Source organism: Oryx dammah, unplaced genomic scaffold (genome assembly GCF_014754425.2).
Source record: "Oryx dammah isolate SB20612 unplaced genomic scaffold, SCBI_Odam_1.1 HiC_scaffold_23, whole genome shotgun sequence".
NCBI lineage: Eukaryota > Metazoa > Chordata > Mammalia > Artiodactyla > Bovidae > Oryx > Oryx dammah.
This window is the reverse complement of record NW_024070207.1, coordinates 12604159-12676247: the sequence shown is the minus strand read 5'-3', so window position 1 is coordinate 12676247 and position 72089 is coordinate 12604159. Positions and strand designations below refer to the sequence as shown.

At 43.0% G+C, this 72089-nt stretch overlaps 2 protein-coding genes across 2 annotated transcripts; one reads left to right on the top strand and one right to left on the bottom strand.

Annotated features, from left to right (window-relative positions):
• Positions 1–31920: 31920 nt before the first annotated feature.
• On the bottom strand, positions 31921–51907 carry LOC120882576 (nuclear RNA export factor 3-like). Its single transcript, XM_040266606.1, has 19 exons — positions 51750–51907; positions 43841–44052; positions 37491–37647; positions 37117–37270; positions 36425–36508; positions 36219–36323; positions 36027–36106; positions 35615–35714; positions 35391–35498; positions 35135–35244; positions 34530–34566; positions 34103–34171; positions 33965–34020; positions 33756–33863; positions 33591–33649; positions 33369–33484; positions 33220–33262; positions 32634–32706; positions 31921–32086 (listed from the first exon to the last, which is right to left on the bottom strand). Exons 1-19 carry the CDS (start codon positions 51905–51907, stop codon positions 31921–31923), a joined length of 1995 nt encoding a protein of 664 aa, XP_040122540.1.
• A 3100-nt stretch (positions 51908–55007) lies between these two features.
• On the top strand, positions 55008–62962 carry LOC120882575 (nuclear RNA export factor 3-like). The gene is given in 18 exon segments (XM_040266604.1): positions 55008–55011; positions 57300–57456; positions 57677–57830; positions 58447–58530; positions 58632–58736; positions 58860–58934; positions 59231–59350; positions 59467–59574; positions 59711–59817; positions 60368–60407; positions 60768–60817; positions 60879–60974; positions 61075–61182; positions 61277–61335; positions 61439–61554; positions 61651–61693; positions 62215–62287; positions 62830–62962. Coding segments are annotated over 18 exon segments (1632 nt in total).
• The last annotated feature ends 9127 nt before the right edge of the window (positions 62963–72089 follow it).

Genomic DNA, 72089 nt, shown 5'->3' with positions numbered 1-72089 from the left:
AAGATTCCACTGCTAGTGAGTGTCACAGGTGAAATTCAAACCCAGCCAGTCTGGCTTCAGAGTCTAAGCTCTGATTTCTACTACATTATCTCCCCATCCTGGCTGGAAAATAGGAAGTATAATACCTACATTAAAGAGTTGAAGTGAGAATGAAATGATTATTATTAGTTCTGTGGAGGAGGATGGCCATTTTCTGATCAGTAGGCTGGGACAGAGAATATATTTTGTAAATTAAGATCCACACATAATCCTCAAACCAAAATAAGCATTTTTATTTAATTTTAAGAAACTTAAAGTGAAGTTTTGCATAAGCAAGTTGCCATATTAGTACATTTCAGTGGGAAAAAAGGCTCTGTGAATATATTTGCATCAAATGGAAAACAAGTAGGGTCACTCTGACTTCATTTCCATAGCTGACTCCTAAATAGGATGTACAGGTCCACAGGGAAACTTTTCCGGACCTAACAGTGCCTGGAATTGGTTTATGCACTTGAATACATTTGCACCCTGTTCCAAATGCCCTTTGTCTTACTTCAGTCACGTCAGTATTGACAAACAGCCTTGGTGGTGGTTTATCTACTAAAGCATGTTGACCCATTTTGTTCCACTTCAACCCAGTATACTTCATGTGGAAGACACAAAGACTAGGGGAATCAATTCACTGTAATGGGCAATATTCTCACAAACAACATCAGGAGCATGGATGCTGACTGAAGAGCTGAGGTGGGTTCTTATCTTGTTTTGTAGAAACTGATGCTGCCTCAGTAAATGCTATATTCAGCTCTGGTTTCCATGATAGCCCAGTCTATAAAGTTAAGAGATTTTTAAGTGGATGTAATACGTCTACATCCTGAAGAGTGAACTAGAGAATGGCTCATTTCTTTAAAATTCCATAATACCTCAAAACAAACCGGTGGCTCAAGTTAGTCGGGTTCACAAGCTAATAAATAAATAGTTCAAACAACATTCTCTCTTGGGTTTGAAATTTCTAAAAAAGAGAAAGGTGCACCAAGAAAGCTAAAGCGGCTTCTTGCTGATTAAGAACACCTAGGCAACATTTAATGGAATTGATCAACTGTAACCTGATTTTTTTTCCACTCAGACTTCTACAATGCCAATTACCTAAAATGACTTCTCTAATTTATCTTCTCAGATGTAAGGTGTTAAAACTGCTTTTTAGTATAACTTACACAAACCCTGATTGTGTTTATTTGTTAAAGGAGAGTAGGGATTCAGAGACTAAATCTGAATGTGGAATTCTGAGGTACAGGAAAAATTATGAGATACGTGGCAAAAATCGTTTGCTTTTATTTTATTTTTTTGGGATAATTTTATTTATTTTTGGCTCTGCTGGGTCATCATTGCTGCATGGGCTTTTTCTCTAGTTGTGGCAAGCAGGGGATACCCTATAGTTGTGGTGTGTGGGCTTCTCATTGGGGTGGCTTCTCTTGTTGCAGAGCATGGGCTCTAGGGTGTTCAGGCTTCAGTAGTTGCATCACTTGGGCTCAATAGTTGCGACTCCTGGCTCCTGAGCACAGGCTCAGTAGTGGTGGCACACAGGCTTAGTTGCTCTGTGACATGTGGGATCTTCCCGGATCAGGGGTAGAACCCATGTCTCTTGCATTGGCAGGCAAATTCTTTACCACTGAGCCACCAGGAAAGCCCCAAGAATGTTTTTTTTAATGAAAAGAAATACAGGGAGGATGTAGTTACTGATGCGAGAAAGTGAACTTGCAGACTTTCATGGGAAATAAGATACACATACACACACATAAAGACACACACACAAAGACTCTAATAAAAAGTACTATGTGATCAGGACATAAAGAGAACCACACAGCACATGCAGGTAACGACCTCATGGTTTGCTCTGAGGAGAAGTATACACGGTATTGACTTTTTAAAAAGGATAGGATATTGGAAAAGGAAGGTAAACTGAATATCTGCAAGAGAGCCTTGCTCAGGGAAAGGCCAGTGACATTTTTATTTTTTGTAATTTCTAAAATCACAGTGAATTTATGTATGTATTTTAATTAATTAATTAATTATATTTATTTATTCATTTATTTATTTTTTGGAGAAGGAAATGGCAACCCACTTCAGTATTCTTGCCTGGAGAATCCCATGGACAGAGGAGCTTGGTAGGCTACAGTCCACAGGGTTGCAAAGAGTCAGACACAACTGAGTAGCTTTACTTTAGAATATTGTATTGGTTTTGCCATACATTGACATGAATCCACCATGGGTGTACATGTGTTTCCCATCCTGAACCCCCCTCCCACCTCCCTCCCCATCCCATCCTTCTGGGTCATCCCAGTGCACCAGCCCTGACCACCATGCATCAAACCTGGACTGGAGATTCGTTTCACATGTGATAATTTACATGTTTCAATTCCATTCTCTCATATAATCCCACTCTCGCCCTCTCCCACAGAGTCCAAAAGACTGTTCTATACATCTGTGTCTCTTTTGCTGTCTCGCATATAGGATTATCGTTACCATCTTTCTAGATTCCATATATATGCATTAGTATACTGTATTGGTGTTTTTCGTTTTGACTTACTTCACTCTGTATAATAGGCTCCAGTTTCATCCACCTCATTAGAACTGATTCAAATGTATTCTTTTTAATGGCTGAGTAATACTCCATTGTGTATATGTACCACAGCTTTCTTTTCCATTCGTCTGCTGATGGACATCTAGGTTGCTTCTATGTCCTGGCTATTATAAACAGTGCTGCGATGAACATCATGGTACATGTGTCTCTTTCAATTTTGGTTTCCTCAGTGTCTATGCCCAGCAGTGGGATTGCTGGGTCATATGGCACTTCTATTTCCAGTTTTTAAAGGAATCTCCACACTGTTCTCCATAGTGGCTGTACTAGTTTGCACTCCCACCAACAGTGTAAGAGGGTTCCCTTTTCTCCACACCCTCTCCAGCATTTATTGCTTGTAGACTTTTGGATCGCAGCCATTCTGACTGGCGTGAAATCATACCTCATTGTGGTTTTGATTTGCATTTCTCTGATAATGAGTGATGTTGAGCATCTTTTCATGTGTTTGTTAGCCATCTGTATGTCTTCTTTGGAGAAATGTCTATTTAGTTCTTTGGCCCACTTTTTGATTGGGTCCTTTATTTTTCTGAATTGAGCTACAGGAGTTGCTTATATATTTTTGAGATTAATTATTTGTCCATTGCTTCGTTTGCTATTATTTTCTCCCATTCTGAAGGCTGTCTTTTCACCTTGCTTATAGTTTCCTTTGTTGTGCAGAAGCTTTTAATTTTAATTAAGTCCCATTTGTTTATTTTTGATTTTATTTCCAATATTCTGGGAGGTGGGTCATAGAGCATCCTGCTGTGGTTTATGTCGGAGAGTGGTTTGGTTTTTATTTTTCAATTTGTTAATGTGGTGTATTACATTGATTGATTCCTGGATTAGAATCTGCATTTGGAACAGGGTGCAGATGTATTACAATCTGGATTCCTTTCATTTCTTTTTCTGCTCTGATTCCTGTGGCCAAAACTTCCAAAACTATGTTGAATAGTAGTGGTGAAAGTGGGCACCCTTGTCTTGTTCCTGACTTTAGGGGAAATGCTTTCAATTTTTCACCATTGAGGATAATGTTTGCTATGGGTTTGTCATATATAGCTTTTATTATGTTGAGATATGTTCCTTCTATTCCTGCTTTCTGGACAGTTTTTATCATAAATGGATGTTGAATTTTGTCACAGGCTTTCTCTGCATCTATTGAGATAATCATATGGCTTTTATTTTCCAATTTGTTAATGTGGTGTGTTACATTGATTGATTTGTGGATATTGAAGAATCCTTGCATCCCTGGGATGAAGCCCACTTGGTTATGATGTATGATCTTTTTAATGTGTTGTTGGATTCTGATTGCTAGAATTTTGTTAAGGATTTTTGCATCTATGTTCATCAGTGATATTGGCCTATAGTTTTCTTTTTCTGTGGCATCTTTGTCAGGTTTTGTTATTAGGGTGATGGTGGCCTCATAGAATGAGTTTGGAAGTTTACCTTCCTCTGCAATTTCCTGGAAGAGTTTGAGTAGGATAGGTGTTAGCTCTTCTGTAAATTTTTGGTAGAATTCATCTGTGAAGCCATCTGGACCTGGGCTTTTGTTTGCTGGAAGATTTCTGATTACAGTTTCAATTTCCGTTTTATGTGACTAAGACTAAGGAATGTAGAGGGAAAAAAATTTTGTCCTTTTCTCCTCCTTGAGAATTCCAGACCCCTCTCTCCTTGGGGACCCTGGATTTCTTATCAACCTACCTAGGAACTGACTCTCTCATCAGCAACCCCATACAAACTAGTATGCTTACACATTAACTCATCCATACAAACATCCATGTACAAATTAGAAAATTTAGTCATACACATGAATAGGTATAAATATGTATAAAGTGCTTGAATATACTAACAGCAACACACTTAACCATGAATGTAGCTCACTCATTAATTTCAGACATGCACACACATTTATTCACTGACATGATCCTTCTCTTAGGTTACTCACTAATGGATACACTTATATAATCACATATGCATGTTCATTCTCTCATTCAAACAAATATACTCCAACCACCATTTACAAAGATGAAATGCTCATACATTTACACACCCAAATATGCTCATATAACCACATACTCATTCACTCATATATATTGACACTCATATATATATACTCATGTGTGTTCTTTAATTTATGCTCACACACATTCACATATTCACTTAAAAACAAACATGGTTTAAAATTCACTTGAACACACTCATTTACACATACCCTGTCCCAGATGCATATCAACATAGTGCGTATATAACTTGATTACCATTCACTCATACATATATGTGTATTCAAACATACAAGTAAACTTATGAATTTACTCAAACACAGAATTGATAATATACATGCACATGCAGTGTCACTAATGATAACATTCTCACAATTCACTCACTCAAAAGGGCATATGACAGATTAACTCATAGGCACATACATAGTCTCACATATTCTCTCTTTTACACGGACATGCTTGAAAACTCACTCACATGAGCATGATAATGCATTCATTCGCTCACATGAACACACTCACAAAATCACTGGCACACTAGACAGTCATTTGTACTTATATGTACAGATTCACACTTCAACTTCCAAAAAATAATGTGATCATAAATGGAGCATGCTCATGTGTTCACTTGTACATGAACCTGCTCATACTTACAGATGCTTATACAATCACTATATAAACACACTCACACATGAACATGCTTATAAGATGAACCCCATTCACTCACTGAATGCTTACAAATTTACTAACACACATGGCTCACTTACATCCACATGTTCACATGTTCAATCCCACAGACTTACTCACACATTGATTTGCTTATATAAACATACCCACAGATTCATTCACACACATAGAACACACTCATACACGCTCATGTTCACTCACTGATACTTTCTCTGATTAATGTATATAAACACATATACAAACACAGGCATATATTCAGTCACACATATGTGAATCCCCATCTCAACATGATTATACACTCTAGTGCTAACACATTGAATCACACACATGTATTTACAAACTCATTCACATATATACTCTTACATATAATGGTTTATACAAATCACATCCAGTCTTAATTCTATATTTGCATACTTGTGCACAAACGTCTGTGTGTTCTCTCACACACGCATACCTGCTGTCACTAATGCATATGCTTACAAATTTCCTAAAACAATTCATGCTTATATGCAGACATAACACATTCACTAATAGATACATCCTAAATTCTTACACACAAGTAGACACATGGATGCTACCACAAATGCACACATTCTCTCATTCACATGAATATGTTCACAAATTTATTCACATGTAAGACACACTCAGTGTCTCACATGAACACACACATCCTTAGAAATTCACTTGTGAACACAGTAACCCATGATTTTACATTTTCTTTCAACACACTCACATATGTGGACACACTCACACATTACACATGAACATGCTGGTACTTCCACACAGAGAGACTGATATACTCACATTCACTCACACATAAATGAGCTCACACATAGACATACTTGCATATTCATTGAATTAACGTGCTCACACATATAGTTACCATTTACCCAGATGTCAAGTTCACATATTAACATGAATGATCATAGACACATGTATGTGTATATTAACTCAGTCACATACAAAAACATGCTCACATGCTGTCAAACGCAGTGACCCACACTTAGTCACTTACACACAGATATGCTTACATACACTCATATTAACACATCTACTCACATACATGAACACTCTGAAAATATCAGTCATACATTCATCCCCACTTGCACATGAATGTACACCTACAGACAGTCACTCCCACATGAACACACTCATGCATTCAGTCACACATAAGAGCACATTCTTACATTCAAACACACAAATGAACATGCTCAAATTAACATGCTTAGATGTGCAAACATGCATACTCATTCAGTCACACCTAGATACACTCACATCCAATCACAGGATGCTTACAGTCATGTAAGCTAAGAAGTTGACATTAAATGACATGAACATGCTCACATGAAACTGCTTCTCTATTCCTTCACACGAAAGTGTCCATATGTTAATCCATACATGACTGCCATCACATACATGACCATACACACACATTACCACACATTTCAGTATAGTCACACAAATACTTATATGTTCATTCAGACATAAACTATATTCAAACATGTGCCTAATGAATGTATTCATACTTTAATATGTTCAAACACACAAAAACCTCTCAAGTTTATTTACACAAAGGAAAATTTGACATAGTGTACATAATCATATTCAGTCACACACATAAACTCACTTAGATACTCATGAACAGATGAAGACTTAAATACATAAACAAACAGAAATAAACATATTGATATATTCACTCACATGAACTTGTTCACAAATGAATTCATGTGCACAGGCACACCCACATACAACTTAAAATTGTACATCATGCTCATGTATATAACCTTGATTATACATTCAGTTGCACTAATGAAAAATACATTAATATCTTCACACACACCAACTTACTCATGCCTTAATTTACACACATGAACATGCTCACATATATATAAATACACACTCACATATAAATGAACACACAAATTCATGTTTTCACAAATACAAGCTTTAGCATTTGCACATTCACATGCTCAAAACACAGATGTCTTCACATCACTTCCACACAAGGAACACACATTTAGTCATATACAAGTGTCATCACATTCTCTCACAGAAAAGAACACATATATTACCATGCCCCTACATACAAGCATGCTTGTATACTCAAGACACACATGTTGCTATATTCACTTAACATTGCATTTCCATATGCACACATAGATGTGTGCATGTGTGTGTGTATACTCATGCATTTACTGACAAACTTGTTTGCACATTAGCTCAAGAAAAAATGTTGAAAAACAGAAATATAAAGCATACATTCACTCATAGTCATGAACATACATGGTAAGGTTACATTTTCATTCAAACACAGAAACATGATCAGATGTATATACTCACACAGTAATTTGCACACAGAGATGAACAAGTGCACATATACATACAGTGAACCTGATCACAAACTCACAAGTACATTCATTAACAGAGCCTGGTAGGCTGCAGTCCATGGGGTCGCTAAGACTTGGACACGACTGAGCGACTTCACTTTCACTTTTCACTTTCATGCATTGGAGAAGGAAATGGCAACCCACTCCAGTGTTCTTGCCTGGAGAATCCCAGGGATGGGGGAGCCTGGTGGGCTGCCGTCTATGGGGTCGCACAGAGTCGCACATGACTGAAGCGACTTAGCAGCAGCAGCAGCACATGCATATGATCAACATTCACACATACACATACACTCATGCAGTGACTCAAAAGCAGATGTACACATTAAGAATCTGACACAAATGAACATGGTTACACATTCACTTACAGGTGAACATGCTACCAGCATAAACATGCTTACAGATTCACTTATATGTATGAACACAAAAACACATTAACACACTGACATATGAACAGGCTCAATTCACTCTTACACAAAGAGATGCTCACATACCTCCACAGGTCACACATTCACTCAAATGAACATGCTCACAGATTTATTTCTATTCATAGACACTGTGGTTCCCAGGTGTTGCAGTGGTAAAGGACCTACCTGCCAGTGAAGAAGATGCAAGAGACACTGGTTTGATCCCTGGGTCAGGAAGATTCCCTGGAGAAGGGAATGGAAACCCACTCCAGTACTCTTACCCAGAAAATTCCATGGATCAGAGGAGCCTGGTAGGCTACATGGAGTTACAAATAGTCAGACAGGACTGAGGAATGAGCACACATGCATAGACACACTGACACATGGATATATTCAAATACAGATAGACTCAAGTTAACGTGGTTATACATTCACTCACATACTTGAATATACCTCACATACACTGTGTCACTCATACATGTACTTACATGCATGAGCATACTTATCCTAAAGTTGTTCCCACAGTCATGTGTACAGACATTGTCACACATACAAGTATGGTTACAAATTCCTTCATACACATAGACACCCTGACATTTAATCAATTGCACATAGACATGCTCACAGATACTTTGTGGTCACTAGTCACTCAAATCAACAGCATAGTCTTCATATTTACACATTCACAGATTCACTGAGATACAAGAAACATGCATATACATGCACAACAGACATCAGTTATCTAATACTGGAGCATATTCACAGACTGAAAACATATTCACCAATTTATTCATATGTATAGACACATTTGGTCTTCCCTCATGGTTCAAATGGTAAAGAATGTGCCTGCAAGGCAGGAGACCTTGGTTCGATCCCTGGCTTGGGAATATCCCCTGGACAAGGGAATGCCTACCCACTCCAGTATTCTAACCTGGAGAATTCCATGGACAGTGGAGCCTTGTGGGCCTCAGTCCATAGGGTCAGAAAAAGTCAGATGCCTCTGAGCAACTAACATGTTCACTTTCGTAATGTGCTCCCTCATTTACTTTCATAGACACACTCATGTAACCATACATATTCCCTTATACAAAATGCTCACATGTCCACTAAGACATCAACATGCTTACAAATTCATTCACAGACAGACACATATATGCACACAACAAAACACTCAGATGCCCTTATATGTGCATATTAATATATTCAGAAAGAGGAGCATTTTCATGTATTTATGTGAATACAAATTTTCTCACAGGCGTTACAAAGGTTATACCTACACACACAGATGACTCACATAAAAAAACACATACTCATATCGTTTTCACAAAAATACTCACACATTAACAAGCTTACACAAATGAACAGTTACATACTCACTCATGAAAATGTCCTTGGACATTAACTCACAGAAATATACTCCACTATCACATGATCAAAAACAGACATTCATCTCACATACATGAATATGCTAATATTCATGCCCATGGTCACACATTCACTCATCCATATGAAAAGTTCCATTTACTTCAACATACAAACTCATATTTAAATAAGCTCCCATGCTCATGCTCAAACATGTGGTTATAGACATGCACAAGGTCACATTGACTGGCACAAACATGTTCTCACACTTGTTCACTCATAATAACTGCTCACACATTCACTTGAATGTGATGACAAAGTAAATCAGTTATACTTACATCCATACACTCATAGTCACTCACATACACATTAAAATGCTCAGAAGTAGGAATGTGCTCACACTCACCAAGACACTGTCACATTCACTCACAATCACACAAAATTCATTCAAGTATTCTAATGTAGTTGAGTTTTGAGTGATGCAAAGGTTAGGGGTTCTGACCATCCATGTGAATCTGAATATATTTAACATGTAATCTACCATCACAATATAATGTTTCTGTGAATCCAGGGTTTTGCGTGCATGGATTCAACTAATCATATATTGTGTGGTACTGTAGTATTTGCTATTGAAGAAATCTGCATATAAGTGGACCTGTACTGTTCAGATCCTATTGTTTAAGAGTCAGATGTACTTTTAAAATATCATACAGGGGAATTCTTTGGTACTTCAGTGGTTAGTACTCAGCAGTATCGCTGCTGTGGCCCCATGTTCATTACCTGGTTGGGGAACTAAGATCCTGCAACCTGCACAACATATGTGTGAAAGTTGCTCAGTTGAGTCTAATTCTTTGCGACCGCATGAACTATAGCCCTTCAGGCCCCTCTGTCCACTGGATTTTCCAGGCAGGAATACTGGAGTGGGTTGCCATTTCCTTCTCCAGGGGATCTTCCTGACCCAGGGATCGAACCCAAGTCTTGCACATTGCAGGCAGACTTTTTAACATTGGAGCCACCAGGGAAGCCCAACATGCCCCCCTCCAAATATCAGACAAGTGAACAGGCTTAAATTTTTACACTCACACACAAACAAACATGGTAATATCCATGGATATGTCAGTTGTTCACTCATGCATGCACAAACATTTCCTTAATCACACAAATATATTCCTATTGACACACTCATACTTGAAGAGGCTCACCCATTCATTTTCCCACACAGGCACTGCTATATAAAGGAACCGAAGATGGCCTCATTTTACTTCTTTACAGCAGGCTGTAACCCATTAGCTGAAAAGCCAGTGAGCACCAAACTCAGTTTTTACATACCAGTTGGTTTAAACACAGGGTTGGGTCAAAGAATTCGTTCGAATTTTCCATAACATCTTGCAGAAAAATCTGAACCAACTTTTTGGCCACTCCAGTGTATTCCAAAAAAGCAGATTTTAATCCATTTAGAGTACTTCCATGGTGGTTCAGTGGTAAAGAATCCGTCTGCCAGTGCAGGAGATGCAAGAGACTCAGGTTTGATCACTGAGTTGGAAAGATCCCCAGAGAGGGAAATGAGAAGCCACTTCAGGAGTCTGCCTGGGGAATCCCATGGACAGAGAAGCTGGGCAGACTACAGTCCATGGGGTTGCAAAAGACAATGACACAACTTAGTGACTAAAGGAGAACAACGATGAAAATGTGAGGCTTTTTCCTCTACGTGTTGGGGCCAGAACACTGGAGCATTAAGAGTGTGCTGCTCTCCAGAGGCTAGTTGCCCTCAAGATCTGACGCACTGAGCTGTGCCTTCTTTTCCCTTTCTGTGATGTCAGCCAAGAACCCTCACTTTACCTTTGCCTCCCTTAGCTAAGGGAGGGAGGCAGTCTGGGAGCCCAGTTTTCCATCCTGATGAGGCTCCAGAGCCCTATGATAAAATGCATTGGCTGACCCCCTTCCACCACTTTCAGAGGACAGGCACTCTGGTTTACCTCAAAGGTGTCCAGATCTTTCACGATTACTTTGGCAGTAAATTTACTCATTTCAACCCACAAAGCAAGCTCTTGGGCATAAGTTCTTTAAAGGAAAAAGTAGATTTTGCGTTTTTTACAGAGGGTAGGTGCAGGATGAGGTGCCCCACAATGCCAACCCCTTTCCCAGTTCTCCAGCTGCCACAGACTTGGAGCTGGGGCTGAGCCAGGAATGACAGCAGAGGCCAGAATGAGCAGAGAGTTTGGCAGTACCCAAACCATAATAGGCAGGACCGTGCATCTTTTTGATTGGTTCCTGGCATTTGTGGGATTTGCTTACCTCATGATTTCATCAGTATAGGTGGGGCCAGTTGTGCACAGGGTTTTTGATTCTTAGCTGGCTGTTGAAAGTGCATCCTACCTACCGCTCTTAGAAGCCAGGGATTCCTTTGCAGCATGCTTTGTGGAGTATTCTACTCTCCGCACCCAGGCTCAGGGACCCTGATTGATTCCCACCTTCCCCACCTCCCTTTCCAAGATGGTCTCAGCTTAGTGCCATATCTTTGCAGAAGAACAAGCTTCCCGCCGCACCCCGTGGTTAGCCTGCTCACCCCCTCCTCTGTCTTCTCCTCGGTCTGTAGCAGTCTTCAGTGTTCTCCAACTCAGAGCAATGGAGTCCAGATGAGCAGCAAGTCCCTGTGCATCTACGGCTCACCAGGATCCAGCTCTTGAATGGTGATTACCACAATTCCACCTGAAAATTCCATTTTGACATCTAACCTCTCCTCTGATGTTCCTGACTTTGCTCTGCACTTCTTTAATTGGTAAGCAGGAGTGAGAGTGTCAATTCCTAGGCAGATTGATAAGAAGTCCGGGGGTCCCCAAGGAGAGAGGGGTCTGGAATTCTCAAGGAGGAGGAAAGGACAAACATCTTTTTTTTTCTCTACATTCCTTTGTAAGTTTTTTTCTTTAAGCCCAGAACTGATGATTACACAATAAACAACTAAGTTTAAACTCTGTACTAAGGTTATATAACAATAATGTATCCTGTTTGAGGACAGTTTGTCCTTCCTGAAAACCTTCTGACTAATCCTGATATCTTAAAATGTATATAATGGAAATGGGTCTGGTAGGATCTTTCTGTTGTTAAGTTCTAATCCTGTTATCCTAAAATGTAAATTGTGGGACTGGGTCTGATACATTCTTTTGAATTATTATAATAACTTATTAAACAGTATATAATTTGCTTGCTAAAGACTAGTAAGGGAGGTATTCTCCCTCCCCTCTTCTGATGTCTCTGTCAGGAGCTTTCTCTGTCTCTTTTCTTACTTTAATAAAACTCTGCTACACAAAAGCTCTTCTGGTCCCGAAGCTGAATCTTTGTCTTCGAAGATCATGAATCCGACATCGTTCACCGTAAGCTATCAGGAGTTGCCAGGCTGCCAGGGTCTTGGGGGACCGTGGGTGAGTAGACAAACTTTTAGAAGGAGACGGCTGGGGAAGATGTCAGCCTGGGCTTTTAAACCCTTGCCCATGCACCCTGCCTGGTTGCCAGTCCTAGAGGAATTGGTGGTAGGGATGGGGATGTCCACTTGAGATGGAGCCCCTTATTTCATTGCCTATGTTACTGTGCTAGCTAACAGTGACCAAATCACAGAGGTTGGAGAACTGTTGCCAACAGGTCCATGTATCCACGTCCAGGGACTAAGTTCTCCTCATCCTCAGTGTTGTGTAATGTTTCCTGTGTGTGTACTTATGCACATGCCGGTGGGCACTTGTTACAGGGAGTGGCCAGTGTTGGGGTGAGGACTAATATTAATATATTTTGCTGAGTTGATATCTGGTATGACTGAGAGGACCTTAAATGGCCTAATCCCAAGTTTCTTTCCTCGCTCTGCTCCACCAGATAGTGTCCTCTTCAGACTCTCCTTATTGAGTGCATCCAGATGCATTCCTGCATATTCTTCCTGAACAGTGTTTCCTTGTCAGCCAGCAGAGAACCCAATCACATCTGGCTCAGGAATCAGGGGCTACCTCACCCACTTAATACTGCAAGACCCTCTTCCCACAGACCCTTCTGATTCATCCTGTTCCAGAATGCAGCCCCCACATGTCCTACATTGTCCTGTAATGCCCGCCTTTCCTGGGCTACCCAAGAGGTGAGTCACTGGGTCTCTGAACCTTTCCCCATAACCACCCAGAAGGTCTGGACCATTCATGATTAAATGGAGATAAAATTCAAAGGTGTAAATTTGTACTGCTTGACATCTAAAATATTGTGAGTGATTTTGTACAGACAGAAAAGACCAAAAAAAAAAAATAAAATAAAATGATTTCAATGCAACCTAAGTGGCAGCACCACACCAGAATATGGTTTCAGTAGACCCCTCTCCGGCTTGGGGACCCAGCAATCTTCTGCTGTGCCACTCTGTTACCTATGTCTCTTTTGAAGTAAAAGTCCTGATCATTCTAGGTATAGTGAAAAAAGATCACTGCACTTTTGTGACACAGTGATGAGATCAATTCAAACCCAATTTAAGCCAGAGTGCTTAAAACTTGTTACACAACCATTGTCCTAAGGGAGGCCGCTATCCCTAATGAAACTGAGTTGAGGCTCTCTGAAGGAAGAAATGCATAAATATGAGTAGTGTAGAGAGGATCCCTTGTCCATCACACACACAAAGTATATCCAGTGACAAGCAAAAAGGATGAGACAGAAGTCAGAAAACTTGAATACAGAAGGAGGAAAGAATTTAAACTGATACAAAGGCCCACAGTTTAGTCCAGTTGGAAATCTAGAATTTGCTAAAAGAATTTCTACCCAAGTAACATCTTTGTCCTTGGCAGACAGGTGTCAATTACTGTGGCCTCACATAGCCTTTTCTTTTTTTAGTGTTGGTAGTGAGTGACAGCTCTGTGGTATCTCTTCCTTTTATAAGGATACCCTCCTGTCGGATTACACCTCCATGCTTATGATGTCATTCAATCTTAATTAGCCATTAAAGGCCATGTCTCCAAATATAGTCACATTGAGGGTTAGAGTTTCAGCATACCCATTTTGAGAGAATAGGATTCACCAGCTCAGGGTCTCTGAGTACCTTTCTTTTGAGAATGGCCCAATATATGGGCGATGGTTGCTACTATAATCATTTGTAGGACAGGGCCAAGAAGTGTAGTTTTTTGCACTAGTGCCCTATGAGCAATTTATAGGTGTCATGGGTGGTCCAGAGATGCTGGGAGGTGCATAACAGAGATTACTAGAGCCTCAACAATGAAGGAATCTCTGGAGATACTAATGGAAGTGTCCACTGATTTAGATCTGGACAGATTCTAGGGTCTTTTGTTGTAAGATTTGTTAATATAAATCAGTATAGTAAATTCTGGTTTTCTAATTGGCTTATATTGTAACTTTATAGACAGTAATAGAAAACAAGTTTATATATTGATTGATGAAAATATTGTGACCAGAGGATCATAGGAACCTCACCCACTATTTCCCCTGGGATTAATATTTTAGTAGTCACTAATTCATTACTTGTATAGACTTTAAGAATATATAGAATATAGAGTGAAAAGACTCAAACACATTGCAGGGACTGATATTCCTTGGTCACTGTTTGAAAGCACTATAGGATCACAGTGCTGCTCAGCAACTCTTCCTGTTTCTATGCCCTTTTGGAAAAAACATCCCTGCTTAAGGTCAGGTATCTTGGGTGAGCAGGTCAGAAAGCTTTGGAAAGGCCAACTCTCTGCAGGGCTTAGGCTGGGTACTTGTGTTTACTCATTGAAGACATCTCCAGCCTCAAAGCACATGATTAACAAGAGAAATGCTTGCTTGCTTGCTTGCTCCCAGAATGAATGTCTTTGAGAAGACACCATTGAGGCCTAAGAATCTGAAATGATTTTGCTGGTAAGGGCCAGAAAGTTCTTTCTCAGTGTCCAGACATTTCCTGGCCCTAAAAACAGGTATACAAGAGCAAGGTTGATTATGGATGTTACAACAAAATGTTAGCCCCAGCTCAGATAATGTGACTGTGCTGGAGAATGTAGACTGGTTAGCTCAGCTCAGGAGGACACTGAGGGTGGAAGATTACTTTTCCCATGGCAATCAGCTGCCCCTGGATGAATCCCCACCAACATGGAAAGCTGTGTCCATGCTGATTCCAAGATGAGGCTCTTTAGGGGATGGACTTAATGCTTTTTTTCTGTGGACTGCCCCCTGTATGCTTCTGTCTTCTCCACTTGCCTGAATGCCTGCTCCCTGTAGCCCAGCTCCTCATTCTGCCTGTTGACATGGACCCAGTCCTTGGATAAAAGCTGGGGAGAAGGAGGAGAAGGCTTCCTCACCATATGCTTCTGGCGGGCTCACCGTGGAGATAGAAGGGGATGGGGTAAAGAATGTGTACAGGTATGACTAGATACGTCTACATGTGTGCCATACAAGGCATGACCCTGGAAAGGTGACAGCTGGGGTGTTCTCTATTGTTTGTTCTCTGGGAAATAATGTGACATTTACTGATGACCAGGGACTTCTTTGTTTCAGCAACAACTATGCAAATGAAAATGGTTGTGAAGGTTTCGGTTGGACAGGGTGCTAACAGCACGTTGTGTCCATCTGAATCCATATGTTGGAGGTAAGCCGCTTCTACACACTTGAGGGTTTTTCTTTTTATTGAATTATAGCAGTGTTATGTTAGTTTCAGGTACACAACAGAGTGACTCAGTTATACATGAACATCTTTTTATATTCTTTTCCATTATGGTTTACCACAGGATATTGAATATAGTTCCCTGTGCTATGCAATAGGACCTTGTTGTTTATCCATTCTGTGTATCATAGTTTGCATCTGCTAGTCCCCAAATTCCAATCCATTCCTTTCCTATAACCTCCCCCTACCTCCGCCTTGGTATCAAGAAGTCTGTTCTCTGTGATCTGTAATCTGTTTTTGTTTCATAGATATGTTCATTTGTAGCCAGGGGAAGGTTTATAAATGAATCTTTTTTTATATTGAATTGTTAAATATTTGTTTAATTTATTTGGTTATGTTGGTCTTAGTTGTGGCACGTGGGACCTTCATTGACACATGCAGGAACCTTAGTTAAAGCACAAGGGATCTTTGAGTTGTGGTATGCAGGACCTTTGTTCAGCATATGGGTCTTCAGTGGCAGCACGGGGGATCTTTGATGCACCATGTGGCATCTGTAGTTGTGGCATGGTGATCTTTAGTTTCAGCATGCAAGATCCTCTAGTTGTGGTACGTGGGATCATTGTAGTGGTGTGTGGGATATTTTGCTGTAGCATGTGTGATCTTTAGTTGTTTACTCACAGCATGCAGGGTCTTTCAGTTGGGGCATTTGGGATCATTGTTGCAGCTTGTGGGATCATTTTGTTGTGACATGCAGGATCCATTATTTGTGGTATGCAGGGTATTTGCTGCAGTATGAGGAATCTTTGTTTCTCTGTGTGGGATCTTCAGTTGTTCACATAATGGAATGGGGCCTCTTTTAGTTATGGTATGCAGGATCTTTGTTGTGGCATGTGGGATCTTTGTTGAAGTATGTAGGATCTTAATTGTGGCATGGGGGATCTTTAGATTGGGTCATGCGAGTTCTTTTTAGTTGAGGCATGCAGGATATTTTAGTTGCAGCATATGAGATTTTTTTTTGTTGAGACTTTTGTATTAAGTTGACTAGAGCTGAAACACAGCAAACAAACCCTACCATGTATACTTACCAGTGGCATTACCCAAGCTCTACATTTTGCCTCCCGACATTGCAAGTTCCTGACTTGCAGAGACCTGCAATTGGGTACTCCCAGGTTCCCAACCTCTAGACTTTTCGCTCTGATCCTGCAATTTCTCATACTTCTTTGGCCTCCTAGGCCAGAGGCCTCTATTCTTTCTATACTCCCTTGAGAAGGACCAACACCTGAAGAATACTTCCTGGTGTGACTGAAGGAGCACTATCCACAGAAATGGGTGTGCAGGCCAGAGGGCGCTATGCTGCTCAAGACTGACTTTTCTGCTCCATCTTGCACACTCTGCGGTGAGGACTCCTGAGCACACATTCACTACACCCTAGCTTCTCACTCTGTTGAGTTTGCTAAAAACTGAGTCTTGTCTGCCTCACATTCCCCAACCCAGTTGACATGACTTAGTGACTAAACAAGAACAAAAACAAAAATGTCAGGCTTTTTTCTCTACATGTTGGGGCCAAAATGCTGGAGCATTAGAGTGGCCTCATCTCCAGGGGCCAATTGCCCTGAAGATCTGATACGCTGACCTTTGCCTTCTTTTCCCTTCTATGATGGCAGCCAAGAACCCTCACTTCACCTTTGCCTCCCTTAGCTAAGGGAGGGGGGCAGTCTGCGAGCCCAGTTTCTGTCCTGATGAGGCACCAGAGCCCTATCATAAAGTGCATTGACTGACCCCCTTCTACCCCTTCCAGAGCAGAGGCACTCTGGTTTACTGGAAGCCCAAGGGTCTGGAAGTGACCCCCAGTCAACTATCTCTTGATCTCTCAAAGGTGTCCAGATCTTTCATAATTCAACCTGGGTAGTCAAATGACTCCTTTCACCACACAAAGAAAATTCTTGAGCATAAGCTGTTTTAAACATAAAGCAGGTTTTGCATTCTTACAGAAGGTAGGTGCAGAGCGAGATGCCCCGGGCCCCCAACCCCCTGACCTCTCTCCAGCTTCCAGGGAGCTCAAGCTGAAGCTGAGCCAGCAATGACTGCAAGGACCAGAATGAGCAGAGGGCTGGGTGGTGCCCAAGCCATGATAGGAGGCAGGATCCAGCATCTTTTTGAATGAATCTTGGCATCTGCAGGATTTGCTAACCTCGCTATGGCATCACAGTGGGCATAGCCAGTTGTGTACCAGGCTTCCTCCTCCCTATTTGGCAGCCGAATGTGCATTAGACCCATTGCTCTTAGAAGCCAAGGGATTGGTTCACAACATGCTTCGTGGAGTTGAGCTGCTGGGCTGCTTCTCTTCTCACCACTCTCACGCTCAGTGCCCCTGATCAATTCCCACTTCCCGGCTTCCCTTTCCAAGATGTTCTCACCTAAGAGGCAAGTCTTTGTGGAAGAACAAGCTCCCCGTCCCACCTTGTGGTTAGCCTGCTCACCCCCTGCTCTCTGCTCTGTATTCCACCAGGTTTCCAGTGGTGACACCTCCCCCATTACAGACACACAAGGTATATCCAGTAACAAAAAAGCAAAAAGGATCCAAGAGAAAGAAATCAGAAAATTTGAATACAGAGGGAGGAAAGAATTTAAGTTGTTACAAAGGCCTACAGTTTAATCCAATTGGAAATCTAGAATTTGGTAAAAGAATTTATACTCTGGTAAGACCTTTGTCCTTGACTGATAGCTGTCTTCTTACTGTGTCCTCACATGGTATTTACTTTGTTTAGTGTGGGGAGAGAGTGAGAGCTCTGTGGGATCTCTTCCTCTTCTTATAAGGATGCCCTCCAGTTGGATTACAGCTGCATACTTATGACTTCATTTAATCTTAATTATACCTGAAAGGCAATATCTCCAAATACAGTCACATTGGGGGTTAGGGTTTCAACATACCCATTTTGAGAGAATAGGATTCACTGGCTCAGGGTCTCTGAGTACCTCTATTTTGAGGATGGCCCAGTATGTGGCTGACAGTTGCCATTCTATAATCATATGTAGTACAGGGCCAAGAAGGGTAGTTTCTTGCATCAGTGGCCTGTGGGCAACTTTTAAATGTCTTGGGTGGTCAGGGATGCCACTGGGGCATAACAGAGGTTACTAATTCCTCAACAATGAAGGAACCTCTGGAGATAGTAATGGAATTGTCCATTGATTTAGACTTGGACAGACTCTAGAGTCTTTTTTCAGAAGGTTTTATCATTTTGTTAATATAAATGGTTTTACAAATTCTGAGTTTCTAATTAAATTGTATCTTTAGATAGAAACAGCTATAAAACAAGTTAATAAATTGATTGATTGATGAAAATGTTGTGACCAGAGGCTCACAGGAACCTAACCCTTTATTTCCTTTGGGAGCAATGTTTTAGTAGTCACTAATTCATTACTTGTATTGACCTTATAGAATATAGTGTGAACAGACACAAGCACATTGGAGGGCTTTGCCATCGTCTGAAAGTACTATAAGATCACAGTGTTGCTCAGGGACTGTTCCCATTCGCATGCCCTTTGGGAGGAATTATCCCTGCTGAAGGTCTCACGTGTCTTGGGTGAGCATGTCAGAAAGCATTGGAAAGGCCAACTCTCTGCAGGGCTCAGACTGGGTACTTGCCTGTCCTCATCCAAGACACCTCCAGTCTGAAAGCATGTGATTAACAAGAGAAATGCTTGCTTCCAGAATGAATGTCTTTGAGATGACACTCTTGAGGCCCAAGAATCTGAAATGATTTTGTTGCCTGATGGCCAGATGGCTCTCTCAGTGTCAAGCCATTTGCTAGCCCTAAAAAGACTTGTATACCAGATCAAGGTTGCTGTAGATGTAATAACAAAATGAGAGTCCCAGCTTAGGTGGGAAAATGTGACTTTGTGCTGGAGAATGTAGACTGGTTAGCTCAGCTCAGGAGGGCACTGAAGGTGGAAGATTGCTTTTTCCAGGGCAATCAGCTGCCCCTGTTTGGATCCCTACCAACATGGAGAGCTGTGTCCACGCTGATTCCAAGATGGGGCTCTTTAGGGAACTGAACTAATCTTTTTTTCTGTGGGCTGCCTGCTGCCTGCCTCCCCTCCTCTCCACTTGCCAGAATGCGTGCCCCTTCTACCCCACTCCCTCATCCTGCTTGATGGCATGGACCCAGTGTTTGTACCCCGTCGTCTGGATAAAAGCTGGGGAAGAAGAGGAGGCTTCCTCACCACGTTCTTCTGGCTTACTCACTGTAGGGAGAGAAGGGAGCTGGGGAAAGAATGTGTACAACCTCGGAAAGGTGACAGCCAGGGTCTTCTCTGTTGTTTCTTGTCTGGGAAATAACATGACATTTACTGATGACCAATGACTTGTCTGTTTCAGCAAAAACTATGAGAATGGTTCTGAAGGTTTCAGACAGGGTGCTGGCATCACATCGTGTACATCTGATGTGTACACAGCGTGTACTTCTACACGCTTGAGGGTTTTTTTAATTGAAGTCTAGACGATAGAGTGTTGTGCTAGTTTTAGGTACACAGCATAGTGACTCAGTTTACATATTTAGACATTCTCTCTTTTCTTTTCCATTATTGTTTACCACAGGGTAGTGAGTATAGTTCCCTGTGCTATACAGTAGGACCTTGTTTATCCATTCTGTGTATAATAGTTTGCATCTGTTAGTCCCAAACACCCAATCCATTCCTCTCCTACAACCTCCTCCCAACCCAGCCTCAGTAACCAGAAGTTTGTTCTCTGTACCTGTAATCTGTTTTTGTTTCATAGGTATGTTCATTTGTAGCCAGGTGAAGGTTTTTAAATGAATCTTTGTATATTTAATATTTAAATATTTGTTTAATTTATTTGGCTATGTTGGGCTTAGTTGTGGCACGTGGGATCTTCATTGCCACATGCAGGAACTTTAGTTAGAGCACAAGGGGTTTTTCCATTGTGGTAGGTGGGATCTTTTAGTTACAGCATGCGGGTCTTTAGTTGTTTAGTTGCAGCATGCGAGATCTTTTTAGTTGCAGCATGTGAAATATTTGGTTGTGGCATGTGGGATCTTTATTTGGGGCATGTGGGACCTTTAATTGAGGCATGTGAACTCTTAGTTGTGATTCTAAATCATCTCAATTTGGAATCTAGTTGCTTGACCAGGGATCAAACCTAGGCACCCTATATAGGGAGTACATACTCTTACCCAGTGGACCACCAAGGAAGTCATGACACTTGACACTTCTGTGTTAACTTGAATAGAGCTGAAACACAGAAAACCTGCCCCGCCATGTAAACTTACCAGTGGCACTCCCTCAGGCTCTACACTTTTTCCTCTTGACATCCCAACTTCCTGACTTGTAGAGATGAGCAGTGGGGTACTGTTTTTGTTCTGATCCTGGAATTTCTCCCACTTCTCTGGCTTCACATGCCAGAGGCCTTCTGCTCTCTCTACACTCCCTTGAGAAGGAGCTACACCTGAAGCACACACCCTGGTGTGACTGGAGGAGCACTACCCACAGAAATGGGTATGCAGGCCAAGGGCGCTGTGCTGCTCAAGGTAAAATTTTCTGCTCCATCAGTCAGGCTCTATGGCTTCTTACTCTATTGAGTTTGTTAAAAACTGAGCACATGATCTCTGTCTTGTCTACCTCACCTACCCAGACTCAGTTGCTTGCCTGTTGGTTCAACCTCCAGAAAACATCCCACCTCTGTACTCATCTCTGCATTGATCATAAGCCTCCCCGAAGGCAGCCCTTTGACATCTTCCTCCCGAATTACTGCAACAACATCCCAACTTCTTTACTCTCCGATATTAGTGTTGTTCCCTCTAGTCTGTTCAACACACTGCAGTCAGCATGATCTTTATAAATCAAGCCTGTTTATGTCAAGAACTTATAATCACATTCAGTTCAGTTCAGTCACTCAGTCGTGTCCGACTCTTTGCGGCCCCATGAATCGCAGCATGCCAGGCCTCCCTGTCCATCACTAACTCCTAGAGTTCACTCAGACTCAAGTCCATCAAGTTAGTGATGCCATCCAGCCATCTTATCCTCTGTCGTCCTCTTATCCTCCTGCCCCCAATCCCTCCCAGCATCAGAGTCTTTTCCAATGAGTCAACTCTTCTCATGAGGTGGCCAAAGTACTGGAGTTTCAGCTTTAGCATCATTCCTTCCAAAGAAATCCCAGGGTTGATCTCCTTCAGAATGGACTGGTTGGATCTCCTTGCAGTCCAAGGGACTCTCAAGAGTCTTCTCCAACACCACAGTTCAAAAGCATCAATTCTTCAGCACTCAGCCGTCTTCACAGTTCAACTCTCACATCCATGCATGACCACAGGAAAAACCATAGCCTTGACTAGATGGACCTTAGTCGGCAAAGTAATGTCTCTGCTTTTGAATATGCTATCTAGGTTGGTCATAACTTTTCTTCCAAGGAGTAAGTGACTTTTAATTTCATGGCTGCAATCACCATCTGTGGTGATTTTGGAGCCCCCCAAAATAAAGCCTGACACTGTTTCCACTGTTTTCCCATCTATTTCCCATGAAGTGATGGGACTGGATGCCATGATCTTCGTTTTCTGAATGTTGAGCTGTAGGCCAACTTTTTCACTCTCCACTTTCACTTTCATCAAGAGGCTTTTTAGCTCCTCTTCACTTTCTGCCATAAGGGTGGTGTCATCTGCATATCTGAGGTTACTGATATTTCTCCCAGCAATCTTGATTCCAGCTTGTGTTTCTTCCAGCCCAGCGTTTCTCATGATGTACTCTGCATATAAGTTAAATAAGCAGGCTGACAATATACAGCCTTGACATACTCCTTTTCCTATTTGGAATCAGTCTGTTGTTCCATGTCCAGTTCTAACTGTTGCTTCCTGACCTGCATACAGATTTCTCAAGAGGCAGGTCAGGTGGTCTGGTATTCCCAGAATTTTCCACAGTTTATTGTGATCCACACAGTCAAAGGCTTTGGCATAGTCAATAAAGCAGAAATAGATGTATTTCTGGAACTCTCTTGCTTTTTCCATGATCCAGCAGATGTTGGCAATTTGATCTCTGGTTCCTCTGCCTTTTCTAAAACCAGCTTGAACATCAGGGAGTTCACGGTTCACATATTGCTGAAGCCTGGCTTGGAGAATTTTGAGCATTACTTTACTAGCATGTGAGATGAGTGCAATTGTGCGGTAGTTTGAGCACTCTCTGGTATTGCCTTTCTTTGGAATTGGAATGAAAACTGACCTTTTCCAGTCCTGTGGCCACTGCTGAGTTGTCCAAATTTGCTGGCATATTGAGTGCAGCAGTTTCACAGCATCATCTTTCAGGATTTGAAATAGCTCAACTGGAATTCCATCACCTCCACTAGCTTTGTTCATAGTGATGCTTTCTAAGGCCCACTTGACTTCACATTCCAGGATGTCTGGCTCTAGATTAGTGATCACACCATCATGATTATCTGGGTCATGAAGATCTTTTTTGTACAGTTCTTCTGTGTATTCTTGCCACCTCTTCTTAATATCTTCTGCTTCTGTTAGGTCCATACCATTTCTGTCCTTTATCGAGCCTATCTTTGCATGAAATGTTCCCTTGGTATCTCTAATTTTCTTGAAGAGATCTATAGTCTTTCCCATTCTGTTGTTTTCCTCTATTTCTTTGCATTGATCACTGAAGAAGGCTTTCTTATCTCTTCTTGCTATTCTCTGGAACTCTGCATTCAGATGCTTATATCTTTCCTTTTCTCCTTTGCTTTTAGCCTCTCTTCTTTTCACAGCTATTTGTGAGGCCTCCCCAGACAGCCATTTTGCTTTTTTGCATTTCTTTTCCATGGGGATGGTCTTGATACCTGTGTCCTGTACAACGCCATGAACCTCATTCCATAGTTCATCAGGCACTCTATCTATGAGATCTAGGCCCTTAAATCTATTCCTCACTTCCATTGTATAATCAGAATGGATTTGATTTAGGTCATACCTGAATGGTCTAGCGGTTTTCCCTACTTTCTTCAATTTGAATCTGAATTTGGTAATAAGGAGTTCATGATCTGAGCCACAGTCAGCTCCTGGTCTTGTTTTTGTTGACTGTATAGAGCTTCTCCATCTTTGGCTGCAAAGAATATAATCAATCTGATTTCGGTGTTGACCATCTGGTGATGTCCATGTGTAGAGTCTTCTCTTGTGTGTTGGAAGAGGGTGTTTGCTATGACCAGTGCATTTTCTTGGCAAAACTCTATTAATCTTTGCCCTGCTTCATTCCACATTCCAAGGCCAAATTTGCCTGTTACTCCAGGTGTTTGTTGACTTCCTACTTTTGCATTCCAGTCCCCTATAATGAAAAGGACATCTTTTGGGGGGTGTTAGTTCTAAAAGGTCTTGTAGGTCTTCATAGAACCATTCAACTTCAGCCTCTTCAGCGTTACTGGTTGGGGTATAGACTTGGATAACTGTGATATTGAATGGTTTGCCTTGGAGACGAACAGAGATTATTCTGTTGTTTTTGAGATTGCATCCAAGTACTGCATTTTGGACTCTTTTGTTGACCGTGATGGCTACTCCATTTCTTCTGAGGGATTCCTGCCCGCAGTAGTAGATATAATGGTCATCTGAGTTAAATTCACCCATTCCAGTCCATTTTAGTTCACTGATTCCTAGAATGTCGACGTTCACTCTTGCCATCTCGTTTGACCACTTCCAATTTGCCTTGATTCATGGACCTGACATTCCAGGTTCCTATGCAATATTGCTCTTTACAGCGTCGGACTCTATCACCAGTCACGTCCACAGCTGGGTATTGTTTATGCTTTGGCTCCATCCCTTCCTTCTTTCTGGAGTTATTTCTCCACTGATCTCCAGTAGCATATTGGGCACCTAATGACCTGGGGAGTTCCTCTTTTGGTATCCTATCATTGTGCCTTTTCATAGTGTTCATGGGGTTCTCAAGGCAAGAATACTGAAGTGGTTTGCCATTTCATTCTCAGGGGACCACATTCTGTCAGACCTCTCCACCATGACCCATCCGTCTTGGGTTGCCCTGCGGGCATGGCTTGGTTTCATTGAGTTAGACAAGGCTGTGGTCCTAGTGTGATTAGATTGACTAGTTTTCTGTGAGTATGGTTTCAGTGTGTCTGCCCTCTGATGCCCTCTTGCAACACCTACCATCTTACTTGCGTTTCTCTTAACTTAGGTGTGGACTATCTCTTCACGGCTGCTCCAGCAAAGCACAGCTGCTGCTCCTTACCTTGGAAGAGGGGTATCTCTTCACTGCTGCCCTTCCTGACCTTCAACGTGGGATAGCTCCTCTAGGCCCTCCTCCGCCCACACAGCCACCACTCCTTGGGTTGCTCCTCCCGGCCGCAGCCCCTGGCCTCGGACACCGCCCCTGGCCTTGGGCATGGGGTGGCTCCTCAGGTCCACCACCTCTGACCTCGGACACTGGGTAGCTCCTCTCAGCTGCTGCCCCTGACCTCGGACGCAGGGTGTCTCCTCCCGGCTGCCACTGACTTCGGACACGGGGTAGCTCCTCCCGGCCGCCACCCCTGATCTTGGACTTGGGTAGCTACTCTCAGCCATTCCTGGGCCGTCACAGCCTGGCATTCTCAGCCGCTGCCCCTGACCTCAGACGTGGGGTAACTCCTCTCGGCCACGCTTAGTGTGCCGGGTTGCAGCTGCCCGCGCTTAAGTGCGCTGGGTCGCAGCCGCCCATTAGCTGTCAAATAAAATCCAAACTAGCCTAGCATTGAGATTTCTAGATCAGACATGAGAAATGGTGAAGAAACATAAACACAAGCCACCATCATGCTAATGAGTCAGTTTATTTCTGTATTCACTCTGAGCCTTCCCCTTGGAAAGGGCAGGTAGCCTGGACCACACAGCTCGATGTGACAGGAAACCCACCCTGATTCCACAGAATAGGAGTAGTATTCTCTTGCCCAGGGCCCACCCGGAACCATAAATCAATGACAAAGAAAGGGTACATTGAACAGAGGTTGTATAGAAGGTTGAACAAACGATTCCCAGATGGCGCTAGTGATAAAGAACCCTCCTGCCAATGCAGGAGGTATAAGAGAGGCAGGTTCAATCCTGGATTGGGGGGATTCCCTGGAGGAGGGCATGGCAACCCACTCCAGTTTTTTTGCTTGGAGAATCGCATGAACAGACCAACCTGGTGTGCTACAGTCCATGGAGTTGCAGACTCAGACATGACTGAAGCAACTTAGCATACACACACACACACACACACACACAGGTTGAACTACATATGAAATCTATAAGGTTAATGAATGCTAATACTGAATTTCCAGAGACTCTACCCTAAACAGCACACAACTGTGAGCATTTGGCACCTATGTTTAAACCAGTGAGGGTAACGTTTGCCCTGGGAGCATCCTTGAAAACCAAGGTCACTGCCATGGGCCCTGAGTTTTGGAGGTGAATCAGGTGACTGTTGCTCTCCTTTTGTTCCATTGTTCCCTCCAGAATGTCAGGGGATAAGGTGTGGGGCACATGTTCCAGGGTGAGTGTGTACCTAGGGGCTGGGATGCTGACATGGTGAAGGCAGAGAGCAAGATCTTATACCTTACCTGATAAAGACAGTGCTTCTAGGTGGGGCCCCTAGGGAGGAGACTGAGGGACAGAGGACTGGGTGTAGGAGAATTCAGGTGTTGGAGCACAGACAACTCCCCTTGCATGACAACTTTTGGGTCAGTTGGGCCAAGCACTGGTGGGTGTCAGGAGATTTGCTCCCTCATGGGAGTCTTAGATGTCATGGGAGTTGCTACCTCATAACTTGCTACCTCGTGTTCTCCTGTATTTCAGCAAAGGCTAACAGCAGCAATTTAAAAACAGTAAGCACATTTTCCCATTGTTTTAAGCAAGGTAGCATGTCAGTAGGCATCTAGGGTCAGAGGGAGGGAGCATGGACCAAGGTCAAAGCCTGAGGATCGTCAGATGTAGATAATACACATTATCTCTGAGGCACTTCACCAGTGTCTTTCAGATTCTGATCTGTTTACACCTGATACCTTAGTTGGGAGAGAGTGGGATGCATTATCCTTTTTTGTCATTCAAATCAGGGGCATATGAGAAAAACGTGGTCCCTGGATTGATTTGGCCAAGCCTTGGGTGAAGGCTTGGCCACCCTGCTTATATTGTCACCCTAATTATTTAACTTATTTGTAGAGTACATCATGAGAAACACTGGGCTAGATGAAGCACAAGCTGGAATCAAGATTGCTGGGAGAAATATCAATAACCTCAGATATGCAGATGACACTACCCTTATGGCAGAAAGCGAAGAACTAAAGAGCCTCTTGGCTTAAAGCTCAACATTCAGAAAATGAAGATCATGGCATCTGGTCCCATCACTTCATGGCAAATAGATGGGGAAACAGTGGAAACAGTGAGAGATTTTATTTTTCTGGGCTCCAAAATCACTGCAGATGGTGATTGCAGCCATGAAATTAAAAGTCACTTACTCCTTGAAAGGAAAGTTATGACCAACCTAGACAGCATATTAAAAAGCAGAGGCATTATTTGCCAACAAAGGTCCATCTAGTCAAGGCTATGGTTTTTCCAGTGGTCATGTATGGGTGTGAGAGTTGGACTATAAAGAAAGCTGAGCACTGAAGAATTGATGAACTGTGGTGTTGGATAAGACTCTTGAGTCCCTTGGACTGCAAGGAGATCCAACCAGTCCATCCTAAAGGAAATCAGTCCTGAATATTCATTGGAAGGACTGATGCTGAAGCTGAAACTCTGATACTTTGGCTACCTGATGCGAAGAACTGACTCATTTGAAAACACACTGATGCTGGCAAAGATTGAGAGTGGGAGGAGAAGGGGACAACAGAGGATGAGATGGTTGGATGGCATCACCGACTCAATGGACATGAGTTTGAGTAAACTCCGGGAGTTGGTGACAGACAGGGAGGCCTGGTGTGCTGCAGTCCATGGGGTCACAAAGAGTCGGACATGACTGAGCAACTGAACTGAACTGGATGAAGAAGGGAATGCAAGAACAACTTTAGACTTTGTTTAGACAGAACAGAGCACAGCAGGCACTAAGTCTCAGGCTGTCACGTTTGTGTGTGTGTGTGTGTGTGTGTGTGTGTGTGTGTGTGTGTGTGTGTTGGGGAGGCCAGTAGGTGGGGCAGTTACATATGAATGCAGTGTGTGGCAGGTTTGGGGAAAGCAGAGAACAAACATGAACACTCTGGTACAGGTATCCTAGGACGTAGGTTCTCTGCCTGGCCTACAACTGCAGCAGCATCTGGAGAGGAAGGATGCTCATCCCCAAAAAGCAGGAGAAGATGGTCAGCATCTGCCAGGGGCCTGTAAGTACTGCAGGGACAAGGTTAAAGTTGCTGGGGTGTCACTCTGGGATAAAAGAGGACCTGAGAAGATATTTGCAACTTGAATGTGAAAGAGAGTGAGACTAAGATGCAAGGAGTGAGCATTACTGGGTTACATTGTGAATTGCATTTAGTGGAAGAAAGAGAAGAGGCAGCAGGAGAATGAGAACTGACACTGGACACAGATGAGTAGTCAGGAAAGAGAGGATGAGGGATGAGGATAAAGAACAGTGAGAATGGGAAAGAAAGCGCTGCCAAGATAAGTGGTAGTTTCATGTCAACAGTCCTTGAAACCCATTCAAACCAGTGCATACTCCACAGGCAAGCTGAGCCCAAGCCCATCCCCTGGTCTGTGAGGTAGTCAGTGGCAAGAAGGATCCAGGCAGTGGCACTTACCCCGTGAGTCACCTCTCCCTCTCTTCAGGCAGGACTTTGGGGAATTTGGTTCAACGGCCTCAGAGTCTGGGGACTCCTAGATCTCCCTGTGCATGCTCACACCAGACTGAATCAAGTCTTTGTGTCAGAGGTGAAGTAGTGTCTAAGACTAACCCATTCTTCCTCTTCCCCAACAAGTTCACAAGCAGACGCCTTAACAACTCTGTCCCATTCAGGTTCAGTTAGCACCTTTAATGTTCTTTGAGAAGCAAGGGGCAGTGAGAAGAGGAGGAGGAGGTGCCAGGGTGAAGCTTGCACAGCTTCTTCCCACTGGGCCAGAGACCTGGAAGCCAGAGTGTTGTGAACAGCAGCTGCTTGAGGGCTTATACTCTGCATGTAAGTTAAATAAGCAGGCTGACAACATAAGCAGAGTCAAATCAATCCAGGGACTGCCTTTTTCTCATATGTCTCAGATCTGCATGACAAAAAAGGATAATGTAGCCCATCCTCTCCCAACTAAGGTATCAGGTGTAAAACAGATCAGAATCTGAAAGATACTGGTGAAGTGCCTCAGAGATAATGAGTATTATTTACATCTGACAGGCCCCAGACTTTGACCTTGGTCCATGCTCCCTCCCTCTGACCCCACATGCCTACTGACATGCTCAAGAACTGACTCATTTGAAATGACCCTGATGCTGCAAAAGATTGAAGGCAGGAGGAGAAGGGGATGACAGAGGACGAGATGGTTGGATGGCATCACCAACTCAATGGACGAGTTTGAGTAAACTCCGGGAGTTGGTGACAGACAGGGAGGCCTGGTGTGCTGCAGTCCATGGGGTCACAAATAGTCGGACACGACTTAGCAACTGAACTGAACACATTCACTCAATAAAATGCATGCTTATACATGCATTCCCTCAAACCTGCTCACATTCACACACACACACACACACACTCCTATATGTTCCTGATCACATATTCATACATTTCCCCAGGTACAACATACAAAGAACATCGTATTCATATACTTACAGATGAATATGCTCACAGTTAACATGAAGTTCACACATTTACACACACACAGAGAGATGCTCTAATATACTCACATGTACACACTTGCACATTAGCTCACAGCAATATACTCTGCTTTCACATGCTCACACACATATTCATTCACATACACACAAATATGCTAACATTCATGTCCATGGTCACAAATTCACTCATCCATAGGAAAAGTCCCATTCACTTTACACATGCAAACTCATATTTGAATAGGCACCACGGTCACTCTCACATGTGCTTATATACAAGGTCACATTCACTTGCACAGACATGCTCATACACTTATTCGCTCACAGTAACTACTACTACAGTCACATGAATGTGTTGGGAAATTCAATCATTGTCATGCTTACTTTCTACATTCATACTCACATATACATTAACATGTTCAGAAATAGGAATGTGTTCACATGCACAAAGAAGCTCACACATTTACTCATATACACTCTCACAAATTCATTCACTCAAATATACTAATGTCATTGACCCTTGTGTGATGCAGGGGTTAGGGGCATGGACCCTCTATGTGCACTTAAATATACACAACATATGGTCTACTCTGAATATCAGGTTCCTGTGAATCCAGGATTTTACCTCACAACTAATACATATTGTGTAGTACTTGGTATTGAACAAATTTGCATTTATGTGGATCTGCACTGTTCAAACCTTTGTTGTTTTAGGGCCAGATGTGCTTTTAAAATATCATATGGAAATTCCCTGGAAGTCCGGTAGTTAATACTCCACACATTCACTGCTGTGGCCCCTGGGTTCAATCCCTGGTCCAGAAACTAAGTGCCATGAGGCACATGGCATGGGCAGAAAAAAAAAAGTGAGACAAATAAGCATGCTTACGTTTTCACTTACACACACAAGCATGCTAATATCCCTGTGCATTATCACCTGTTCACTTATATACATGAACTTGCACAAACATTTACTTAATCACACAAGCATATTCCTATTAACACACTCATACTTGGAAAAGACACACCAATTTATTTTCCAACACAGACACTGTTATAGGACGGGGCCAAAGATGGTTTCTATGTCTTCACAACAAGCTGGAATTCATTACCCAAAAAGCCAGCCAGCACCAAACTCAATTTTCACACAATCAGTTGCTTTAAATATTGGCTTGCCCAAACAGTTTGTTTGGACTTTTCCCTAACATCTTATGGTAAAACCCAAAAGAGCATTTTGGCCAACCCAAAATATTCCAGGTAAGCAGATTTTAATCCATTTAGGCGGCTTCCCTGATGGCTCAGTGGTAAACGATGCCTGCCAGTACAGGAGACACAAAAGATGTTGGTTCGATCCCTGGGTCAGGAAGATCACCTGATTGGGACAAATACACAGAAAAATTAGCCTTTTGGGTGGATGATTGTCAGTTAAGTGTTGGCTTCCCAGTCACAGGGATATACTCAGATCGGACGTAAAATACAGCAAAGATGATGAGGATGAAGATGATGAAACCCAAGGGTTTCTTGTCAAGACTGTTTTGGGGATCCTAGATCAGTCTGTGTGAAGGCTTGCTCTAGGATCTTGTGCTAGGTCTGGAGGAAATGAAGGGAGAGAGTTGGAAAATGAACAGAACTAGGAGGCCTGAGTCTCATTTGCTGACCACCTGGCCTCTTGGCCTGAATTCCCAGACCTCACCATGGGAAGAGGGAGAACCTGAATGGCACCTGTATTAATCTCAGTGGTTGCCAGAATGGCACCTGAGATGGAGGAAGAACAGGTAATATCTATTAGGAACAAAGTGGATACACTGACCATACAGTGTCATTTCCTAAACTATGGGTCAGAAGCAGGTTCCACGTTTACTGTGACATATGCAGCAGAGTGAGCTCAGTGTGTAATGGGAAAATTTCCTAAAAACTAAATGTCTATCAACAAAAGAATAAGGTTCATGGAGTTCAGAAAAGTAATGCACATCTATTCAAAACAACTAGGTAAATTAATATGATTTGAGAATGACATGTGCAGGGAATTAATGAGTAAAGTAAAGAAGGAAAAACAGTTATCTGCAAGATCCACTTATTAGCTCCTCTACTCCTGCCAGCTCCTTTCTGTCCCCATGCACACCTAGCACTTACTTCTGAGGCTACTCAAGTTTCATCCCAGACGTGATGAAGAAAGCCTGCTCCATTTCCTGTTGCTCCTGGGAGAGGGTGTACATGGAACTGGAGGTAAGTGTAGGTACTGGGATGGAGAATGCAGATGCTGAGCCTCACTGGGACTGGCTTCGCTCACAAACAGCTTGTCATTCACTATACAAAGACTGGGGGGGGGGAGCGGAATGCATATTTGGACAACTGATGGGTGGACAACCCACACCCCCAATCCTGACTGCTCCCACTGCCAGTCAGCAACCATATTCCTTCCATCCCCCTCCTGTGTCTGTCCCCAGGCTCCTTGACTGTTCCTCTGCCCCTTGCATAGAGCCCACCTTCGGAGAGATTGTCTACCAGCTTCACGCAGTGGATAGGCTGATCCTGAACCCAGGGACAACTTTACAATTACCCTGAACAATAGCCCAGTACACTACAGTAGAAGAGTGTACAGTCTGATCCCCATTTTCAGAAGAAGACACTGAGTCACAGACAGGTCATATGACTTGACCAAGGTCACACAGTGAGTGTTGAGTCAAGGAGAGAGCCTATATGCCAATTCCAGAGCCCATACTCTTCCTAACCACCAGGCTAGACTGGTCTTTGGCTTCCCTGATGACTTTCCACAATACTGAGTAAACCTAAGGTCTGCATCCACATGCCCAGGACCCTGAGCCCAGGCTGGATGGGGATTTCTGCCCACAACACGGCTCTCACCTGGAAGAGCTGGCAGGGGTAGCAATGAAGGTCTGGGTGAAGGCACGCACACAGCCAGGAGACGCTTCTTCCACTTCAACAACAAACAGTAAGAGTACCCCTTACAGCCCCCACATAATTTACAGGCTCCCATGCCATTCCCCATCAGGGTCTGACTTGACACTAAGGCTGAGGGGACAGTTGTTCACTTGGGGAGCCAGGGTGTTGGGAATGGGGAGGGCAACTGTAGGAGCCATCTGCTCCCAATGACATGTCCCTATGACGACAGCCTCACAAGTTCATGCGATGCATTTTTAACACCTGTCCAACAGGTGGACATTATGACTCCATTTTGCAAATGAGGAAACTATAATGGCCCAAGTTCTCAGTGTAAGGATCTGGGATGGGAGCCACTAAACTGGACATCTTATATCACCGATGCCCAGGCTAGAAAGGGCAGGCACCGACGCAACCCGAACTATGGGAAGACTTGAGGGCTGGAGGGGAGGGGAGGAGAGGAAAGGGGAGTGGAGAGGAGTGGACTGGAGGGAAACTGGAAGGGTTCTGGTGGAGGGGATCCACATTGGTGGAAAGGATCTACACATACCTTCCCTGAACACTCCATTGACAGAGAAGCAGAGCATCTTTTCCTGAGAGGCGAACCTAGTTACTCAGCCACCCCAAACATCTTCCCTACAATGTGGCTTCCTGCTCCGCCCCCCCCCCACCACCACCAAGGCAGGAGCAGGTGTTCACCGTCTGAAAACACATGTCCACCACAAAGGAGCTGAAGTCATGCTGAGTTTTGGGCAACGCACAGAGGGCATGCACAATGTCATGTTTTGTGTGTTTCAGCAGCTGGACACGCAGGTCTGTGGGGGAGGGGAAGAAAGCAAATGTCATGTCTGCCATGCCATGGACCCTATGATTGGCCCCCTCACCACCATTTCCGGCCCAATCTTCCCACCACACACTCACTGGGGTCCTTGAGCATCTTCATATTCCTGTTGTGCAAGAAGTACGCACACATGCTGCTTCTAGGAGACAAAGAAGAACAGTGGGTGGTGGTCCGGCCAGCACAAGTGTCACCAGGAGCTGGCCTGCATCACAGCCTGGGGAAGGATTCTGGGCTGTGATACTCACAGGCCTGGGTCCTCGGGTTGGAATGGAATGGTCAGGGAGAAGCAGGCCTCCTCATGATAAGCACCCAGGAGTCCCTGGTGGTTCCCATAGTCATGGATCAAGTAATACCTGAGGGGGAGCAGTGAAGACAATCTATCTGTGTGGTCTGGAGCTTTGGTGGCCTCCCCTGTCCTAGGGCTCCCCTTGCTCAGATTCTCAGGAGTACTTACTGCTGCAGGAATTGCAGGATTAGACTCTTCAACTCTTCAGATCCAAAGAAGCTTCCCTAGAATCAAAACAGTCCCCAAGACCAGGGCTGACACCTCCTCACATACCACCTAGAACCCTGCTGGATCCTCTGTGCTCACCTTGCACATTGGTAAGCACTTGGGGGCTCCCATAGCACACTTAGAACCTGAGGGTCTCTCCTGGCCATCCTAGGGGAGGGAAGAGGAAGTCAGCAGTGCAGTCTAGGATGTGGCGCTGGATGATCAGGGAACAGGATGGGCCCAGGATGGGGAGGGGCTCGGAGGTCAGGGAAGAAAGTGTCCCCGGAAATGCCGGAGGCAGGACTACATGTTCTGTCATCACCATGGGTCCCCGAAGCCTGTGGAGAACATGGCTGAAGATCCAGGGCCTTTTCAGGTTCCCACAGAGAATGGTACAGCCCCCACCCCCAGGACATTTAAGGGTCAGGCTAAAAAACGGAAATTGAACAGGTCCTAACCGGTTTCCAAGTAGTTTGAGGGCGCTGTCAGTGCTAGTTAGAGGAGTCTGATCAAGGAATGCACTTACCAAGCTTAGCAACCTGGGGAACAACTCCAGGAGGGTGCTGCCAAAATCAAGACAAAAGAAAAATGTCAGTGAAACTATGGACGTGACCCTCCTCGTGGGAGCAAGTCACTTACAGTAATCACAGCGCCCTCACAACCCAGTATCCTAGCGTTCAAGGGCCCTGGTCACCACTCTATGGACGGACCAAGAGGGAGACTGTCCCCTCCATCCCATCCCCTTCCTTGAACCCCCTCCTCCATCTCCTTTCCCCTGGGGAGCTCCCAGCCAGACTGTTCTGACTCCCTTCTGCAGTGCCACAGGGACCAGCACTTCAAACCCAGTCCGCAGGCCTTACTCCCCTCCATCCCTTCCTTCCTTCAGGGCCCAGTGAAGCCTGCAGAGAAAAGAAGATATGGGAGGATGGGAGCCCAGGGCTTTGCTACCTCACTTGGAGTCCAGCATGCTGTCAAGTCAGGACACACCTCAGGGATGACCAGGTGCTATGGCAGGGAGGTGACTGAGCTGGGGCTCAGGAGGTAGGGAGGGGAAGAAAGACAGAAAGGGAGTGGAGGGAGGAGGGGAGAGATGAGCGAGACACAGGGTGTAGAGACAAGGCAGAGGAAGACCTCATGTCGGCTGACTTATCACGGAAGGTGGTGCACACGGCATTTCTGTCTGCACTCATCCCTTCTGGTCCCAGCTGATGACCCTTGTCCATCTCCCCTGCAGTCTTCACCTAGAATTACAGGGAACACCCACATGGACCAGATGGCTCTGCACCCACACCCTTCCTTTCCCTACAAATCCACTCTCCTTTGTCTGTCATCACCCATAAGGCCTCCCACATCCCTTTCAAAGGAGGATCTGGGTGCCCCACCTCACCTCAGTGCTGGAGAGATTCAACTTCTCAGTGGCAGAAGCAATCTCCATAATGGTGGACAGGTCATGCTCCAAGTAGGGTTTCTTGTTGCTCAAGTACAAAGATGAAAGCTATGATGAGGAAACAGAGTGAGGACTCCAAAGGGAACACCTGAGAGACATCTGCCTCTTCTACCCGATGTCTCCCTCCCTCACCATTGGTCCCAACACTGGGCCTAGGTCCTCACCATGGGCCTGATCCCTGGATGGACGTGCTGGGAAGCAGCTGTGCTATTTCTACGGTTCCATGGCATTCCAATATCACACGGTGTCAAGTCTCCAGGAAACCAGGAGGGAAACACAGGCGACAGGGTCCCAGCTGGAACAACTCCAGCACCAAGCCCTCCCCATGATACCATCTCCGAGTGCTCACCCAGACAGACCGTCTACCCTCACCTGCCCTGCAGATACTACTGTAGCCATACCCGGGCCAAAGCAGAGTCTCCGGATGTCAAGAGCTTGCTGGCAGGCATCGTATGGTTTGTTCATGGTGAGCTGCAGAGTTAGGGATGGGGTCCAGCGAGCTTGAGTCTGAGGGTGAGCGGGGGAAAGAGGTGGGTCTGGCTATGAGGGCACAGCTTGTGTTGAGTCTGCATTACCTTTATCTGCTCCAACTTCTCAGATGTCAGTGCCTTCTGCACAGACTGGGGTGCATCACAGGGCTCAACAAAGATAGATATCTGTAGAGAACACAAGAGGGGCTGGGTAAGCTCCAGGAAATCTGTGCATGGGATCAAGCAAGACCATGCCGCTCTCCTGCCCTCTTGCCCTTAGTCAGCCCTTGACACACACCTTTTCATTATCCTCATTGAAAATCTTGCCGTTGACATTCTTCAATGCACAGGCAACGTTGGCTTTCTCAACAAAGAACTGGGCCTGCGTTTTCTCATAGCGAAACTGTAGGGAGAGTGACAGCAGAAGCAGAATATGAGACCAGTGCCATTTCTCTGGGCCCGCAATCTGCCCCACTTCCTCATCATCTCCATGTCCTGTCTTACTTCGACTGCAGTAAAGGGGACACTGCACTTCTTCTGAATCAAATTCATCAGCCACTTCTCATCATATTTTATACCAAAGGGAATCTAGGAATCAGAGAACAAATGGGAAAGAGGATGGATACAATGGAATCCAAGATTAAGGTAAGACCCAACTGTGTCTTGCTTTAGGACCATTTCTCAGGTTTTAAATAATTTCTTAAGACAATATCTGTTGTCACTAACTTTGGTATGAGGCAAGGATTTTCTATATACACTTTCTTTGCATTCAAATACTCTTCCTGAAACAAAACTGACTTAATATGTGTCACACATACTTCCTTTTATAAAGTTCCACGAGATCCACACGAGGTATACCTGGCCTGTCGCTCTAACATGGACCCCAGAGACTCAACCTCCTCCCACACCCAGCTCAAGCCAAACTGCGTGATCTGGTATGAAGTGCTCCACCTCCACGGCAGTAGGTTTCCTCCTTTGCTTTTAGTCAACCTCTCCCATGCTCCTCCTCGCAGTCAGTCTGTTTCCTTCATACCACTTCTCTGAACCCGCCCTCAGATGATCTAAGAAGATACCTCCTAGTAGTCACAAGACAGATTACCAACACCACTGCTCCAGAAAAGTTCCCAGCGTCTCTATACAAATCCAACACGACTGTCATCTTCTACATATTAGGTTCATTTAGCCAGGATACTCACAATAATCTTGAACCAGCTCCCCAAGGTCTCATCCTGTCTATCTGTTTTCATTGTTCTCTCCAGAGGCTTTTGCTTTGTCTCCATGTTAAAATGCATTTGGTCTTTTCTCTGAAAACTACTTCTCCAGTGATGGGATGGAATGGCATAGGGAGCACTGTGGGGAAGTGGAAAGAAAAAAGTGGTCCATATAGGCTTGGAAAGTCTTCTCTACATTTTCCCAAATGATACCAGAGTTATAATAAAGATTGCTCAAACATTAACCTGATCCAATCATTTTTTGCTCTGGCAAGTTGGAGAGAAGAATGACATATTTAACTGCAAGGTTTTGTTATTCAACAGTTGGTACATGTCAGCCATGGTGACTGGTCACTTACTATCTTGCTTGGATGTCCATATGAGCATCACTTTCTTTTGAATCTCTGTCTTGCTGCTGCTGGGAAGTGACCGGTTCAGACCGATAGGCATATTGCCTCCAGTACATACCCCAGCTTCGTGCTCTTCTTTGTAGAGAGTTCACTTTATCAGTGTGCTCTAAAATTGACAACAACATATCAGTGGTCCCAGTATCAGAAGTAGTCCTGGGTAAATATCATGACTAATGAAGAAACATCATTCTTTATAATCTAAGCATACACGTATCATAGAGCTAAAAAGTGGCTCAGAGACTTCACCATGACTCCACTTTTCGGGAAATGAGAGGTAGGGAGCAGTCATAGACAAGAAAACAGGCACCAAGGAAAGGGTCTGGATCTACAGTGCAGTCTGTGATGTTGGACTCTGTTCCACGTGGTTCAGGTTAGGTGACCTGGGACAAGTAGCTTTTTATCCCCAAGTCTCACTTCTCTGGGATTTCTTTGGAAGGAATGATGCTAAAGCTGAAACTCCAGTACTTTGGCCACCTCATGAGAAGAGTTGACTCATTGGAAAAGACTCTGATGCTGGGAGGGATTGGGGGCGGGGGGAGAAGGGGACGACCGAGGATGAGATGGATGGATGGCATCACGGACTCGATGGACGTGAGTCTGAGTGAACTCCGGGAGATGGTGATGGACAGGGAGGCCTGGCGTGCTGCGATTCATGGGGTCGCAAAGAGTCAGACATGACTGAGCGACTGAACTGAACTGAACTGAACTCACTTCTCTGCTCTGCTCTATGAGTACAATAAACCCTACCCTGAAATCTACCCTGATGTGATGGTTCAAGGGTCAAAGGTGATCTGCCTCCCTGAAGGAAGAATTAGAGAAATGAAAGGTAAGTCTTATGAAAAGATCCAAGATGGAACCTGGAGAGCTATAATATGGAGAATACCCTGCCCCCCAAAAGAGAGAATTAAAGGTGATACAATGAGTACACCTAACACATGGTTAATGTGAGCCCCATAGAGAAGGAAAGTGAACAGGGGGGAAGTGGTATTTGAAGAGAACTTGACTGAGAAGTTTCCCAACGTATCAAGATATCAACTTAGGATAACAATATTAATAGGAGGACTTCCTTTGTGGTTCAGTGATTAAGAATCCACCTGCGAACGCAGGGGACACATTTTGAATCTCTGGTCTGGGAAGATTCCACATGCCTCAGGACAACTTGGGCCCTGTGCCACAGAAACCCAACCTGTGTTTTAGAGCCTATGAGCCAAAACTACTGAAGCACATGTGCCCTAGAACCCGTGCTCTGCAACAAGAGAAGCCACCGTAATGAGAATCCTGTGCATTGCAACTAGATAGTAGTCCCTGCTCATTGCAACTAGAGAAATCCCTCACCCAGCAGCAAGTCCCAGCACAGCCAGAAATAATCAATCTACTTTTAAAAGACCAATATTAATAGGACAAAAAATATGCTTTAAGGGAAAACATCCTTAAAAGACACTCAGAGCCACGCGGCAGAGCAGTTCTCCTGGGTTTCCTTACCCTGCTGCTCTCCACCCGGGTGCCCTTTCCCAATAAAGTCTCTTGCTTTGTCAGCACATATGTCTCCTCGGACAATTCATTCCCGAGTGTTAGGCAAGAGCCCAGTTTCGGGCCCTGGAAGGGGTCCCTCTTCCTGCAACAAATGGTGACTCTGGTGGGATTCTTCTTCGCCGAGACTGACATCCTGACCACTCGGGGTACTCAGGGGCCAGCTTGCCTGCCAATGGACCAGACCCAGCGGCCGCAACTGGGACCCTTTTGTCTCTGGTCTCCTCCTGACGTGGACAACCGGTCAGAGTGCCCCGACCGATCAGATGCCTCATGACCTGCAACCAGGACTGGAAAAAGACATAATTTAAGGGACTGTCTCCAACATGGATGGAAGGACTTTTTTATCAGGAGAAACTACACTACACCAGGATGAGAAGACGACGACATCAGAGGTAGACAGTTTCCCCAAGATGCTGGACCTGATTCGTATGATCATTTATGTTTTCTTGACTTCTTAGACCTTTGCATATAAGTTAAATGCTTTTCTATCATAGGCCTGATCCTATGCTAGTTTTAAAAAATCAATCCAATTGTTGGGTTTGTGACCAATAACCTGTGTCTAGTTCTGGGTTACCTTGGTAAATTTCTCTATTACCAGACTTTAACTGGTTGGCCCTGAGAAAATTTACTTAAAAATAAAGTAAATCATACTAAAGATAATCAGTCTAGTAACACTAGAAAACTGGGCTATGTGCCTTATAGATGGTGCCAACATGTAATTTCCCTGGAAGATAAAGATTCTACAGGGCAGACTAAGTCAGATGACCTAAAGATATACTGGGCTACATCTAATGGAAGTTCTTAACATAAGTCTTACTTGTGACTTTACTAATACTGCTGGCTGTTATTTGTATTTCACCTGTTTTACAAAATTGCTGTTTCTTACACTGTATGTGTGTGAGGCCTCTAATAGAATAATATATAGTCCCATATGAGATCGATGATGGTAACAGTGTAACTCTAGATATGGCAAGAAGCAACAAGAAGGAATATTTTCCTGGACCAAAAAGCTAGTAAGGCAGGTGGTCCAGAAAATTTTAGATACTGTTTCATGGCCTAGTCCAGTAACAGCACATTGAGTGGCCTGTTTACCTGAAAATGGACACTCTCAGCACCGTGGGATAAAATGGTCATGCAGTACCCCTCTCATAATCGTGGTCAAGTTTATGAGCAAAAAGGGCTCTGCCAACTGAAGACTGACACTCACCATCTGCATCTACAAAGATTAAATCATGGCCGCTGCAACTGCTGACTTTCAACGCCCCTGAAAGGAGTTCAGGGTAAAAATCAGAAATAAGGCACTCTGTGCTCTTCGAAAAACTGGCAAAACAGGTCATCAGATAGTTAGATTTTTTTCAGGAAAAGATTTTATGAGTCCCAATTCTTGCATCTTCTCATATCTAGAAAAACACAGATGTCATTAACGGTAAAATCTGCTTTGGCTATTAAAAAAAATAGTTTACAATTAAAAGTTAAAATAGAGTAGCTATGGTTCAGATATCCTGGAAAATAACTAGGTGATGCTATGGGTGTACTTTCAGATTAGACCTTGTATTGCTAAATACTTGAGTTTTCTGAGTCGTGTCAGGCTTGGATGCCACCATTTTCAAAACAATGTCTGCTGGAAGCTACTAACCTTACTTTTTATAAAACTAGGCAACTGGCTACATGGCTACAAGCTTCCCTGAAGTGCCAGGTCCAGACTGGGTTTCAGACCTATTCTTCTAAAAAGAAATGAGATTAGGATTTTAATCATACAAGACTCAGATCTAAAACTTGGAACTCAGAAATACTTCCGATTCAGTGCCTATACTCCAAGCTGGGGCAGTCCTATGCCCCATTTTGACAGAAAGTTATCATAGTCATTGTTGCCTAGTTCCCTAAAATTAAAACTGACCGGGACTCTGTGGGGTTCTGGAGTACAGATCTGCTCTGTGTTCTCCATTTCTTATCTGTAGGATATAGACTTTGTTCAGCCTCCTTGGCCTTCCCTGAATTCCAAAGCATAGATTCAAACAATTGCTAATCAGGGAAGGGAGGGGATACAAAAACAGAAACTATCAAAGGTTGGTACAGCCTTCAGACAGAGTCCTGGTTCCTACTCAAAGAAATATGCATAACCATGTCTTTGAGCCCCCACCCAGGTAAAAGATGGTAACTTCAGACTGAACACAAGATTCTTGGAGCACTGCTCTGTTGCCTCACCACCAACCCATCAGAAGGGGTCACTAACCCTGTAACCCTCACCCCAAATGTTGCCTTCTGTTTCCAGGGGCCAGAGATGACCATCCTGTTAGGTCTCCTGTTTGGCCCTTGTCTATTTCATCTCTGAGAGGGAGAGGGGCCAACTAAATTGCTGCAACTACAAGGGTAAAAGTTGGTTTCAGATGTGAGAAACCCCAACTTAGATCAGGTAGAGAGACTTCTGCTCTGCTAGGCAGGCCTACGCCCACGCACAGCAGGAAGAAGTTACAGAAGAAAGAGACCTCTGCCCCAATTCCCCCAAAATATCTTGAGTATGAAGTCTCTCAGGGAGCCTATGTGCTGTGTTAAAAAAGAAAAAAAAAAAAGTCTCAAAATTAATTTGAGTCCTGGTTCCAACAGTCCCTGTGTTAACAACGCTAATTTCCACCCTGATGGGCCCTCTAATAGTGCTACTATTAATACTTACTTTTGGTCCATGCATAATAACTAAGCTTGTTGCCTTTGTAAAAGACCGCGTCAATACCTTTCAGGTAATGGCACTGAGGCAACAATATCAGGCAGTGTCTCAGAATAGAGAGGAAGATTCCTCTCAAGGATAAAAAGACAGGGGGGAATGTTAGGACCAAACAGGCACCATGACAGGCTTCAGGGGGCCAAGGTAGGCCTAAGTCTCCTTTACAAAGGGGCTGAGTTATTGCCAAGGAGGAGCTGAGATCATCCTCCACCGGCACCAGGACTCGACCAATCAGTATACTCCCTGTAGCCTGGTCCAAGCTTATCAGGACAAGGACGAAAACACCCGCCCCCCCACCCCCACCCCCACCCCCGCGAAAATCTAGCCAATTAGCAGATGCTAAGGAACCCTTGCAACCAATCCGCCCCTGCCAACTCCCTGTCTTTGTCTTAACCCTATAAATACTGCTGTGATTCAGGGCTTGGGGCCCTTGTTCCACTCCACTGCGTTGGATGAAACTTGGGTCCTGGCTCGAGCTAGCAATAAATTCCTTTTTGCGTTTGCAAAAAAAAAAAGAAAAGACACTCATTTCATCATCCTGTAACAAAAACTCAGAAAACTGGTGACCTAAAGATCCAAACTAAAGAAATATTATAGGCTCTTCTTTGGGCAGAAGAAATATCACCCTAGGTGGAGCCACACAGACACAGGAAAGACAGACAAATGACATTTGTGAATGTGGAGGCAAATTTAAATGAGTATTGACTATATAACACAATGATAATGATTTAAATATATAGAGAATGAAAATGCATGACAATACATGTGGAAGGAGTTTGTGGAATCAAAGTGTCTCAAAGCCTCATAACTGAGCAGCTTTAGGGAACTAATTAACTATTATTAGACTGTGAAAAGGCAAAAATGTACATTGTAATCTGAAGGGTGAACACTACAAGAATAGCAAAAGAATGTTTACCTAGATAACCATGCAAAGTAATGATTTGATAGTTAAAAAATATTGACGATATCAAAGGAAAAGAAAGGAAAAGGAACTTAGAAGAGGCAACAATAAATATACAGTACTATGATATACATAAACCAAATTATATCTATTTTTATTTTAAAAGATTCAGGCAAAACACTCCAAAGAGAAAGGCAGATTTTATCAGACTGGACAAGAAACCTTTCATCAAATACTCCTGAAAAGAGACATGTGCACAAAGTAATCATCAGGAAAATTAGAAAATAAAAAAAAACTGCAAAATGTACAGCTTTTCACATTAACCTCAGAAAACTGGTATAACCATATCAGTAAAAGAAAAGGTACACTTTCAAAGGGAAATGCCTTTATGACAACAGGTTCAGTGCAATAAGAAGATAGTAATACAAATTCTAAATTTGTATGCCTCTTAAAGCCAGCATACAAAGCAAAAACTGACAGAAATAATGGACAAATCCACAGTCACAGTGGGAAATTTTAACACATCTCACTGAGTGACACACAAAATGACAGACAAAATCTCAGCTAGAGGGAGAGGATTTAAAAATATGACTTAAACAAATTTATTTAATTGACGTCGAACAATGCACATGACTACTCATCAAACATTCCGGAATATATCACATCCTCGGCAATAAAGCCTCAAGAAGCTTCTAGGGGCTAATGCAATTTACCCTAAGTGTTAATGTAGTATCCGGTAGTAATGGTGGGTTTTCTGCCCCTCTACCACCTCTAGTATAAATTCAGAGAATACTAGTTTATCTAATCCTACCATCCACCTAGGTGACCCTCGCCACTCCCCAAACCCTAGACCTGAGAAGATATCATGACTCATGCCTTTTCCTTAGCCAGGGAAAAATTCACGTCAGCAACGGCCATTTTCGTCGGAGGGGAAGTTTACCACGTGGAATTGAGAAGGGTGTGTCAGAGCCCACTTGGCCCATTTCCTCGAGAGACTGGAACACAGTCAGTCTGGGCTCTCTCCCCTGCTTTCCCTGAAGGACAGTCAACTGGTTGGGGGTCCTGTGGTTTGGGGTGGGGGAGGGAACCCAGAACCCTTCCTGCTTCGCGGGGATCTGAAGAGAAGGTCTCATGCAGACCACTCACCCATAGGGTGGCCTGAAGGCAGAGATCTGTCACCACCGTCCTCACAGGCTGCCCTGGAAGAGAATCTATGGGTCTGGAGCTGGAAGTTTGTAGGATCAAAGAAAACTGCCGAGGGAAGAGAGTGCGAGCCCCAAACAACTTCCTCACAGCCACACAAACAAGATGGCGTCCCAACAGGAAGTCCTTTCCCCAAGGTCGTAGAGGAGGAGAGTCTTGGGGGCCAGAGGAGACTTAACTTCCTGTAATTGCTGCCCTCTGAGTTTGCTACCAGCCAACATCCAAGGAACTCTTTCCAACAGTACCATGCCTGCAGAGGAGGCCAGTTAGAATCAGGAGGCTTAGGGATCTTGATACTTGTAGCTACAAACACAGAGAACTCTCTGTGCCAGACTCTGCATCAGCTACACAGTTACTCTGCACAGTTACACTGTGTTCCTTCATTCTGCAGACCCAGAGAACTGGGAGGTCCAACGGTAGGAAACGCTCTGTCCTTGCTACATGACACCTGTTCTTTCATGTATTCCTCACAAGGGGACTTAGATACCAGAATCATCAACTTTCCAAGGTTGCTGAGGCTTATTGAGGTGCTGCACTTGTTTAGGGTCATTCAGATGCTACTGGGAGAAACAGGCCGGAATTGAGCTCCATGGAATGGACGATGCCTTCTTGAAGCATAGCTTTACTAAATACTTGGTGTAATATAGGGGTTTTTCTGAAGTTTATGCAAGGGAAGTGAAGGCGCTCAGTCGTGTCCGACTCTTTGCGACCCCATGAACTGTAGCCTATCAGGCTCCTCCGTCCTTGGGATTTTGCAGGCAAGAGTGCTGGAGTGGATTGCCATTTCCTTCTCCAGGGGATCTTCCTGACCCAGGAAAGGAACCTCGGTCTCCCGCATTGCAGGCAGATGCTTTACCGTCTGAGCCACCACCTGACTATTCTAAAAATAATCAGGTGGCTAGAATTAACTCTAATCCATTCCAGAGAGATCATACCAAAACAACAACAAAAAAACCTTGAAAATAAAATAAAAAGGAAATACCAAACAGAACTTGGTGGGTCACTGCAATGACAGTAGAAAAAACGTTAGTCTTACCTTTAAAAAAAAAAAACGTAATCAATGTAAGCAGATATCCCCTAGTGCAGGGGTCCCCAGCTCCTGTTGGGAACTGGGTTGCACAGCAGAGGGTGAACCTAGGGGGAGTGAGCAAGGGAAGCTTCATCAGCTGCTCCCCACAGGAAACAGTGCCTCCGTTAGAGCCAGAACTGTAGATATGAAAGTCTCAAATCAGAGGGTTTCTAAAGAAGAAAGAAAAGGAAGGAAAAGCCCGGGCTCTAGTTCATGAGCTAGAATTTTCTGGAATTTTTAGTATCTTCCTTTCCAGTTCTCTGTGCCCTGAAAGAGGTATGATGCCTGAGAGAGATGAAGAAAATCTACACACGAGTGTGTGAACATCTGAGGTGAGGGAAATGTAAGACTCAAATGCATACGAATACACAGATATATTGTCAAGTCAAAAGTTGAAAAAGTTGCCTTTTATTAAACAACCACATGTGAACATGTTTATAACATGTAAATATATTGGACCTTTTGGTTAATTAGCTGTTGTTTTCAAGTGTTCCTCTGAACAAATTAGCCTAATCAGAAATTCTCAAACATTGAAAATGTATACTTAGAAACTAAAATTATTCTCAACCTTCCATCTACAGAATCACCTTATCATGACCTACAGGTTCCCAAGGTATCCGATGTAAAACAATTAGTGCAGATTTTCCAGAGGTGTTTCTCTTTTGGTAATGCATATACCTATCTTAGTCTTCCCTGGTGGCTCAGACGGTAAAGCGTCTGCCTACAATGCGGGAGTCCTGGGGTCGATCCCTGGGTCGGGAAGATCCCCTGGAGAAGGAAATGGCAACCAGCTCCAGTGCTCTTGCCTGGAGAAACCCATGGACAGAGGAGCCGGGGGAGCTACAGCCCAAGGGGTCGCACAGAGTCAGACACACCTGAGTGACAAAGCACAGCACAGCACAGAGTGGAAGCAACTGTGGAGACATTGATTGTATTTACAATAATTCCAAAGTGAAGTAACGGCACCCCACTCCAATACTTTGCCTGGAAAATCCCATGGAGGGAGGAGCCTGGTAGGCTACAGTCCAGGGGGTCGCAAAGAGTCGGCAAGAGTCGGACCCTCGGACCCGACTGAGCAACCTCACATTCACTTTCACTTTCATACCTGTCTTAAAGGATTTGTGCAGGTATGTAGTTCTAGATTGGAGAAGGCAATGGCACCCTACTCCAGTACTCTTGCTAACTATAATATTGTTTATAATTTTCAATTACAGGGACTTCTCTGATGGTCCAGTGGTTAAGATTTTGCACTCCCAATCCAGGGGCACTGGTTTGATCCCAGGTTGGGGAACTAAGATCACACATGCCACAAGGTGCAAAAACAAATAAATAAAATAAAAATTTAAGTTACATAAGTAAATGTATGCAAATCAAATTTTAATTTAATATGACATCTTCAGATTTTCATTTCTTCAGTTAATGGTTTGGCATATTTCCAGATGTTTACTGAAAAAGCATTTTGTTTTTTAGATGAATTGAATTATTCGTGGTTATTTTTGTCTTTTCTTTATTGATTATCAAAAATCCTGTTTGCTCTTGCACATGAACACAAAAGCTGTAATACTGTTTGAAATGTTGTCTCCAAACTTTTCAATCTTTTGCATTTTTTTTCATTTGACAGTAAAGAAATTCCTTTAATTTTCGTGGATTTTTTTAAAAACAGAAATAAAGGGCTTCCCAGATGGCACAAGTGGTAAAGAACCCGCCTGTTAATGCAGGAGACACAAGAGACATGGGTTCGGCCCCTGGGTCATGAAGATCCCTTGGAGGAGGGCATGGCAACCCACTCCACTATTCTTGCATGGAGAATCCCAATGGACAGAGAAGATTGGCAGGCTATAGTCCATAGGGTCGCAGAGAATCAGACGCGACTGAAGCAATCTAGCGTGCATGACTGAAAAAATGAGTAATGCATAGGGTTGCATCAAGTACTAGTCCGCTGGGAATTCTAGATTCAAAGACTTGAGGGCCTCGTGACAAAATGGAAAAGAGCTTTAGCCCCAAATCTACATTGATTCATAATGGGGCAAGTATTTGAATCTGTGTTTGCTTATACAAGATACTATGTAAAGTGCATCCGGCCGAATATAACTCCATAAATGATCATTTCCTTCCCTCCACGGAGGCTAATTGCCTCCGCTTCAACCTGAGCCTCACACAAATCCTTCAGGACACTTCAATCCCTGGGGCCCTATATTCAGGGAGTGGATTTCACCTGTGTCATCTTCAAGACCAAGACATGGGGGAGAAGGTTGTTTGAGGGCTCTATCGACATGCCATTGACACCAGGACAACCTAACTGGGTATGAGACGCAAGAAAAGCTTAGAACTCCGTTACAAAATTAATTAGCGCAATTGAGGTGAAGTTGTGAAAAGCCCAGGTCTCTCCCAAACAAAAATGTCACGTATAAAGTAAATCAAATCATTGGCAAAATATTTGGAACATATTTTAGAGCACATGTTTTATACTAGATGATATAAATAAATCTGATCAGTAAAGAGGGTCATTTAAAGTCTCTTAAAAACTTGAATGAGAACTATGATTCACAAACATATAAAGATCAAACAGATACAAAAACAATTATATATGGAAGTATATATGAATGTACATATATTTACATATGTATATTTACATAAACATACATATATACATCAACATACATATATACATACAGAACATAGTATATATACATACTGTGAACAAAATTTGGAAGAACAGATATGCTCATGTAAATTTACTTATTTAGTATTGTACTCAGAGAAATATATCTGGGGAACAAAGTAAATTACCAAGAATATATTTCTTGTTATGGAAAAAGATCAATAAAACATAAAAATATACCGTATCTATTGTATACACATGCGTGCATTTCATTAGTTTTGAAAAGAAAGATATTAATTTGAAGTCAGAAAAGTAAATAATGTAAATTTTTATAATATTATAGGATATAACTAGTTGTGAATTTCATTTCAAAAATTAATTTATGTGGCTTAACTCTTTGTATATGAATCGATATTTTTTTTCACATTACACTTGTCTCTCAATCACATGTATATCGATTTCCTGTCACAACAGGGAGGGAGATGCTGAAGCAAAGTTCTTGCCACTAGATTTAATGTACATGGGCTCTGACTCACCCTTACTGCTTCCTTTACCATAAAATCCTACCAGATATTTTCTGGTGATGGGCATCTTGCTCCTTTCCTCCTTCTAAGGCTTTTATTCCAGATATGTTCACCAGGTGGCACAGATCTCCAGTTTTTGAATTTTATCCAGTGAGAAGTGCTATTTGGGAAAAGGAATGAAAAATGTTTTAAAAGTTGCTTTGCATTGCGAGTAGTGGGAGAATATATAAAATAAATTCGTGCTCAAATTGCTTTGCCTAACAATTTTCTTCTCCTCTGTGGTTTCCCAGATAGAATTCATAGTAAAAATATGACTCTTAGAGAACGACTGGTTAGTATATGCCTCTGGTTTCCCAGATAGAAATCATAGTAATAATATGACTCTTATGCCTGAGGCGGGAGCAAGGAAGGCAGAAGGGGTTCCTGTACATCTCTCTACAGCTGTCCTGTTAAGGTTCACAAGGTTTTTCCCTGAGTGATAGACTGATGGGTAAGGGATTTCCACTCTGGATTTTCCAAAGGGATGAACCAGATTACAGGGTATTTCCTTCCTGTCATATTTGGCTCGTCTCCACCCTTTCTTTCCTCTTTTGCTGGCTAAAGCCTCCTTAACCTCAAATCTCGGTTTAAAGAACACTTCATGTGAGAAGTCCCAGACACACCCTACTGGTTTGATTACCACTAGGCATATAATGGGGGGGCTTCCCCGGTAGGTCGGATGGTAAAGCGTCTGCCTACAGAGCGAGAGACCTGGGTTCGATCCCTGGGTTGGGAACATCCCCTGGAGAAGGAAATGGCACCCCACTCCAGTATTCATGCCTGGAAAATCCCATGGACCGAGGAGCCTGGTGGGCTCCAGTCCATGGGGTCGCAAAGAGTCGGACACGACTGAGCGACTTCACTTCTCTTCGCTTCAGGCATATAATGACTCCACCACATTTGCCATCTCCAGACACACTTTGCATGTGAAAGGGGACCGAAGGCTGCGAGCTCACCAGTTTTCAGAGGCTGTAGCGTCACATAGTGGACTTCAGATGCTGAAGTTTTCAAATATCTTGTCTGAAGAGTCACCTAAGATTCACTGTTCCACTTTGAAGGGGGGATGCTGGGGACACTTCAGCAAAGGAACTGCAGCATTGTTCCTCAGACAAAAAGCAGACTCTGTATTTCTGAGAACCTGTGGCAGCTGGGGATTGTTGCTCCTTCTGAAAAAGAGCCATGGAAAAGAGCAATGTATTGACAGTCTGTCATTTTTAGTGGATTGGTTTTGCATGGCAAAAACCAAATGAATCTTCCAGAGGTAGAATTGCAAGTCTTAAAATTTTTGAATAATTTGTTTTGTGGAATACTCTTAAATATATTTCAAAATATTTAAATGAGCTTTGAAAATTATAAAAAAAAAAACTCAGGAAGGAAGAAAAATGTTCCATTAACCTCTGATGAGATATCACTATTTTTATATTCTCATTAATTATGTACATAAAATGACACTGGCTTAGCTTTAATCTACATATAACATTTAATCCTTTTGACATAACTACCAACTCCACATTGTGATTCATTCCTTATAGGTGACAAAACTGAGCCTCAGCCAGACCTGACCGAGACTAAAGCCTCTGGCTGACCTTTACTGTCTTGTGATTTCAATAAATCCCGACAAGGACCATAGGAAGGAGAGAGTGGTCACTCCCTGGATGGGGAACCTGAGGTTTGGGACCTACTTTAACGGCCTACACTGACGCACGTCATGCTCCTTACTCATTGGCTGGTTCCAGACTGGGACCCTTGTCTTCTGAACCTAAACTTTATCCTTCCTACCAATTCACTCAACCTTGCCTCAATTATAGATACAAGTATATGTTGGAAATATTGTGAATTGGTTGCACACCATTGCAAGAAAGCCCATATTGCAACAAAGTGAATAACATACATTTTTTGGCTCTCCATGTCTTATAAAAATTATGTTTATACTGTACTGTAGACTATTAAGTGTACAATAGCATTGTCTAAAAAACAAAGTACTTATCTTCATTAAAAATACTTGATTGCTGAAACTTGCTGACAAATATCTGAAAGTTTAGAGAGCCATAAGCTTTTGGCTGGTGGGGGGTCAGGCATGTGTTTTGATGGCTGCTGACTGATTAGGGTGGTGGCTGCTGAAGGTTGGGGTGGCCATGGTAATTTCTTTAAATGAAACAATGGTAACGTTTGCTGTATCAATTGACTCTTCTTTTTCAGAAACAATTATTAGCATGCAGTGTTGTTTGTTAGCTTTTTACCCACTGAAGAATTTCGTTCTAAATTGGAGTCTATCCTCTCAAAACCTGCCACTGTTTTATCTAATATTCTAAATTATGTAATATTCTAAATCCTTCCTCGTCATTTCAAAAATCTTCACAGCATCTCCACCAAGGGTAGATTCCTTTCAAGAAACCACTTTCTTCACTCCCGTAAGAAACGGCTCCTTGGGGTTAAAGTTTTATCATGAGATTGCAAAAATGCATTCAGGTATTCAGGTCCCTTTTCTATTTCTAGTTCTCTTGCTATTTCCTGAAACCATAAAACTCCCAGGTGAGAATATAAGAAAAAGCTCCTTGGCATTGGTCGTGGCAATGATTTTTAGATATATTACAAATGCACAAGTAACAAAAGCAAAAATCAACAAGTGGGACCCCAAAACAAAACATCTTGCACAACAAAAGAAACAGTCAACAAAATAAAATGGTAGCCTGTGGAATTGGAGAAAATCTTTGCAAACTGTGTGTATAACATGCAATTAATTTTCAAAATATGTAAGGAAATCATACAACTCAATATAGAAAAATCTGAGTAAAATTTGGCAAATGACCTAAAGAGATATTTTCCCGAAGATTGTATATAAATGGTCAACATGTATATGAAAAGGTGCCCAATATCATCACAATTGCATAAAGAAGAATAAAATACCTAGAAACAGATTTAACAAACGAGGTGAAACACCTCTATAGTGGAAAGAGTAAGACGCTGGTGAAAGAAAATGAAAGAGGCACAAATAAATGGAAAGATATTCCATCTTATGGATTGAAAATCTTAATGTTGTTAAAATGACCATAATACCAAAGCAATCTACAGGTTCAAACAATCTTGAACAATCTTGATGTTCACTGGAGTCATCAGAGATTCCTGAAAAAGGAACTAGGCCTGGGACAGTGGGCAAGACTTAAGGAGGGGTGGATGGAAGGGAGGAGATGGGGAGTTCACTCTGACTGGAGTGAAGAGTGGGGGCTCCCAGGTGAGCAGATAAGGCCGAGAGGTAACTGATGGGACACTCCTGGGCACTGAGGCTATCTGGGTGTAGGACTGATTGGGGAAGGACCATATTTGCTTCCATGGACACTACACAGCCCCTTCATACACTGAAATGGCACAACAATGGTAAGGAGTAAAGTGCCCCACATGTCTGTCGCTGGTCCACAGAGCAGAGACGGACCAGGTCCACTGAGAGTAGGGAAACTGTGCTGATACTCACTCCCTGAACCTCCTTTAAAGTAGGAAGCAGACATAAAGGGGAAGAATTCATGACTAAGAGATGCCCCATGCCATCTGGAAAATATACACCCACTTTAATTTCTCTCTGACCCCAGATCCCAGGGACTCCATCTGCCAGTGAGATCCTACCTGCCTCCTGGAGTCACATTCTTAGCCAGAACATTCCGTCCACCTGCTAGCTCTCCCCACACTCTGGTTTGCTCCATCTCTGCATCGTCGCTGACATCACTCAGGCTTTTCTCCTCCTTTGTTGTCTCAACTCCTTTCATCAGCTCAGTGAGGTGCATCACAGCACAGCACTGCTGTGACAGTTCAGCTCAGTTCAGTTCAGTTCCATCGTTCAGTCATGTCCAACTCTTTGCGACCCCGTGAACCGCAGCACGCCAGGCCTCCCTGTCCACCACCAACTCCCGGAGTCTACCCAAACTCATGTCCATTGAGTTGGTGATGCCATCCAACCATGTCATCCTCTGTCGTCCCCTTCTCCTCCTGCCCTCAATCTTTCCCAGCATCAGGGTCTTTTCCAATGAGTCAGCTCTTCGCATGAGGTGGCCAAAGGACTGGAGTTTCAGCTTCAACATCAGTCCCTCCAATGAACACCCAGGACTGATCTCCTTTAGGATGGACTGGTTGGATCTCCTTACAGTCCAAGGGACTCTCGAGTCTTGTCCAACACCACAGTTCAAAAGCATCTATTCTTCGGCGGTCAGCTTTCTTTATAGTCCAACTCTCACATCCATACACGACCACTGGAAAAACCATAGCCTTGACTAAATGGACCTTTGTTGGCAAAATAATGTCTCTGCTTTTGAATATGCTGTCTAGGTTGGTCATAAGTTTCCTTCCAAGGAGTAAGCGTCTTTTAATTTCATGACTGCAATCACCATCTGCAGTGTTTTTGGAGCCCAGAAAAATAAAGTCAGCCACTGTTTCCCCATCTATTTGCCTTGAAGTGATGAGACTGGATGCCATGATCTTAGTTTTCTGAATGTTGAGCTTTAAGCCAACTTTTTCACTCTCCTCTTTCACTTTCATCAAGAGTCTCTTTTGTTCTTCTTTGCTTTCTGCCATAAGGGTGGTGTCATCTGCATACCTGAGGTTATTGATATTTCTCCCAGCAATCTTGATTCCAGCTTGTGCTTGCTCCAGCCCCGTGTTTCTTATGATGTACTCTGCATATAGGTTAAATAAGCAGGGTGACAATATACAGCCTTGACATACTCCTTTTCCTATTTGGAACCAGTCTGTTGTTCCAGTTCTAACTGTTGCTTCCTGACCTGCATATAGGTTTCTCAAGAGGCAGGTCAGGTGGTCTGGTATTCCCATCTCTCTCAGAATTTTCCACAGTTTACTGTGATCCACACAGTCAAAGGCTTTGGTATAGTCAATAAATCAGAAATAGATGTTTTTCTGGAACTCTTGCTTTTTCGATAATCCAGCTGTTGTTGGCAATTTGATCTCTGGTTCTTCTGCCTTTTCTAAAACCAGCTTGAACATCTGGAATTTCACGGTTCACTTATTGCTGAAGCCTGGCTTGGAGAATTTTAAGCATCACTTTACTAGCATGTGAGATGAGTGCAATTGTGCGGTAGTTTGAGCATTCTTTGGCATTGCCCTTCTTTGGGATTGGAATGAAAAATAACTTAGATTACAATAATATGAACTGAGTGACTTATCACACCCCCACCCCACCCCACCCCCACCTTCTGAAAACACATATACACAAAACACACATTACCAGAAGAGAAACACTTCAGGAAAATGTGCACCAATCCTTTTACATTGGATGTCTTAGGTATCTGTGAGTCATAGTGAAGGGATCATGTAGGTGTAAGGTACAGAATCATGTGAGTTTCTAAGAATATATTTTTAATGTTTCAAATTTTATGACTAGGCTAATTTGTCAAGAGGAACACTTGAAAATAACTAATAACTAATTGACAGAAAAATTAATATATTTTCATGTTATAAAAATATTCATATGATAATGTTTCATAAAAAGTCAAATTTTCATCTTTTCACTTGACAGTGTATCTGTGTATTTGTATGCATTTCTGCCTTACACTTCCCTCACCTCAGATGTCCATACCCTCTTGTGAGGGTTTCTTCACCTCTCTCGGCCCTGGAAATCCTCTTTCAGGGCATAGAGATCTGGGGGGGTGGGGGCGGAAATGCTGGAAAATTCCAGAAAATATTACAATTTCCAGAAAGTTCTAGTTCATGAACTGGAGCCCAGGCTTCTCCCTCCTTCTCTCTTTAGAAACCCGTCTGATTTGAAGCTTTCAGAGCTACAGTTCTGGCTCTAAGGGAGGGCAGGATGGTTCAGACAGTAAACCTAGTGGTGGGGAGGTGCAGATGAATCTTTTCTTGCTTGCGTGCCAGTCCTCTGCTCACCTCCTACTGTGAGGTCCTGTTCTTAGCAGGCCTGGGACTGGTATCTTTCTCTGGCCCAGGGGTTGGGGACGACTGCATTAGGGGATATCTGCCTACATTGATTATATATTTTTAAAGAAAGGATATGGTTTAGTTTTTTTTCCCCTACTGTCATTACAGTGACGGGTCAAACTCTGTTTTGTATTTTCTTTATACTTTCAAGTTTTTTTTGTTTGTTGTTATTGTTGTTTTCATATGATCCTCTGGAATGTGTTAGATTTAATTTTAGCTATTTGATTATTTTTAGAATGGTCGGGTACTTTGCATAAACTTCAGAGAACCCCCTATATTGCACCAAGTATTTAGTAAAGCTATGCTTCAAGAAGGCATCTTCCATTCCGTGGAGTTCAGTTTCAGCCTGTTTCTCCCAGTAGCATCTGAATGACCCTAGACAAGTGTAGTACCTCAGTAAGCCTCAGCAACCTGGGAAAGTCAATGATCCTGGTATCAGAGTCCCCTTGTGAGGAATACATGAAAGAACAGATGTAATGTAGCAAGGAGAGAGCCTTTCCTACTGCTGGCCCTCCCAGTTCTCTGGGTGGGCAGAATGAACACAATGTAATATATGCCAGAATCTGGTGTAGAGAGTTCTCTGTGTTTGTAGCTACAAGTATCAAGATCCCTAAGCCTCCTGGTTCTAACTGGCCTCCTCTGCAGGGGTGGTACTGTTGGAAAGAGTTCCCTGGATGTTAGGCTGGTAGCAAACTCAGAGGGCAGTAATTGCAGTAAGTTAAGTCTCCTCTGACTCCCAGGGCTCTCCTCCTTTATGCCCTTGGGGAAGGGACTTCCTGTAAGGACTCCATCTTTCAAGACCCTGAGAATTTGGAGCCTGCTGTCTCCTTGCTTGCCAGTGTTCCTTGATATTCTCCAAACCTCCGGCTCCAGACCCACACAGTCCCTTCTAGAGCAGCCTGTGAGGACGGTGCTGACAGATCTCTGCTTTCAGGCCATCCTATGGGTGAGTTGGTCTGCGTGAGACCTTCTTTTCAGATCCTCACAAAGCAGGAAGAGTTCTGGGTTCCCTACCCTGTTCCAACCCACAGGACCCCAACCAGCTGACCTTCCTATAGAGAAAGCAGGGAGAGGGCCAAGGCTGATTAATTTCCACTCTGAAGAAATGGGCCACGTGGGCTCTGACACCCATCTTCATTCTACATGGAAAATATCCCAACGTATGGATATTTTTTCCCTATTTAAGGAAAAAGCCTGAGTCATGTAGCTTAGGGCTTGGAGATGGGGGGTGGTAACCTAGGTGAGGGGTGGGGTTCGTAGAAACTACCATTCTTTGGATTAATAATAGAGGGTGAAGAGTAAGAAAATCCACCATTATTACTTCTATTAGAAGAATAGAATCTTCTAATAAAATCTTCTATTAACTAGCCAGGGTAAATTGTATTAGTCCATAGACACTTCTTGAAGCTTGCTTTATTTTCCAGCATATGATTGATTCTGCAATATTCCATCAGAGTTCCTATGTATGTGGGTGGTTCTATGTCAATTAAATTAATTTGTTAATATATTTGTCATATTTAAAAATCTTCACCCTCTAGCTTAATTTTGTGGGGGGGGGGGGTTTGCCTTAATTTGCCACATCATTGTCACTAGGTGAGCTGTGTTAAAGTTTCCCACTGTGACTTTCGTTTTGTCCGTTCTCTATTTCTGTCAGTACTAGTTTTCAATATTTTGGCTTTGATTTAAGGCATGCATTTAGAATTTTGTGTTAATATCTTCTTACAGCATTGCCTCTGTTAGCATAAGAAAATTTCTCTCTTTCTCTTGTATTGTTTTCTTTTTCTTAAAGTCTACATTTTCTTTTGGTATAATATGGTTATACCAGCTTTCTGTAGGTTCATGTGGAGAAGGTATACATTTTTCCATTTTTTATTTTCAAATTTTCTAGATGATTAAATTTTGCATGTGTCTTTTTTCAAGAGTATTTGATGGACGGTTTCTTCTCTCATCTGATAACAGTCTTTTTTTTTTTAGTAATATTTAGTCTGAATCTTTTAATGTAAAAAAAGATGTAATTTGGTTTACATATGTCATATTAATGTATATATACATATGTATTTTCCTCTTCTAAATTCCTTTGAAATGATTAATATTTTATAACTATGAAAATCGTTACTGCATGTGGCTAGATTGTTAAACATTCTTTTGCCATTCTTGTAGTAGTTACCCTTCAGATTACAATGGATATTTTTGCCATTTCATAGTCTAATATTAGCTAATTAGTTATTTTAAACTACTGGGAGAATTATGGTACCTTGAGACACGTTGATTCTGTATACTCCCTCCAAACATATTGTCACCTGTTTTCATTCTCCCTATATTTAAATTCCCAGAAGAAATTAGTATTATTGTGTTATATAGTCAGTAGTCATTTAAAGTTGCTCACACATTCACAAATGGCATTAGGCTTTCTTTCCTGTATCTATGTGACTCCACCTGGGAAGTTATTTCTTCTGCCTGAAGAATAACACATAAATTTTCTTTTAGTTTGAATCTTTTGACTACAAATTTTCTGAGTTTTCGTTGCATGATGATGAAATGACCATAATTTCTTTTAAAAATATTTTTCCTTAAAAATACTTTTAATCCAATTAATATTATCTTCTGTTGATATCTTGCTACTTTTGGAAACTTTTCAACCAAGTTCTCATCAGCTACTATTTCTCCACTCTCTTCCTCTCTTCCTCTCTGGCACTCACATTAACTGTGTATTAGGTATACTCCTTGCATCACCTCTAATTCTCTACACCTCTCTTTTGATATTCTCCATATTATATCTCTCCAGACTCCATTCTGGATCTTTTCATCAGACTTATCATTCATTTCTCTAATTCTTCCTTCAGGGAGGCGGATCACCTCTGACCTTTGAATCATCACACCATGGTAGATTTAAGGGTATGTTTTAATGTCCTCCTAGAGCAGAGAACTGAGACTTGGGGATGAAATGCCACTTTTCCCAGGTCGCTTAGCCTGAACCAAGTAGAGCAAAGTCTAACGTTACAGACTACACTCTAGATCCAGACCCTTTCCTCAGTGCCTGTTTTCTTCTTCTGTGACTCCTCCCTACCTCTCATTTCCTGAAAGTAGAGCCAGAGTGAAGTCTTCCAAATTTTTTTTTTAAAGCATGAGATGCATTTCTGTTTATCACAAAGTCAGTGATAATTTTTCTTTAGCCATGATGTTTACTGAGGACTGCTGGTACTGGGACCACTGATATGTTGTTGTCAATTTTAGAGCACACCGATAAAGTGAACACTTTACAAAGAAGAGCACCAAGCTGGGATGTTTACCGAAGGCAATACACCTATTGGTCTGAACAAGTCATTTCCCAGCAGCAGCAAGATAGAGATTCAGAAGAAAGTGATGCTTGTATGGACATCCAAGCAAGATAGTAAGTGACCAGTCACCAAGGCTGACATGTACCAACCAGTGAAAAACAAAACCTTGTAGTTAAACCTGCCATTTTTCTATCCAGCCTGGAAGATTGAGAAATGATGGGATGAGATTAATGCTTGAGCAGTCATCATTGTAGCTCTGGTATCATGTGAGAAAATGTAGAGAAGACTTTCCAGGCCTATATGGACCACTTTCTTCTCTCCACTTCCCCACAGTGCTTCCTGTGAACTTCCATCCCATCATCAGAGAAGTAGTTTTCAGAAACAAGATCAAATGCATATTTACATGGAGACAAAACAAAAGCCTCCAGAAAAAAGAATGGGGAGAAACAGACAGGATGAGACCTTGGGGAGCTGGTTCAAGATCATAGTGAGTATCTTGGCTAAATGGACCTAATATGTAGAAGATGATAGAGAGAGTCATGTTGGATTTGTGTAGAGATGCTGGGAACTTTTCTGGGGCAGTGGTGTTGGTAATCAGTCTTGTTCTTACTAGGAGCTATCTTCCTAGATCATCTAAGGGTGAGTTCAGAGAAACAATAGAAAGGAAACTGATTGCCTGCAAGGAGGAGCATGGGAGAGGTTGACTAAAATCAAAGGAGGAAACCTACTGCCAGGGAGATGGAGCACTTCACACCAGATCACGTGTTTGGCTCAAGCTGAGTGTGGGAAGAGGTTGAGTCTCTGGGGTCTGTGTCAGAGTGACAGACCAAGTCTACCTCCTATGGATCTCTTGGAAATTTATAAAAGGAAGTACATGTGAAACATATTAAGTCGACTTATTCAGGAAGTGTTTGAATGAAAAGAAAGTTATACAGAAAATCCATGTCTGGGGAAAAAAAAAGTTAAGATAACAGATATTGTCCTATTTTAAAAAATGATTTAAAGCCTGAAAAAAAGGTCCTAAATCAAGACACAGTTGGGTCTATGTTAACCGTAGATTGCTTTGTAACCATTCTCTTTCCCATTTGTTTTTTGGCTACTAGATTCCCTTTGGTATAAAATATGATGAGAAGTGGCTGCTGAATTTGATTCAGAAGCAAAGCAGTGTCCCCTTCACTGCATTCGAAGTAAGACATGGAGATGATGAGACGAAATGGGGTAGATTGCGGGCCCAGAAGGGAAATGGCACTGGTCTCATATTCTCCTTCTGCTATCACTCTCCCTACAGTTTCACTATGAGAAAATGCAGGCCCAGTTCTTTGTAGACGATGCCAACATTGCCTGTGCATTGAAGAATGTCAGTGGCAAGATTTTCAATGAGGTTAATGAAAAGGTGTGTGCCAAGGGCGTTATCAGGCCTGACTAGGGACAAGAGGGCAGGGGAGGGTCACGGTCTTGCTTGATCCCATGCACAGATTTCCTGGAGCTTACCCAGCCCCTCTTGTGTTCTCTACAGATATCTATCTTTGTTGAGCCCTGTGAGTCACCCCAGTCTGTGCAGAAGTCACCTGAAAAGGTGGAGCAGATAAAGGTAATACAGACTCAGCATAAACTGTGCACTCATGGCCAGACCCACTGCTCCCCCCGACTCACCCTCAGACTCAGAGCCACTGAACCCCATCACTAACTCTGCAGCTGACCATGAACAAACCATAGGATGCCTGCCAGCAATCTCTTGACATCCAGAGGCTCCGCTTTGGCCCTGGTATGGCTATAGCAGTAATCGTAGGGCAGGTGAGGGTAGAGGGTCTGTCTGGGTAGAGCACTCAGAGATGGTATCATGGGGAGAACTTGGTGCTGGAGGTGTTCCAGCTGGGACCCTCTCAGCCTCTGTATCCCTCGTCCTGGCTTCCTGGAGATTTGATGACCTGTGATATTGGAATGACACAAAACTGTAGAGATGGCATGGCTGCTTCCCTACACATCCATCCAGGGATCAGGCCCATGGTGAGGACCAAGGCCCAATGTTGGGACCAATGGTGAGGGAGGGAGAGATTAGGTAGAACAGGCAAATATGTCTCAGGTATTCCCTTTGGGGCCCTCACTCTCTTTCCTCATCATAGTTTTCATTCTTGGACCTGAACAACAAGAAACCCTACTTGCTGGATGGCCTGTCCACCATTATGGGAAATGCTTCCAATACCCAGAACTTGAACATCTCCAACACTGAGGTGAGTTGGGGCACCCAGATCCTCCCTTGAAGGGAAGGTAGGAGGGCTCATGGGGTGGTGGAGGTGGATTTGTAGGGAAAAGAAGGGTGTGGATGCAGAGATATCTGGTAGATGTGGGTTTTACCCATAATTCCAGGTGAAGGCTGAAGGGCAGATGGACAAGGGTCAACAGCTGGAACCAGAAGGAATGTGTGCAGACAGAAATGCCATGTGCACCAACTTCCCTGATAAGTCAACCAACATAAGGTCACCCTCTGCCTTGTCTCTACCTCCCTATATCTCTCTCATCTCTCCCCTCCTCCCCCCACTCTCCCTCTTCCTACCTCTTGAGCCCCACCTTGCTCACCTCCTTGACATAACACCTGGTCATCCCGGAGCTTTGTCCTTACTTGACAGAGTGCTGGACAACCTGTGATGTAGCAAAGCACTGGGCTCTCCCCCCATTCCCTCTTCTCTCCATAGCCTCCAGTGAGCCCATGAGGAAGGAAGGGGAGGGGAGGCAGGCCTGGCATACTGAATTTGAAGTGTTGGTCCTTGTGGCACTGGAGAAGGGAGTCAGGACAGTCTGGCTGGGAGCTACCCAGGGGAAAGGAGATGGAAGAGGGAGTGGTAGGAAGGAGTGGAGGGAACAGTTTCCCTCTAGGTCAGTCCATGGAGTGGTGACCAGGGCCCTGGAATGCTAGGATACTGGGTTCTGTCGGGGGGCACACAGGGCTGTGATTGCTGTGACTTGCTCCAATGATGAGGGTCATCTCCACAGTTTCACTGACTTTTCTCTTTTGTCTTGATTTTGGCAAACCATCCTGGAATTGTTCCCTAGGTTACTAAGCTTGGTAAGTGCATTCCTTGATCACAGACTCCACAAAATAGCATCGATAGTGCCCTCAAACTACTCTGAAACATGTTAGGAGCTGTCCACATTTCATTTTTGAACCTGACCCTTAAATGTCCTGTGGGAGGGAGGTATACCGTTCTCTGTGAGAATCTGAAAAAGTTCTGGATCTTCTTCAGCCATGTACTCCACAGGCTTTGGGGAAACCATGAAGATACCTGAAAATGTAGTCCTGCCACTGACATTTCCAGGACCCTTTCTCCTCTGACCTCAGACCCCCACCCCATCCTGGGCCCATCCTTTTAGCTGATCATCCAGTACCATATCCTGGACTGCACTGCTGACTTCTTCCCTCCTCCAGGATGGCCAGGAGACACTCCCAGGTTCTAAGTGTGTGATTGAAGCTCCCAAGTTCTTATCAACGTGCAAGGTGAGCACATTGGATCCAGCAGGGTCCTGGGTGGTACATGAGGGTGTGTCAGCCCTTGTCCGGAGGACTGTTTTGATTCCAAGGAAGTTTCTTTGCATCTGATCAGGTGAACAGTCAAGTCCTGCAATTCCTGCAGCAGTAAGTATCCCTGGGAATCTGAACAAGGAGAGGGCCAGGACAAGGGAGGCCACCCAAACTCCAGACCAGAGAGACAGACTTTACTCACTGCTTCCCTCAGGTTTTACTTGATTCATGACTATGGAGATCGCCAGGGACTGCTGGATTTTTATCACGAGGAGGCCTGCTTCTTCCTGACCATTCCATTCCACCCCAAGGACTCAGGCTTGTGAGTATCACAGCCTAGACTCCTCCCCCAGGCCATGTGGTTCCCCAGCAGATGCAGGCCGGACCACCACTCAAGTTTTCTCTGTGTCTCCTAGAAGCAGTGTGCGCCTGTACTTCAAGGACAACAGGAATACAGAGAAGCTCAAGGGCCCCAGTGAGTGTGGTGGAAAAGCTCAGTGGGAAGGGCAATGAGGGGGCCAATCATAGGGTCCATGGAGTGGCTGCCCTGACTTTCCCTTTCTTCCCCTCCCCCACAGACCTGCGTGTCCAGATGCTGAAACACACAAAACACGACATTGTGCATGCCCTCTGTGTGTTGCCCAAAACTCAGCATGACTTCAGCTCCTTTGTGGTGGACACGTGTTTCCAGACGGTGAGCACCTGCTCCTCGCTTGGTGGTGAGGGGCAGAAAGACGCAGGTGGGAAAGAGGATGAGGGGTGACTGAGTACCTGGTCTCTTCCTTATCAGGAAACGATGTTCTACTTCTCTGTCAGTGGGGTGTTCAAGGAAGGTGAGTGTGTGTAGCCTGCTCCCCCCAGAGGCCGCACTGCTCCCTCACCCGCTCAGGGTCCCTCCCACCAGAACTCTTCCTTCCAGATTCCCTCCCTTCTCCTCCCCTCCCCAGCCCTCAGTCTTCCCACAGACAACCCAGGTCTGAACTGCGACCATGTCTGCCCTGCCCACCCTGGGCATTAGGGACACAGTGGAGTTTGGTGGCTCCCATACCAGATCCTTAGACCAAGAACCTGGGCTACTACTTAACCTTACAGTTTCCTCATAATATCCATCTCTTCGGCAACTGAGGAAAATGCATCCCATGAAATTGTGAAGTGGTTGTCATGGGGACATGTCACTGGGAGCAGACATCTACAGTTGCCGTCCCCATTCCTGACACCCAGCTCCCCGCGTGAACAGCTGTCTGCTCAGCATGAATGTCAAGCAGACCCTGACTCGGGAATGACGTGGGAGCCTGTAAACACGTGGGGCTCTAAGGGGGTACTGTTGCTTATTGTTTGTTGTCTGTTGTTGAAGTGGAAGGAAGTTCTCAGGGCTGTGTGCGTGCCTTCACCCGGACCTTCATCACTACTCCCACCAGCTCTTCCAGGTGAGAGCCATGTTGTGGGTGGGATGGCCCATCCAGCCTGGGCTCAGGGCCCTGGGCATGTGGTGATGCAGATCTTAGGCTGACTCAGTATTGTGGAAAGCCAGCAGGGAGATCCAAGGAGCAGTCTAGCCTAGTGGTTAGGAAGAGCATGGGCTCTGGAATCAGCTCATGGGTTCTCTCCTTGATCCAGTGCTCTCTCTGTGTGACCTTGGTCAAGTCACATGATCTTTCTGTGACTCTGTCTTCTTCTGAAAATGGGGATCAGACTGTACACTCCTGTACTGTAATGTACTGAGTTACTGTTCAAGGTAAATGTGAAGTTGTCCGTGGGTTGGGGAACAGACTGTCCATTGAGTGAAGCTGGTAGACAATCTCTCTGAAGGTGAGCTCTGTGCGAGGGGCAGAGGAACCAGTCAAGGAGCCTGGGAACAGACACAGGAGGGTGTGGAAGGGATCTAGTTGCTGAGTGGTGGTGGGAGCAGTCAGGATTGGGGTGCACGTGGTCCATCCATAAATTGTCCACATGTGCATTTTTCCTCCAGCCTTTGTATAGTGAATGATGAGCTGTTTGTAAGGGAAGCCAGTCCCACTGAAGCTCAGCGTCTGCATTCTCCATCCCAGTGCCTACACTGTCGACCACGTTCATGTTCCGCCTCTCCCCTGAGTAGCAGGTAACAGTGTGGGCTTTCTCCATCCAGTGTGGAATCACCTCCAGTGGTCTCAGAAGTGACTGCTGGGTTTGCATGGACATAGGAGGGAGCTGGGAGGAGTGGATGAGTAATTAATGGGAACTTGAAGGTAAATTGTTTTCCTTGTTTATTTCAGTTATTGTTACCCGGAACATTTCATTTTTAGTATATAGGAAGCTACTAGTTGTTTTCAGCAGGCTTGAATCATTTTTCTGAGTTCAATGAACCTTCTCTCTGTGTTAATGGACAGTTGGGTGTTCATATGTTTTTATCATGATACACTCTGCATGAGGTTCATTTCCGTGTACATTACACAGTATATGTGAAAGAGAAAAATAATTGTTCCACAACATAACAGCCTAAGATAACCCTTTTGTTTTTTATCATCATTGTATCTTCCTGAAAGTTTGCTTATATCATATATACATATTTGTGCATGTGTGTATGTATATATATATATATATATGTATCTTTATCTACAGAAAATGAGATCTCATCATGAAAGAGAGAAAAAGAAACCACAGATGATACAAAGACAAAGAGAGGCTTGTGGCTGAATGTGGACCTGAAACTTAAAGAAGATTAAAAGTTAATGTGAAGGAGCCATCCCATCTCATTTTTTACCCTTAAATTTGCCCATACACTTATTTTCCTTCATAACCTCTTATTTCTATTGCCGAGTTAAGAGACATATCAAATGGAATAGTATAAATTGTGAGCCAAATAAATATTGAGTTATTACTGAATGAAAGAATGGAGCATTGTATTTCAGTAAAATGGTAGTACTTTTTAGTTTTTTGTCCCGCATGGAGGCAGCAGATGTTGGAAATTCTGGTGTGACATGGTTGGATGTTGCATGATCTGATACCCCTTGCAGTGTTGAATGGGAGACAGGTCCAGAATTTTCCTATCAATATATTAACATAAGGAGCAGTTCAAGAGCAGCAGTTAGGCAACACCACAGCTTGCTGCCCTGTTGCCATCTCTCACTGAAATCACCAGGTGAGTCAAAGGCAAGCCTGTCTTCCCAGTGTGGGGACTGGATTAAGGTCTGCTGAGAGGCATGATGTTGGGCAGCTCTTAGCTTCTGAGTCCCCCAAGAGACTAGAGAGTCTTCTCTCTTTAGAAGTTTGAACTCCAGCCATATCAGAGAGTTATTTACATTCTTTCTAATTATATCTACCATATCATTAAGGAGAACTGTGAGAAATTACTTTACACAGTGCCTGCCTTAGCCCCAGGCTTTCTCACTCACTCCTCAGGACAGCTCTGTGTTGGAGATGAGTCCCACTTCACAGATGACAGAGCTCCTCCTCTTATAGCTTCCATCGCCTGTCCAGATAAGCAGGAACTTTGGGTGAGGTTATGTTCCTTGCCCTCTCTGGAGGACAATAGAGCTGCCTCCCTTTCAGACTGTGGGCTGGAGCAATGGTCACTTTGCTCTCCCATGATATAACAGGCTCAAGGGGTGCTCCCTCAAAAGCCCCTATTGATGAATGTAATACTGCACATACATGTGCCCATGCATTCATTAACTAAGAAAAGAATTCATTATGTTCAGTTTCATGAGGAGATGAACTAGAATTAAAATGAATTGCCAGCATATCTACGTGTGTGTGTGTGTGTGTGTGTATCATCGGGCTGTGTATAGGAAATGTATAAGGTCATTGCTTATAAAAACAGTATGTTGGATAAATATGTGGAGATGACATACCTCTGAGAGAAAGGCATTTCCTCCTTTACCTCGGCGTCCCCCTTCCCTAGTGTGCAGGACAACTTTTGAGGACTGGGGAAAATAGAGTATCATTTGCATGTGGAAGCCCTTTAAGAATCAAATCTGAAAAGTTCCACAGGGGGACATTTTCAGATATCCAGAAGGAAGGAGCAGGGAGATGGCAATGGAAGGGCAGCTGTGGTGGCCTTCAGTGGAGCAGGAGCTGATCAGGGCAGAGTGCTTCAGCTAGGCACCTCCCTGGTAGCCCCCACGTCACCACTGTCTGCAGCTGAGAACCAGGAACGCTGTTGGGTAAGAATCTTCCCTGGGTCATTAGAGGATGGGAGAGTCCAGTGCTTGTCTGCATCCCTCACTTCCACACTGCGTTTACTTCCCAGGTACTCCACTCTCAGTTGGGTTCTTCCCTAACTTCTTGCTGATTACCACCTGCACCATTTGTATTTTGGCTGAGTAGTAAGAAAAATAATAATACACATAAAACTGAAAAAACCCACAAAAATTATAAAAGATACCAAGCACACATATTAGATAAATGACTAATTTATCAAGGTAAATCATTCAGCACATAATGGTTCACAGCATCAAATCCTGGTCTTCCGACTGAAAAGGCTCTGCCCATCACCTCTGTTTCTATAGTGAGTGTACTTCTGTGTTAGGACTGAGGCCAACACAGGTAAGGGACTCAGCCCAGGTCCTGTGGTCAGCTGATGAGTCTGGAACTGGACATTCACTTGATGACTTCTGTCTAGCTGACCTGTGCCTATTCTCTGCTCTCCTGTACTAATCCTTCCTTGGGGGTTCAATAAGAAGCTACTTCTGGTCAAACTAGAATTTGAGAAAAGACACCAGAAAGTGTGAGCAAATAGGAAGTGATGAGATGGAACCAAAGTTTACTTGTTGATCCCTCCTTTCCAGATAGTTTTTGACATTTTCTATTTAATAGCACATAGGAGACAAGCTTCTGAGGTGGCACTAGTGGTAAAGAACCCACCTCCCAGTGCAGGTAGACATAGGCAACTCGAGTTTGATCCCTGGGTGGGGAAGATCCCCTGGAGAAGGAAATGGCAACCCACCCAGTATTCTTGCCTGGAGAATCCCATGGACAAAGGAGCCTGGTGGGCTGCAGTCCACAGGGTCGCACAGAGATAGACACAGCTGAAGCGACTTAGCATGCACAAGGTGCAGGGTGGGCCAGGAGTAATACATCTCTGAGGCCCGTTGTATATGAGCCGTTCTTTGAGGTTTTCTCCTTTTCTTCTAACAAGTCTAGAAGTAGGCATCCGCAGTCCTGTTTTACAGATGGTCAGCCTCAGGCTGACAGAGAATGTAAAATTTCCAGGGTCAGATGTCTACCCTTTGCCCTCTGCACAGGCCAACCGGCAGCTCCATTTTTATTTCTTTTTTAATATAAATGTATTTATTTATATTGGAGGTTAATTACTTTACAGTATTGTATTGGTTTTGCCATACATCCCCATGAATCCGCCACAGGTATACACGTGTTCCCCATCCTGAGCCCCCCTCCCTCCTCCCTCCCCGTACCATCCCTCTGGGTCGTCTCAGTGCACCAGCCCCAAGTGACTTCCAGGGCTTAAAGACTGATAGTGGAAAATTCACCTGATGTAGAATCTAGGTTGTGTCATGCTCCCCACTGGACATGAAGATGATAATGGGGATGAAGTCCTACTCCCTGGGCCAGGAGGAATGGGTGTGGGGGCCACTATGATTACCTGATTCCTGAGGTGCTGAACTGAACCCAAGAGGCAGCACAAGCTGTTACTCTTTGGAAAGAGGACCTGAATTGTAGGATAGTAACATGTTCACAACTACTAAGTGAAATCTGTTTTACATTTTATCTCATTCAGCCCTAATCTCTTTTCAAGGCTAATAAGCACTCACAAACAGTGAGAAAGAGTTTTTTTGTGTGAATTTATAAAATTGAAATACAGCTGATATACAATATTGTGTTAGTTTCAGGTGTACAGTAAAGCAATTTGGATATGTATATGTATTAGATTAGCATCCATGCATTTTATAAATTATTGAATATAATTTTCTGTACTTTACTGTAATCTTTATTGATTATCCTTTTTGCATATAGTAGTTTGTATCTGTTAACCCCAAATTTCTATTAATATTTTGTCCTTGTCCACTCCCTATCCCCTTTGGTAATCATAAGCTCAGTTTCTCTGTCTGTGAGTCTGTTTCTGTATTGAATTTAGATTCATTTGTATTATTTTTAAGATTCAACATGTAAATGATATTGTATTATATTTACTTTCACTTTTTTACTTACTTGACTAATTATAATATTTTCTAGGTCCATCTATGTTGCTGCAAATTGTAATAAGAATGCAAATGGTCATTCTTTTATGACTAATTGTCCTGTGTGTGTGTGTGTGTGTGTGTGTATTATATCATTTTAAGCAAGTCATCTGTTGATGGGTACTTGTGTTGTTTATGTGTCTCGGTTATTGTAAATGGTGCTGCTGTGAACATCTGGGTACAGGTATCTTTGAATTACACTTTTCATTTTTTTCTGTTTATATACCCAGAAGTGGGGTTTCTGGATCATATCATAGCTCTATTTGTACCTTTTTCAGGAGCTTCCAAACCATTCTCTATAGTGGCTGCACCAGATTACATTACAACCCGCAGTGTATCAGGGTCCCTTTTCTCCACACCCTCTCCAGAATTTATTATTTGTAGGCTTTTTGATGATAGCCATTCGGACCCATGTGAGGCATAACCTCATTGTGGTTTTGACTTGCATTTCCCAAATGTTTAGTGATGTTGAGCATCTTTTCCTATGCATCTTGGCCATCTGTATGTCTTTGGAAAAATATTTAGATCTTCTCCCCTTTTTTCATTGTGTTGTTTATTTTTTGTTATGCATATTGTGTGTGTGCTGAGTCGCTTCAGTTGTGTCCTACTCTTTGCAAACCTATGGACTATAGCCCACCAGGCTCCTCTGTCCATGGGATTCTCCAGACAAGAATACTGGAGTGGGTTCCATTTCCTTCTCCAGGGGATCTTCCTGACCCAAGGATGGAACCCGCGTCTCTTATGTCTACCTGCATTGGCAGGCAAGTTATTTACCACTAGCACCACCTGGGAAGCTGTATATTTTGGATATTAACTACTTGACAGTCATGACATTTCAAATATTATTCTCCCAGTCCATAAGATGTCATTTCATTGTTCCTGGTTTACTTTGCTGTTCTAAAGTTAGGTCCCATTTGATTATCTTTGTTTTAAATTGTTTTGCCTTGGGAGACTGATCTAAGTGGATATTGGTATGATTTTTTGTCAGAGAGTGTTTTGCTTAACTTCTCAGAATTCTGAGTTCATGGTGTCATGTTTATATTTGGGTCTTTAAACCATTTTATTTTGTGTATGGTGTGGGATAGTGTGCTAATTTCATTGATTTACATGTAGCTGTCCAGTTTTCCCAACACCACTTGTTGGAGAGACTGTGTTATCTCCATTGTATATTCTTGCCTCCTTTGTTGAAGATGAATTGATCATAGGTGGGAGGATTTATCTGTGCTCTCTCTATTCTGTCCATTAATAAATATATGCCTGTTTTTGTGCCGGTACCATTTGCTTCAATGAGTGTAGTTTTGTAGTACAGCCTGAAGTCTGGGAGGGTTATGCCTCCAGCTTTGTTCTTTTCATCAGGATTGCTATGGCAATTATGTGTCTTCTGTGGTTTCATATAAACATTTGAATTATTTGTTCTAGTTCTGTGAAAGTGTAGCATGTTTTTTGATAAGGATTGCATTAAATCAGATGATCCCTTTGGGTAGTATGGCCATGTTAACAATATTAAGACTTTCAATCTAAGAGCATGGGATCACTTTCGATTTGTTTGAATTTGCATCCATTTATTTTAACAATGTTTTAGAATTTTTACCTCCTGGTTAAGTTTATTCTTAGATATTTTATTTTTTGATGGCATTTTAAATGGGGTTGTTGTTTTTTGCTTTCTCTTTCTGATATTTCATTATTGTGTGTGTTAGTCGCTCAGTCATGCCCGACTCTTTTCGACCCCAGGGACTGCAGTCCACCAGGCTCCTCTGTCCATGAGATTTTCCCGGCAAGGATACTGGAGTGGGTTGCCATTTCCTTCTCCAGGGGATCTTCCCAACCCAGGGATCAAACCCGGGTCTCCTGCACTGCCGGCAAATTCTTTCCTGACTGAGCTACAAGGGAATGGAATGCAATAGATTCTTTTTTTTTATTTTTATTTTTACTTTATTTTACTTTACAATACTGTATTGGTTTTGCCATACATTGACATGAATCCACCAAGGGTGTATACAAGCTCCCAGTCCTGAATCCCCCTCCCACCTCGCACCCCATATCATCTCTCTGGATCATCCCCATGCACCAGCCCTAAGCATCCTGTATCCTGTATCGAATAGATTCTTATATATTAATCTTGTATCCTGCTACCTTGCTCAGTTCATTTCAGGGAACAGAATTTAAAAGTTAAGTAACATGACCTAGGAAACAGCCTTATTAACTACTACTTCAGGATTCTCAAACTGGAGTTATGCAAATGATTCACATTCCCCATTTTATCCTTTAAATGATATTCAACATCCCAGAAAGCACCATTATTCAGTTGTTCTTTTTAAAACACACTGAAGTACATGCAAAACACTAAAACTCATTACAAAGGATTAGATACCCTCTGCATAACAACATTAAAAGATGTGTGAACACTTGGAGGATATTATATTCACATATAGGTTTATTTCACCAATGTAAGTAATATTCTTAAATGATAGAGTTAAGTCAATGATATAAAGAGCAAATGCACATAAAAACACTTGAAAGGGAAAAAAAACTATACAAATAAGAAACAAATCATAACAAGTGAACAGGGTTGTCATGATGTGTCAACAATATGACCCCATGTTTTTGCAAAGAATATCAGCATGGGTGTATAAATATGTGCGTGATATATGTTAGTGCATTACATGCAGGAAAAAATCTGGAAAGTAGGCACCAAAAAGTAAAGAGAAACTCATGTCTATATTTTTTTCATATGTGTTAAACAAAGAGAAGTATTAATTGGTGACTTATCAACATATTAAAAGAAAGTTTTGTAAAACAGGTTTATCAACAGCTGAGTCACAAAATAATAGTGTAGAAATACATTCATTGACTAAGGTATTAAACAGATCTCTTCAACGATTATTCGGTGAATATGCATTGTCAAAGATAGAGGATGTTTTTATTTTATAATGTTGCATTTCTAGGGTGTTTTCAATATGTAATTTACTGAATAAAATGTTGAAAATACACAAAATTGCACCCTGATAAAGATACAGCATTCATATATTCATTGTTTCAGAAGGAGTTGAAAACAATGTATTTGACAGTTTTCTGTATGTGTGTGTATGTATATCTGTTTTTTGTCTCAAATTTTTGTTTATATCAATTATTCATACACTAATTCACGCAGCTTTCTACTCAATTCACTAGGAGGCTGGATTTCCAGTCCCAGGGCTTGAAGATCCCAGCATGGACATAAACACAGAAGGACTGCAGCCAGTGTGAAGTCTAGAAATCTTGGTCTGTAGGAGGGAATCCGTTCAATTCCACACCAATACCACGGCTCTTTCCATTCCCCCATCCTTTGCCAAACCCCCAGTTCAGACATTCACACCTGCAGTTCTGACTCTGTTCACCAGGTGGCAGCACTCTCCATTTTCTACATATTTTTCTTTCTCTCCCTCAACGAAAAGACATTATTTTTTTTTCAAAGTAAAAAGTTTCCTAAAAGACAGAAGTAGGTAGAACGGACCTTAAGTTTGTTTGAAAATTCATATGTGTGTAAAAAGACTAACAGGATATGCGTGTAGTTTATATCTGCTTCTCACTGAGGTATTATGTGTACTGTGTGCGTACTATGTGCCAGGAACTGTCAGCCCAATTCCTTATCTGCATCTCAGCCTCTCTCTTCTCTGCAGACCTGCATACCTGGAAAAGCCCACAGGAAACAAGATGGATGTTAGTGGCCATCCCTTGCGGTATGACCTCAGGCTCCATTCTAAGCAAAATGAGCCTAAGCTTGACTTTGACTCCTGGAAACCATCATGGAAACAAGAAATGATGTAGCTGAGTGGGAGAGCTTGTAACACAGGAGACTGTGGCACCTTCTAACTCAATCCTCCATCCTTTTGCTTAGGACTAATAGGCTGTTTATTACCTTTCCTAACAGGACATCACTCAGAGAGTCAAGGATGAGGTGATGACTGTCGGTTTCAGTTTTGCTGCTTCTCACCAGCTCCAGCTGGAGGTTTCCCTTCCTCTTAGTCTTTTGTTCTGTCAGAATGATACACTTCGGAATTGGTTTCATGTCTTCTCTCTAAGAAGATAAGAGGGTGGTTCTATCCATTTAAGTCATCTGACATGTCCATTTGAGATGACATGGAATTCCTGCTTTATAAAGATGTTCTCTGCCAGTCAGGGGGAGCCTGGCATGTATCCACAAGAGATGGCAAAGAGTAGAGACTGAGCTATCAAGACAAGCACAGGATGAAGAGTCTGGTCCAAATGCCCAAGTCTCTTGAGTTAGTGAAAGGTTTTCCCAGATTTCTCACACGATGGTCACTTGTTTTCTGGCTTCCTCTTACACCTGACACTCTAATATGATCCCTTTCTCTCTATCCTGACCACAAATGTACACCCCCAGTAAATTCCTCTATAAGCTAATACTTGGGAAAAGTTTTCCAAAGATGACTTCAAACCCAGAGGCAGTAAGAGAAAACCCTGGTAACACTTGATTCCATTCAAAATTGCATGGTGAAAAATCTCATAAGCAAAGTAAAATGAAAAGTTACACATTGGGGAAAATATACAACGTATGTAACTAACAAAGTTTATCTACTTGTAGTAGCAAGATTATGAAAAAGAAAAGGCAAATTAGAACATTCTGAAGGAGAAAGCACACTAGGTACAAAGAAGTACTTCCCCCCAAAATGTTCCTTCAACATGTTAAAAACTGTTCAACCTAACTTTTGAGAGATGCAAAGAGAAAAAAATCAGGATGTCTCTTCTCATCATTTACATAGTCTGTGAAGAAATAGGGAGACGTACATTTTTGCTGGTGGTAATGTGACATGGTGCAATTCCTAACCAGGGGATTTGTTATGATGTAATGAAATTACCAGAGTACTTACCCTTGGAATCAGCAGTGTCTTTTCTAAGAATCTACCCTAAAGTAACAATGTGAAAAGAAAAAAGACATAAGCACAAAGTCATTCCTGCCAGCACAATTCATAAGATTTTAAGACAAGAAACAAGATATATACACCAACAGGAGGCTGGTTGAATAAACTGTGGTCCATCTACATCCAAAAGA

Excerpts from the sequence above, each read along its gene's own strand:
- LOC120882576 (XM_040266606.1), bottom strand. The coding sequence starts at position 51,907 with ATGCACCTCACTGAGCTGATGAAAGGAGTTGAGACAACAAAGGAGGAG. Across the intron at positions 36,324-36,424 it reads TCCCCTTTACTGCAGTCGAA|TTTCGCTATGAGAAAACGCA; the intron begins GTAAGACAGGAC and ends CTCTCCCTACAG. Across the intron at positions 36,107-36,218 it reads TCAATGAGGATAATGAAAAG|ATATCTATCTTTGTTGAGCC; the intron begins GTGTGTGTCAAG and ends TGTTCTCTACAG.